Source organism: Triticum aestivum, chromosome 3A (genome assembly GCF_018294505.1).
Source record: "Triticum aestivum cultivar Chinese Spring chromosome 3A, IWGSC CS RefSeq v2.1, whole genome shotgun sequence".
Lineage (NCBI taxonomy): Eukaryota > Viridiplantae > Streptophyta > Magnoliopsida > Poales > Poaceae > Triticum > Triticum aestivum.
Window position 1 is genome coordinate 544,843,735 of NC_057800.1, and position 72,089 is coordinate 544,915,823.

Here is a 72,089-nt window from a genome sequence, read left to right on the forward strand (position 1 = left end):
TCGGGATTTTACCGGAATACCGGGAGGTTACCGGAACCCCCGGGAGCTATTTGGGCCATAGTGGGCCTTAGTGGAAAAGAGAAGGGGCTGCCCTAGATGGGCTGCGCGCCCCCCCCCTTCCCCTAGTCATATTAGGACTAGGAGAGGTGGCCGGCCCCCTCCTCCTCTTTTCCCCTCCGAGGAATCCTAGTTGGACTAGGATTGGAAGGGGAATCCTACTCCCAGAGGGAGTAGGACTCTCCTGCGCCTCCCCCCCTTGGCCGGCCAGCCTCCCCTCCTCTCCTCCTTTATATACGGAGGCAGGGGCACCTCTAAACACACAAGTTGACACAAGTTGATCCACGTGATCTATTCCTTAGCCGTGTGCGGTGCCCCCTGCCACCATATTCCTCGATAATACTATACCGGAGTTTAGGCGAAGCCCTGCTGCTGTAGTTCATCAAGATCGTCACCACGCCGTCGTGCTGACGAAACTCTTCTCCGACACTTTGCTGGATCGGAGTCCGAGGATCGTCATCGAGCTGAACATGTGCTCAAACTCGGAGGTGCCGTAGTTTCGGTGCTTGATCGGTTGGATCGTGAAGACGTACGACTACTTCCTCTACGTCATGTCATCGCTTCCGCAGTCGGTCTGCGTTGGGTACGTAGACAACACTCTCCTCTCGTTGCTATGCATCACATGATCCTGTGTGTATGTAGGAAATTTTTTGAAATTACTACGAAACCCAACAACGATGTCGAAGATCAACTCTTCGCTTCGGAAGTTGTCCGGGGATCCGAAGACAACCTCCAGTGTGATTGAGCCCGTACAGCAGGCCTCTACACCCGGAATAACTCCTTTAAAGGTAGTTTTTGTGGGCTTGGTCCTTGATGGATCGATGCCCATTTTGTGCACTGTGTCCTGATAGAGAAGGTTGAGGCTGCTACCACCGTCCATGAGGACTCGCGTGAGGTGGAATCCATCAATTATTGGGTCAAGGACCAGTGCGGCTGAACCACCATGACGAATACTGGTCGGATGGTCTCTGCGATCAAAAGTGATCGGGGAGGACGACCATGTGTTGAATTTTGGGGCGACTGGCTCTATCGCATAGACGTCCCTCTGAGGAAATATGCCCTAGAGGCAATAATAAAGTTATTATTTATTTCCTTATATCATGATAAATGTTTATTATTCATGCTAGAACTGTATTAATCGGAAACATAATACATGTGTGAATACATAGACAAACAGAGTGTCACTAGTATGCCTCTACTTGACTAGCTCGTTAATCAAAGATGGTTATGTTTCCTAACCATGGACGAAGAGTTGTTATTTGATTAACGGGATCACATCATTAGGTGAATGATCTGATTGACATGACCCATTCCATTAGCTTAGCACCCGATCGTTTAGTATGTTGCTATTGCTTTCTTCATGACTTATACATGTTCCTATGACTATGAGATTATGCAACTCCCGTTTGCCAGAGGAACACTTTGTGTGCTACCAAACGTCACAACGTAACTGGGTGTTTATAAAGGAGCTCTACAGGTGTCTCCAAAGATACATGTTGGGTTGGCATATTTCGAGATTAGGATTTGTCACTCCGATTGTCGGAGAGGTATCTCTGGGCCCTCTCGGTAATGCACATCACTTAAGCCTTGCAAGCATTGCAACTAATGAGTTAGTTGCGGGATGATGTATTACAGAACGAGTAAAGAGACTTGTCGGTAACGAGATTGAACTAGGTATAGGATACCAATGATCGAATATCGGGCAAGTAACATACCGATGACAAAGGGAACAACATATGTTGTTATGCGGTCTGACCGATAAAAGATCTTCGTAGAATATGTAGGAGCCAATATGAGCATCCAGGTTCCGCTATTGGTTATTGACCAGAGACGTGTCTCGGTCATGTCTACATTGTTCTCGAACCCGTAGGGTCCGCACGCTTCAGGTTACGATGACAGTTATATTATGAGTTTATGCATTTTGATGTACCGAAGGTTGTTCGGAGTCCCGGATGTGATCACGGACATGACGAGAAGTCTCGAAATGGTCGAGACATAAAGATTGATATATTTGAAGCCTATGTTTGGATATCGGAAGTGTTCCGGGTGAAATCGGGATTTTACCGGAGTACCGGGAGGTTACCGGAACCCCCCGGGAGCTATATGGGCCTTAGTGGGCCTTAGTGGAAGAAGAGGAGAGGAGGCCAGAGCTGGGCCGCGCGCCCCTCCCCCCTAGTCCGAATAGGACAAGGAGAGAGGGGGCCGGCGCCCCCCCCCCCTCCTTCTCTCTCTCTCTTTTCCCCCTCCTTGAATCCTATTCCAATTAGGAAAGGGGGGGAGTCCTACTCCCAGAAGGAGTAGGACTCCTCCTGGCGCGCCTCTCCTTGGCCGGCCAGCCCCCTCCCTTGAACCTTTATATACGGAGGCAGGGGCACCCCTAGAGACACAGGTTGATCCACGTGATCATATTCTTATCCGTGTGCGGTGCCCCCTTCCACCATAGTCCTCGATAATATTGTAGCGGTGCTTAGGCGAAGCCCTGCGACAGTAGTACATCAAGATCGTCACCGCACCGTCGTGCTGACGGAACTCTTCCCTGACACTTTGCTGGATTGGAGTCCGGGGATCGTCATCGAGCTGAACGTGTGCTATGTAGGATCGAAAGTATGTCTAGAGGGGGGTGATTAGACTACTTGACCAAATAAAAACTTAACCTTTTCCCAATTTTAGTTCTTGGCAGATTTTAGCTATTGTAGGACAAGTCAAGCAATCATCACACAATTCAAGCAAGCATGCAAAGAGTATATTGGCAGCGGAAAGTAAAGCATGCAACTTGCAAGAATGTAAAGGGAAGGGTTTGGAGAATTCAAACGCAATTGGAGACACGGATGTTTTTCCCGTGGTTCGGATAGGTGGTGCTATCCTACATCCACGTTGATGGAGACTTCAACCCACGAAGGGTAACGGTTGCGCGAGTCCACGGAGGGCTCCACCCACAAAGGGTAATGGTTGCGCGAGTCCACGAGGGCTCCACCCACGAAGGGTCCACGAAGAAGCAACCACCCACAAAGGGTCCACGAAGTAGCAACCTTGTCTATCCCACCATGGCCATCGCCCACGAAGGACTTGCCTCACTAGCGGTAGATCTTCACGAAGTAGGCGATCTCCTTGCCCTTACAAACTCCTTGGTTCAACTCCACAATCTTGTCGGAGGCTCCCAAGTGACACCTAGCCAATCTAGGAGACACCACTCTCCAAGAAGTAACAAATGGTGTGTAGGTAATGAACTCCTTGCTCTTGTGCTTCAAATGATAGTCTCCCCAACACTCAACTCTCTCTCATAGGATTTGGATTTTGTGGAAAGAAGATTTGAGTGGAAAGCAACTTGGGGAAGGCTAGAGATCAAGATTCATATGGTAGGAATGGAATATCTTGGTCTCAACACATGAGTAGGTGGTTCTCTCTCAGAACATATGAGTTGGAATTGTGTATGTGTTCTGATGGCTCTCTCCACGAATGAAGAGGAGGTGGAGGGGTATATATAGCCTCCACACAAAATCCAACCGTTACACACAGTTTTCCAATCTCGGTGGGACCGAATCAACAAACTCGGTCGGACCGAAAAGGTAAACCTAGTGACCGTTAGAGATTTTCGGTGGGACTGACATGCAACTCGGTAGGACCGATATGGTTAGGGTTTGGGCATAACGTAATCTCGGTGAGACCGATTACACAAACTCGGTGAGACCGATTTTGGTAATTAGCTAACCAGAGAGTTGGTCAGGCAAACTCGGTGGGACCGATTTGCTCTTTCGGTGAGACCGAAAAGTTACAAAAAGGAAACACTGAATTTACATTGCAATCTCGGTGGGACCGATCCGCTCTTTCGGTGAGACCGAAAAGTTACGAAAGGGAAACAGAGAGTTTGCAATCCCATCTCGGTGAGACCGAGATCCCTATCGGTAGAACCGAATTGCTAGGGTTTGGCAGTGGCTTATGACAAGTGAAACTCGGTGGCGCCGGATAGAAAGAATCGGTAGGACCGAGTTTGGCTTAGGGTTTAGGTCATATGTGGATATGGGAAAGTAGTTGAGGGTTTTGGAGCATATCACTAAGCACATGAAGCAAGAGGCTCATTAAGCAACACCTCATCCCTCCTTGATAGTATTGGCTTTTCCTAAAGACTCAATGTGATCTTGGATCACTAAAATATAAAATGAAGAGTCTTGAGCTTTTGAGCTTGAGCCAATCCTTTGTCCTTAGCATTTTGAGGGTTCCACTTTCACATCCATGCCATGCCAATCATTGAGCTTTCCTGAAATAGTCATCTTGGAATAGCATTAGCTCAATGAGCTATATGTTGTTATGAATTACCAAAACCACCTAGGGATAGTTGCACTTTCAATCTCCCCCTTTTTGGTAATTGATGACAACATATAGATCAAAGCTTCGACAAATGATAATAAGCATGAAATATATCGTCGCTTTGAGAAGTATGTGACAAGTAAGAGCTCCCCCTAAATTTGTGCATATTTAAAATTTGCTTTGGACTGCAAATGCACAAGGAGTTAGAGTCATGGGTTACTCTTCCATGTCACATACATCTTGGTGGAGCGCTTAAAATGATAAGAATGAAATACATGCACTCATCACCAAGAATAGTGAATGATCACATAAGATAGATAAGATGATAATATTTAAGCAAACATTAAGTGTAGCTTATGATCAAACACATGATCATCAATGTCTCACGAGCAATGACATAGTATCTCAAGCACTCAAAAGCAAACAAAGTTCGAAAAACCACCAAATAAAGCAAGAGAGAAAAAAAGCAACACTCTCTCTCTCGAAGCCTATGATCTATACATTTTCTCCCCCTTTGGCAACAAGTTACCAAAAAGTTCCTAGAAAATGCATAGTGCTAGATCGATGCTCAAGCTTGATCTTCAGGTGGTGGTGGAATCTGGAGCACTCCAAGGACGAAGCCTTCTGTAGACGTGGTTGGAGTTGAGGCTGAAGTGGACGCTGGAGCTGGTGGAACTGAGGCTGTAGCTGGTGCAGAAGTGGTGGCTCTGGTGTCAGCAACTGGCACTGCATGTGATCTCTGATCTCTTGGCACTCTGGCAAATGCATCAGTTGTAGTCTTGCCTCTCCTCTCCTGCATGTCATCCTGGAGCTGCTCCACTGCAGTCTGAATCTCTGTCACCTTGACATCCAAGTCATAGAACTTTTGTTCCATGATTCTCTCTAAGCTCTGCTGATTCTGAGTGAGGGTGGCCAGTCCTTGCTCAATCCTCAGTGTGGATGCAATCAAGTAACCAAGCTGCTCTTGTTTGGTTTTCAAGAAATACTCAGATGCCTCCTCTTGAGTTGGCATCTTGGCAGCTTTCTCCTTCCTCGCCTTCTCCTTCTTTGCTTGTGCTTGTGCAGATGATGGTTCATTTTCAGTCATCACAACTTGATTGTCCTCAAAATCTGGACGGATGGGCAGGTGTTCCTTGTCCAATAAGTATATGCCCGTGCCCATCTTTGAGTTAATGAGCTCCTGAATTTGAGGGGCATATCCACAGCTCCTCTTCTGATCAGCTGCAGTCCTCTTGATAGTTTCTACTATGAGGCTCATGACCTTGAATTTCTGAGGCACATCAAATACATGAAGCAAATTGATCGCATGGCCTCTGATCATCTTGTGATCACCTGACTTGGGCAACAGAGTGTGTCTCAAGATCCAATTGATAGTTGGCAGCCCTGACAGAAGATAGTGCACTGAGCCAAACTTGAAAGTATCAAGTGCTTCATTTGGGATCTCCTTGTACATGTTTGACATTGAGTTATGATCCATCTTCTTCTTGGCATAGATATCCAAGTCATCCTCATGCTCCTCTGGGGCATTGATGAGCTGTGCCCACTCAGCAACAGTAGATTGGTACCTCGTACCTTCAGACATCCATGTGATCTTTCCATCTGGGTAGAAATGTGTTGTGGAGTAGAATTGCATAATGAGTTCCTCGTTCCACATTGTGAGCTTCTGCCCAACAAAGTCTGCTACTCCACAAGCATTGAAGCTGTCATACACTCCAAGGTAGTGTTCTTCATTGTCCTTGATGTATTCCCAGTCGACCCATCTCATATCACAAACTATGGGCTTCTTATCAAGCAGCACTGTCTCATAGAAGTCCTACTGTTCCTTAGTGTGGAACCTGTAGTCAACAGCAGTCCTTCTCCTTGAAGCATACGGATCTGCTTCTCTCCACTTCCTGAGCCCTGAGTCTCTCCTGAGCTTCATGTCCTCAGCCACAGAATGAGCATCACTATGGTCTGGGATCTTGGGCTTGAGCTTTCTGAGCACTTGACCTTCTTATTTTTCAGCAATGTCAGGCACTGGGGCCTTGTTCTTTTCAGTTGTAGGTATGCTCCTCGTATTTCTCTTTGGTGTTGTCTTGGGCTTGGAGGCAGCTTTGGGTGCTTCTTTGGGCTTAGATGTGGCAGCCCCTGATCTTATAGCATCACCCATAAGCTTAGGTGCCTTAGGTGTTGGTGCAGCAACCTCTTCTTCTTCCTCTTCTTCCATGATGGAAGCCTTTCCAAGCACTCTGGCTACGGTCTTCTTGACCCTTTCCTTCCTTTTCTTTCCTTCAGCAGCAACTCTTTAGGTGCAGGCTTTTCAGTTGAAGCTCTGACCTTTGACATAGGCTGACTGCCTGCTGGCGTTTTGACTTTCATCCCTGGCTTTGTGCCTTGAGCTGAGACATGTTCCTTCTCAAGCACTACTCTCTTTGAAGTTGCTTCCTCTTCTGCCACATAATCTTCATCCTTAGAATCTGAAGTTTTCTTCTTCCTCTGTCTGGTGGCAGCTTTAGGCAGATTGCTAGGAGTACTTCTGCTGCCATCATCTGAAGAACTTGAGGGACTAGTGCCCTCACTCATTTGCACTTGCTGTTCTAACATGTTCTGGCTATCACTTTGGTCTGACATGATGCAAACTCTGACTGCTGACCCTGTGAATAGTTTATAGATGAGGTAGAATAGATGAGCATCACAAAATGCAGAGATTTTTGCAAAAGAATGACTCAAAAACTTAGTTTTAGTTTCCCACTGAAATCATCTCGTATCTACCGATTTTCAAACTCGGTGATACCGAGGCAGTTTTGGAACCTAAACTAGTGAACTCGGTTGGACCGAGTCAAAGTTTGGTGGCACCGAGACTGCTAGGGTTTCACAAAGTTCCAAAATCGGTCACACCGATAAGTAATTCTCGGTCAGGCCGAGTCTCACTTGTGCAATGGCATAAGCCAAATCGGTGGGACCGAGTTTTTCAACTCGGTGGGTCTGAGATGGTTTTGGCGGAAACCTAAACCTAGAATTTTCGGATCAAAACTAATCTACGAACGCATTGACTGGATAGGAGTGTTTCAATCGTGGCAAGAATCATTAAGAACACAATGTGCTAGGAATCGGACGGGGAATAGCACTGTGATCGAGTCCATACCCTAGTTCGGCGGAGACTCGCTACGGCGGCAACGGCGGGGTAGAATTCCGTTGACGGTGATGGAGACCAGCGACTGGAGGCGGCTGGTGGCGAGGAGACGATCCGGAGACCACGTTGGCAGAGCAGGCTATCGCGCGGGCGAAGGGGTTCGGAGAAATTTCCAAATTTTTGCCCGTGACTATATATAGCCCGACCCTGTCGGTGTGACCGAGTGGAACAACTCGGTGGCACCGAGATTCATAACTGCAAGCAGTTACTGAAACTCGGTGTGACCGAAAGGTTCAAATCGGTTGCACCGAGATCGAAAACCTAGATCAACTTAATGATCTTGGTAGGACCGAAAGTGGGGTATCGGTCAGACCGAGAATCATAAAGAGGTTTTGGAAGTTTAAGTCTATGACGAATCGGGGACTCCGAGCGCTCCTCACACAGAGTGGTTCGAATCTGACTTGATCAAATTTTGTGATGTAGCATGAATAGAGTTTGAGACGAGAAAAGCATAGATAGCTAGAGGAGGTTCTTAGGCATTCTTGTCCATCCACTTGGCAAAAGGAAATAAAACCGAACAATCAAACAACAAGTGGATGTCCTCGAATGAGTAAAATATGCAACCAGCATGCTCACACAATAAGATGGCAAATGAAATATGTGACAAGGCATGCACAACCAATTCTAGCATCTATCAAGCAATTTGCGATGACAAGGTCATCTATATATGAGTATATTGACTTAGGAGTCAAGTGAGAACACTTGATCATAGGTCATACTCATCGTTTAAGCTCAAGTGGGGTTACCACTTTTACATAAAGCATTGTTGTGTTCACATCTTTAGAGTTGCTTTAGCTCAAGTCTTAGAGTAAAGCTCCCCCTAGATGTGATATCCCCCCTTAGAGGGATGAACTAACCTCGGGTTTTGTCGATGATGACTTCATGTAGATGTTGAAGATGTGGATGCTCAATGTTGATGTAGATCACTTGGAGCTATCCATTTGAGTGAATTGCACTTTCAATACCTACATGGGTTAGTCCCACAAGGAACAAACAAGGATATCCATAGACATAGAGTGATGCACACACAAGATGATGTCCATGAAAACTTTTAGGTTACCTTGTCCCTTGTCTTACCAACAAGAGGGTTTGTGACTCCTTGAACTAGTGCAAGATGTGGAAGTTGATTGCACTTGTTCTTGCCAAAATGATAAGAGTGAAGTATGTTGGCGGAGTCACCCTCAAGAACTCTCTAGTTCTTCTTCTTTTGGATCCACACCATCTTGATGGGAATCCTTGGAGTTGTAGTCATACTTGATGAAGTGGAACTTGAAGTAGTCTTGGGAATCCACTTGACTAAGGTCTTAGGAGCTTCTTCAAATGCATCAATTTCCTCTTGAAGCTTGTCCTTGCCTTTTTGCTTGTAGTCTTGTGGTGGAAGATCATCTTGAGCTTGTGTCCCCTTGAAAGAAGTATCATACTTCTCTTGTTGAGGAACAAACTTTGTCTTGGGGTATTGATCTTCTTCCCACTCAACTCCATTGGCATTGAACTTTCGTTCAAAACCAACACCTTGATTCTTCCGGTGCATTCCTTGCTTGCGCACAATTTCCTCGAATTGCTTACTCCCGGCAAGGCTTTTGTACACTCCTTTCTCTATAATTCCCTTCAATAAGCTATTTTCTTGCTCAAGTGTAACTTGGCTAAGAGAATCATTAGTGGAATCAAGAGAACTACTAGAAGCAACAATATTGGATTTAGCATGATCATTGTTACTGCTAGAGGAAGAATCTTTCTTGTTCTTGTTACTAGACTTGACTTGAGGCATGTAAGTGGATAAGAGTAAACGCTTGGCAATGTAAGAAGAACTTTTCTTGCGGAGATCATCATTGATTGCTTTTAAGAACTCATGCTCTTGCTCAAGATTGAGCTTTTCAAAGCGTAATTTCTCATGAGCTCTTAAAAGTTCTCGATGATCTTCGAAGATAGTTTCATGAGCTAACTTAAGAGTGTTTAGTTCTTTAGTTAGAGCCTCAATCTTCTCCTTATCATTGTCATTCGTTTTATCTTGATTAGCATGATTAATTGACGTTTCATCATAGTATTCATCACTAGAGTTGTCAACAAGCAAATCATCACCTAACAAGTCATCTTCATCACTATTGAAATCAACATACTCGGGGTGTGTTACCTTAGGACCTTTGGCCATGAAGCATCTTCCAATTCCTTCATTTGGTGAGTCAAATATGTCGTAGGAGTTGGTTGACACAAGTGCTAGACCGGCAACACCTTCATCTTGAGTATCTTCGGAGTCGGAGTGATAACTTCTCTCGGAGTGGCTGTCGGAGTCGGAGCCGGATACCCATTCACCAACATGAGCTTGATGTCTTCGTTTTGTGTAGCTCCTTGATGATTTTTCCTTCCTTTCCGAATCCTTGCTTCTCCGTGAGTATCTTCGTTCATAACGATCATCTCTACTCCTTCTCTCTCTTGGTGGTGATTCTTTGCTTCTTCTTTTTGGAGAATCTTCTCTTCTCTTGTAGGGAGCCGTACACTCATTGGAATAGTGTCCGGGTCTTCCACAACTGTAGCAGTTTCGCTCTCGACTAGAAGATCTTTTGTCATTGTAGGACCTTGACTTGAAGCTTCTATCTTTGCTTCTACTCTTGTAGAACTTGTTGAAGTTCTTCACCATTAAGCTCAATTCTTCATTGAAGTTTTGTTTCTCACTTGATGATGTAGGGGATTCACATGAGGCTTTGTAGGCACCACTTGATTTGTTGTGAAGTTCCTCTTTATCCTTAAGTGACATCTCATGAGCAACAATTCTTCCAATCACCTCCGTTGGCTTGAGATCTTTGTAATTGGGCATCATTTGGATCAATGTGCACACGGTATCATATTTTCCATCCAAGGCTCTTAGAATCTTCTTGATGATGAATCTATCGGTCATCTCTTCACTTCCTAAGCCGGCAATCTCATTTGTGATGAGAGCAAGCCTAGAGTACATTTCAGCGACACCTTCACCATCCTTCATTTTGAACTTGTCAAGTTGACTTTGAAGCACATCCAACTTGGATTCCTTGACGGAGTCGGTACCTTCGTGCATATCAATCAAAGTGTCCCAAATTTCCTTTGCATTCTCAAGACGGCTGATTTTGTTGAATTCTTCGGGGCACAATCCGTTGAAGAGAATATCACAAGCTTGAGCATTGTATTGCAACATCTTCAACTCATCCGCGGTAGCTTCACGGTTTGGTTCTTTCCCATCAAAGAAGTCACCTTGCAAACCAACACACACAACAGCCCAAACGGCGGGGTTATGTCCAAGAATATGCATTTTCATTTTATGCTTCCAACTAGCGAAAATTAGTACCATCAAAGTAAGGACCTCTACGGTGATAATTTCCCTCGCTAGACGCCATACTCTCCTAGGTTGTGAAACCAAGGCTATGACCACCAAAAACTATGGAGATCAAAGAAAATGGAGACCAAAGCTCTGACACCAGTTGTAGGATCAAAAGTATGTCTAGAGGGGGGTGATTAGACTACTTGACCAAATAAAAACTTAACCTTTTCCCAATTTTAGTTCTTGGCAGATTTTAGCTATTGTAGGACAAGTCAAGCAATCATCACACAATTCAAGCAAGCATGCAAAGAGTATATTGGCAGCGGAAAGTAAAGCATGCAACTTGCAAGAATGTAAAGGGAAGGGTTTGGAGAATTCAAACGCAATTGGAGACACGGATGTTTTTCCCGTGGTTCGAATAGGTGGTGCTATCCTACATCCACGTTGATGGAGACTTCAACCCACGAAGGGTAACGGTTGCGCGAGTCCACGGAGGGCTCCACCCACAAAGGGTAATGGTTGCGCGAGTCCACAGAGGGCTCCACCCACGAAGGGTCCACGAAGAAGCAACCACCCACGAAGGGTCCACGAAGTAGCAACCTTGTCTATCCCACCATGGCCATCGCCCACGAAGGACTTGCCTCACTAGCGGTAGATCTTCACGAAGTAGGCGATCTCCTTGCCCTTACAAACTCCTTGGTTCAACTCCACAATCTTGTCGGAGGCTCCCAAGTGACACCTAGCCAATCTAGGAGACACCACTCTCCAAGAAGTAACAAATGGTGTGTAGGTAATGAACTCCTTGCTCTTGTGCTTCAAATGATAGTCTCCCCAACACTCAATTCTCTCTCATAGGATTTGGATTTTGTGGAAAGAAGATTTGAGTGGAAAGCAACTTGGGGAAGGCTAGAGATCAAGATTCATATGGTAGGAATGGAATATCTTGGTCTCAACACATGAGTAGGTGGTTCTCTCTCAGAACATATGAGTTGGAATTGTGTATATGTTCTGATGGCTCTCTCCACGAATGAAGAGGAGGTGGAGGGGTATATATAGCCTCCACACAAAATCCAACCGTTACACATAGTTTTCCAATCTTGGTGGGACCGAATCAACAAACTCGGTTGGACCGAAAAGGTAAACCTAGTGACCGTTAGAGATTTTCGGTGGGACTGACATGCAACTCGGTAGGACCGGTATGGTTAGGGTTTGGGCATAACGTAATCTCGGTGAGACCGATTACACAAACTTGGTGAGACCGATTTTGGTAATTAGCTAACCAGAGAGCTGGTCAGGCAAACTCGGTGGGACCGATTTGCTCTTTCGGTGAGACCGAAAAGTTACAAAAAGGAAACACTGAATTTACATTGCAATCTCGGTGGGACCGATCCGCTCTTTCGGTGAGACCGAAAAGTTATGAAAGGGAAACAGAGAGTTTGCAATCCCATCTCGGTGAGACCGAGATCCCTATCGATAGAACCGAATTTCTAGGGTTTGGCAGTGGCTTATGACAAGTGAAACTCGGTGGCGCCGGATAGAAATAATCGGTAGGACCGAGTTTGGCTTAGGGTTTAGGTCATATGTGGATATGGGAAAGTAGTTGAGGGTTTTGGAGCATATCACTAAGCACATGAAGCAAGAGGCTCATTAAGCAACACCTCATCCCTCCTTGATAGTATTGGCTTTTCCTAAAGACTCAATGTGATATTGGATCACTAAAATATAAAATGAAGAGTCTTGAGCTTTTGAGCTTGAGCCAATCCTTTGTCCTTAGCATTTTGAGGGTTCCACTTTCACATCCATGCCATGCCAATCATTGAGCTTTCCTGAAATAGTCATCTTGGAATAGCATTAGCTCAATGAGCTATATGTTGTTATGAATTATCAAAACCACCTAGGGATAGTTGCACTTTCATGCTAGAACTCGAAGGTGCCGTAGTTTCGGTGCTTGATCGGTCGGGCCGTGGAGACGTACGACTACATCAACCAAGTTAACGCTTCCGTTGTCGATCTACAAGGGTACGTAGATCACACTCCCCCCTTCTCGTTGCTATGCATCATCATGATCTTGCGTATGCATAGGATTTTTTTTGAAATTACTACGAAACCCAACACCCTCAGCGCGCGTTTGCGCTCCCTCTTAGGGATATGGGTGGCGTATATCATGTTCACCATTTTAACCTAAGGGGGAAACTTCTTCTGTCCCCCTGTGTTCGATGGATGGGGCTCCTTGTCATCGTCCTCACTTTGCGACCCCTTCTCCTTGTTCTCGGCATTTAACTTGCCGGCCTGTTTAAAGACCCAACAGCTTCTATTGGTGTGATTAGCTGGCTTATCCGGGGTGCCGTGTATCTAACATGGACGATCGAGTATGCGGTCCAAGCTGGATGAGCCCGGATTGCTCCTTTTAAATGGCTTCTTCCACTGGCCGGACTTGGAACCACTGAATCCGGCGTTGACCGCCATGTCATCGGTATTATCACTGTTGCTTCGACGCTTGTGTCTGTTGCGTCAGGGCTTGCCGTTGTTATTTCTGGCTTCAGACGTGCCAGGTTTGCTTGCAGTATTATTGCTACGGGCTAGCCAGCTATCCTCGCACGCACAAAAGCGGGTCATGAGTGTCGTGAGGGCTACCATGGACTTTGGCTTTTCCTGGCCGAGGTGTCGAGTGAGACATTCGTCGTGGATGCTATGCTTAAAGGCCGCTAGGGCTTCGGCATCCGGACAATTGATGATCTGGTTCTTTTTAGTTAAGAACCTAGTCCAGAATTTCATGGCTGACTCTCCAGGTTATTGAACTATATGGCTCAAATCATCGGCATCCGGAGGGTGGACGTATGTACCTTGGAAGTTATCGCGGAAGGCGTCCTCCAAGTCTTCCTAGCTGCCAATGGAGTTTTCAGGCACGCTGTTCAACTAGTGCTGACCTGGTCCCTTGTGTTTTAGTGGGAGGTATTTGATGGCGTGAATATCATCACCGTGGGCCATGTGAATATGGAGAAGGAAATCTTCAATCCATACCGCGGGATCTGTTGTTCCATCGTATGATTCGATGTTCACGGGTTTAAACCCTTCGGGGAATTCATGCCCCATTACTTCATCAGTGAAGCAGAGGGGGGGTGTGGCGCCTCTATATCGGGCCACATCATGACGTAGCTTGGATGGAGTCCGTCTGCGGCATTCGGCCCGGGCATGAGTAGACTTGTCACGTCCAAATAGATAGATGTCATCGTGTGTTGGGGCACGACCTCGTGAAACATAGATCGATCTGGTATGTCCTGCTCTACTGTCCAGGTCTTGTCGCGGGTCATATGTATATGCCCAAGCTATTTCATCTCTGCCTTTACGGCAAGGTATTACGGGCTGGTGTTTGGCTTGAGTTGCCACTTTGTCCTGGCCATGTGGTGGTTGGTCAGCCGCATTGTGCGCTGACGATACAGGTTCCGGCGCCTCGTCATCGAATTGAGGTAGCAATTTGTGCTTCGGGTAACTTTTGGTTGGGTGCTCGAGGCCATATTCCTCGGCTGCCAGTATATTAGTCCATCTATCATTGAGCAGATCTTGATCAGCTTGAAGCTGTTGTTGCTTCTTCTTCAGGCTCCTTGCAGTGGCTATTAGCCGGCGCTTAAAGCGCTCCTACTCGAGAGGTTCTTCAGGAACGATAAAATCCTCGTTGCCGAGGCTCACCTTGTCCTAGGAGAGCAGAAGATAATTACTGTCCTCCGAGTCTTCGTTTACGGCCTGTTCATCAGGGCTGACTCACCCATCTTCCCGTTCATCCTGTTCGGAAGTTGGCTCAACGGGGTCTTCATTGTCTTCGTCATCGTCTAGAGTGTTGTTTTCTTCGGTGCCGGTAGTGCTGTTTTTTCCACAGTGTGACTTAGAGCGGCGCTGCTGTCATCGACACTTCAGCAGTATCTCAATAGGTTTATCGTCCACTGGGTCTTCTTTGTCATCGTCGTTATTCTCTTTGGGTGTATCCACCATGTAGACGTCATATGAGGAGGTGGCCGTCCAGTGCCCGGTAAATGGCGGGTTTTGGGCCTGCTCCTAGGGATGGCAATTTTATCCATGGATCTGGATACCCATGGATAGCCGACCCGGTTGGGCAAGGGTATGGAGCACATTTCTGCCCATGGGTCCGTGGATATGGATACCCATGAACAACCGGGTTGGGAATGGTTATAGTTTGTGGTCCATGGATATCCAATGGATACCCGTATCACATGTGGGGCCATATGCCAATGACAGTAGAAAGAGAAATTCAATGGGAAATGGCAGGAAACATGCAACTTGTGCGATGAGCTATATGCTGCAGAATCAACCTATGGTATGTCACACTTAAGGACTCATCGTATTGCTTGTTTCCTACTTATGCATGTAGTTTATGTTGTCATTTGTGAGTGAATGATGATGAGTTAATTTGATCTTTGGGAAGGCTTCATGCTGACTTTTCTATGCCCATGGAGCTCCATGGGTATGTGGGTATCTAGCGGGTTTGGGCATGGGCACAAGTTGTGCCCATGGATAATTTGGTGGATGGGCAAAGGGTAGGAAGATGGGTCGTGGGTTGGATTTGGACCAGCTCCACCTGCCCCAAACCCGACCCATTGCCATCCCTACCCGCTCCTCATCGGCATCGTCGTCCATACCGTCGATGTCTTCAGAGTCATAATCAAGCATGTCGGTTAGATCTTCGACAGTGACTATTAAGTGGGAGGTGGGTGGGAAGCGAAATTCCCCATCATCAGCCCCCAGTTCAAACCAGATATAATTCGCTTGTGAGTCCCCTACTAAGGAAAGGGTTTTTAATTAGTTTAGCACATCGGCTAAAGGTGAGTGCCAGAAGATATCCGCGGCGCTGAATTCAACGATCTGCGGCTGATCAAGCTCAGCGGACGCGGGTGCGCGTAGTTCAGAACCAGTGGCCGGAGATGAATCCGAGGTTCCGGTGACGTGGATCTCGCTCGAGGTTGGGTCTGTGTGTGGCTCCAACACTGCTGATTCCGCAACTTCTGTGGTGGGGCTGAGCTTCCCGTCTTCGGATGGCACAATCTTCTCTGGATCTAAGGCCGGAGCACTTACATGCGCTATCTCCTAAGCATGGTCCGATGACAGATTTAGGTCATGTTCATCGCGGTGGCAGGGAGCGGCTGTGGTGGGCTCGAATCTGTCGAAGGTCAAGTCTCTGCGGATATCGGCAACGTAGTTCAAGCTTCCAAACCTGACCTGATGGCCAGGGGCGTAGCTGTAGATCTGCTCTAGATGGCCAAGCGAGTTGGCCAGCAGTGCGAAGCCACCGAATACGAAGATTTGGCCAGGGAGAAAGACCTCCCTCATGGCCGCATCGTTGTAAATGATTGACGAAGCCATCGAGCCTTACGACACAGTGGAACTCTCAATGAAAGCACCAATGTCGGTGTCAAAACCGGCGGATCTCGGGTAGGGGGTCCCGAACTGTGCATCTAAGGTCGATGGTAACAGGAGACAGGGGACATGATGTTTACCCAGGTTCGGGCCCTCTCTATGGAGGTAATACCCTACTTCCTACTTGATTGATCTTGATGAATATGAGTATTACAAGAGTTGATCTACCACGAGATCGTTATGGCTAAAACCCTAGAAGTCTAGCCTATATGATTATGATTGCCTCTACGGACTAAACCCTCCGGTTTATATAGACACCGGAGGGGATTAGGGTTGTACAATGTCGGTTACAGAGAAAGGAATCTTCATATCCGAACGCCAAGCTTGCCATCCACACCAAGGAGTGTCCCATCCAGACACATGTCAGAGTCTTCGGTCTTTGTATCTTTATAGCCCATCACTCCGGCCATGTCCAATAGGACGGACACCCGAGGACCCCTTAGTCCAGGACTCCCTCAGTATACCTTCTACCACAGATCCGAAGGCAAGATCTTTGTTGCTAAGAATGGTCATTTCTAGAGAAAGAGTTTCTCTCGAAAGAAGTGACTGGGAGGAAAGCAGAACTTGATGAGGTAGTTGTACCTTCTCTTGAATTGGAAAGTAGCACATTAGAGAAAACAGTTTTGGTGATGCCTACACCAACTAGAGAGGAAGCTAATGATGATCATGGAGCTTCAGATCAAGTTACTACTGAGCCTCGTAGGTCGACCAGAACATGTACCGCACCAGAGTGGTACGGTAATCCTGTCCTGAAAGTCATGTTCTTAGACAACGGTGGACCTACGAACTATGAAGAAACTATGATGAGCCTAGATTCCGATAAATGGCTTGTGGCCATGAAATCTGAGATAGGATCCATGTATGAGAAAAAAGTATGGACTTTGATGGACTTGCCCGATGATTGACAAGCCATTGAGAATAAATAGATCTTCAAGAGGAAGACGGACGCTGATGGTAATATCACTATCTACAAAGCTCGACTTGTCACAAAAGGTTTTCGACAAGTTCAAGGGGTTGACTACGATGAGACTTTCTCACCCGTAGCGATGCTTAAGTCTGTCCGAATGATGTTAGAAATTGCCGCACTTTATGTCTATGAAATCTGGCAAATGGACGTGAAAACTGCATTCCTTAATGTATTTCTAAAAGAAGAGTTGTATATGATGCAACCAGAAGGTTTTGTCGATCCTAAAGGTGCTAACAAAGTGTGGAAGCTCCAGCGATCTACTTATGGACTGGTGCAAGCATCTCGGAGTTGGAATATACGCTTTGATGATGTGATCAAAGCATATGGTTTTATACAGACTTACGGAGAAGCCTGTATTTACAAGAAAGTTAGTGGGAGCCCTGTAGCATTTCTGGTGTTATAAGTGGATGCCATATTACTGATTGGAGATGATATAGAATTTCTAGATAGCATAAAAGGATACTTGAATAAGAATTTTTCAATGAAATACATTGGTGAAGCTGCTTATATATTGGGCATCAAGATCTATAGGGATAGATCAAGACGCTTAATAGGACTTTCACAAAGTACATGCCTTGACAAAGTTCTGAAGAAGTTCAAAATGGACCAGTCAAAGAAGGGTTCTTGCCTGTGTTGCAAGGTGTGAAATTGAGTCTGACTCAAAGGCTGACCACGACAAAAGATAGAGAGAAAATGAAAGTCATTCCCTATGCCTCAGCCATAGGTTCTATTATGTATGCCATGATGTGTACTGATGACGCACAAGTGTAGGGGATCTATCGTAGCCTTTTCGATAAGTAAGAGTGTCGAACCCAACGAGGAGCAGAAGAAAATGATAAGCGGTTTTCAGCAAGGTATTTTCTGCAAGCACGAAAATTATCGGTAACAAATAGTTTTGTGATAAGGTAATTGGTATCGGGTAACAAGTAATAAAAGTAAATAAGGTGCAGCAAGATGGCCCAATCCTTTTTGTAGCAAAGGACAAGCCTGGACAAACTCTTATATAAAGGAAAGCGCTCCCGAGGACACATGGGAATTATCGTCAAGCTAGTTTTCATCACGTTCATATGATTCGCGTTCGGTACTTTGATAATTTGATATGTGGGTGGACCGGTGCTTGGGTACTATACTTCATTGGACAAGCATCCCACTTATGATTAACCCCTATTGCAAGCATCTACAACTACAACAGAAGTATTAAGGTAAACCTAACCATAGCATGAAACATATGGATCCAAATCAGCCCCTTACGAAGCAACTCATAAACTAGGGTTTAAGCTTCTGTCACTCTAGCAACCCATCATCTACTTATTACTTCCCAATGCTTTCCTCTAGGCCAAAACAATGGTGAAGTGTCATGTAGTCGACGTTCACATGACACCACTAGAGGAAAGACAACATACATATCATCAAAATATCGAACAAATACCAAATTCACATGACTACTTATAGCAAGACTTCTCTCATGTCCTCATGAACAAACGTAACTACTCACAAATCATATTCATGTTCATAATCAGAGGGGTATTAATATGCATAATGGATCTGAACATATGATCTTCCACCAAGTAAACCAACTAGCATCAACTACAAGGAGTAATCAACACTACTAGCAACCCAAACGTACCAATCTAAGGTTTTGAGACAAAGATTGGATACAAGAGATGAAGTAGGGTTTGAGATGAGATGGTGCTAATGAAGATGTTGATGGAGATTGACCCATTCCCGATGATAGGATCGATGGTGATGATGATGGTGATGATTTTCCTCTCCCGGAGGGAAGTTTCCCCGGCAGAACAGCTCTGCCGGAGCCCTAGATTGGTTCCGCCAAGGTTCCGCCTCGTGGCGGCGGAGTTTTGTCCCGAAAGGTTTCTTATAATTTTTTCCTCGACGAAAGACTCCATATAGGCAAAGATGGGCATCAGAGGGCTGCCAGGGGGCCCACGAGGCTGGGGGCGTGCCCAGGGGGTAGGGCGCATCCCCCACCCTCGTGGATGTTGGGTGGCCCCCCTCTGGTACTTCCTTCGCCCAATATTTTTTATATATTCTGAAACGTGCTCCCGTGAAGTTTCAGGACTTTTGGAGATGTGCAGAATAGGTCTCTAATAATTGCTCCTTTTCCAGCCCAGAATTCCAGCTGCCGGCATTCCCCCTCTTCATGTAAACCTTGTAAAATAAGAGAGAATAGGCATAAGTATTGTGTCATAATGTGTAATAACAATCCATAATGCAATAAATATCGATATAAAAGCATGAAGCAAAATGGATGTATCAACTCCCCCAAGTTTAGACCTCGCTTGCCCTCAAGCGAAAGTCGAAATCGAAAAATATGTCCACATGTTTAGAAATAGATGTGTCGATAAAATACAATATAAACATGAGGACATCATAATCATTCTTAGAACAACAACATATATATATATATATATAGTTATATATATATATAGTGTTACTATTCATCAACCAGGGTGCAGAATAAGTTATTCTTCACCCGAAGTAATCTTACGATCATTTCATAATTAAATTACATTTTGAATTTGAATAGTTACATTCCTATTGATTCACTACATAAAATTTGACATAAGAAAATAAAAATATAGGTTATAAGACAAGAAATTTGCAGTTTATGTGTATTTTAAACTATGTTTTTATGTTTGTAATTTTACATAACATAAAATATTTTTTACAGCGATTATATATTTTCTTACGGCTCCTTTTTGCGTCGGAAATAAGACAAAACTTACGAAACGTAAAATTACGGTGCATTGATGGTAAAATAGAGGGAATGAAGAATAACTATTCCTCACCCAGGGTGACGAATAGCGCGACCCTCTCTATATATATATATATATATGACTGAGCTATTTTGTTAGTAGTTGTTACTATCGGCCCCCTGTAGACCCGGATGTGTAGTTTGCACGATCCAAAAGCCAGCATGCTACACACGCGTCTCCCACCTCCAGTCGTCGCCCTCCCATTTCCACGCGCCGCCGCCGTCCTCCCGCTTCCACGCGCCACCGCCGGTCCCCCGAACCACGCGCCGCCGCGGCTGGGCGCCTTATCCGGATCCTCCACCTCCCACCGTGGCTCCTCGCCGCCACCACGGGATCCCGGCAGCTCCCCCAAGCGCGCCGTGTGCGGTCGCCGGCACCCCACCGCGCGACGCCGGCGACATCCCGCACCTCGCGCGCCGCCGCGAACTTACTCACGTGCTACCGCGAACCGTCGCCTCACTCCTGCGCCAACCCACACGTCTCACCGTGAGACACCGGCGGCCACCCCCATGCCCCAAAGCGCGCCGCCACGAACTTCCCCCCGCGCCGCCTCGAACTGCTCCGTGCGCCGTCGCGAACCTCTGCCTCACTCCTGCGACAGGTCGCCCGACCCAACCGGGCGCCGCAGTCAACTAGCCGTTAGCCTTTCCTCCCGATTGCCTTTCTCTCAGATGGCAAGCACATGCCTCCTCTACATCTCTTCTTCCATCGAGCGACTACCATATAGCGTTTACTTGGGGTCCAAAAGTAGCGCCCCGTTGCCTCTAACCTCCAGCCTTGACGAACTGCACAGACCGGGGACGCACGAGCGACCTCCTGCGAGATTGGCCCCCGGTAGGCGACGAGCACAGCGAAGGAGCCCAGCGAGGGTGCCTCACCTCTGCTCATGCGTAGCTCTGGTAGTGTGCCGGAGAGCGCCTTCTGGACGCAGGTGACTTCAACTATGCCCCCAAACTGTTTGTGTTTATGTGTCGAAGGAGAAAGCTTTTAAAAAAGGATGTTTATCTCACCCCTGTGCATGCCATTTCAATTCTTTTTGTAGAACAACAGTTTACATATTTGCAAAATGGTTCACACTTTTTTCCATTCAATGTGGTGTTAAATTTTAGCTTAATGAGATAAAAATTCTGCACGGTTTGCTTCAGAAAGATGCAAAAACAACATGCACACTGATTTCCCCTGTGTATTCATGTGTGCTTTACTTACCTAATAATGTTCATGTTAGTACGTGCAAGTTGAAGCGCTATGGAAGTGCTAATGCTGATAGTCCTAAAATAATGATTTGCAGTGTATATTCCGATTCAAGTGCCTTGTTCTTCCTAGCACACATGGTGCTATGTGTTAATACCTATGGGAGAATAGCACGTACAAGAACTGTGTACTAGTGATGAAACGGGGATAAAGTCCTAAAATAATTATGTTCCTTTTATTCAGATTTAAACGCACACAAGCGCTCAACTAACTGGTATTTGTTATATTGTTTATAAATATAAATACACAACTTCTTGCTGTGCACTTGGTGTCACCCTGTTCTGGGCGTTTATCACCTGACCCCTCCTCCTGTATCATACATGCACATTCCCTTGTGTTGTTGTATGCAGTTCGGCTGCTCCCCATACCTTATGATCCTATGTGCTAAGGGTGCTACCTTTTTTGGTCCGCGGAGGTTGGATGACGGTCCAGATGCTGTACGCTGTTGCGATCTCCTCCATCGTGAAGGTCACACCACGTGCACCGTCCTCAGTCCAACCCCATGGCATCAGGATGATCGAGCTCGTCGCAAGTAGCAGTCCATGGCTGCCATCTTCCACTTTCCTCTGCCTAGGTCCTTTCCTATGGAGGTGCAAGGTTTCTACTCTTCTCCCTCCCATGCTCTCTCTCACTGTCTGTGTTCATGTGTACCGCTGCTTCAATTTCTTTGTGATGCAAATGTTGTTGATGAACATTTTGTGTAGTAAAAAGCTACAAAAAAAATCAGTTTTTCTCGTTGCAAAAATTTCTGAATTTTGCTCTGGTCTAGCAGCTCGACATGTATTCTACTTCAGTTCAGTATGTCATTTCAGTTTAGTACATCGGAGTATCATGTACGTCAGTTCAGTTCAGTACGAAAACATTAGAGAATCGACAGACATAATCATGTCGCACAAGTGCAAGTATAGGTACAGAAGTTTCTCACCATAAATAAATTGATCTGGAGTCTCCTTGACAAAACCCCATCTCTCATATTTGTTCCTATTTTTGTAGGTTGCAGCAAAAACAAGATGCACAAGTTCATCTTTTGTATGCTTTTCAGTACATCTACTTCCCAATCGTGAGTCTGATTTCCTTTGTGTTTATAGCACAAACAAGTCCTTGTGGTTATGCTTGAGAATGAGCACCATACTGTCACTTGGTTAATCAATTTTGTAGAAAGTTCTCGGGGATTTCTTTATGTAGAGTTGTTGCTAACTTCATAATTATACAGATCATGCATTCTATCCAATGAGCCATCAATTAAAGCAATTTCCAATATAGAGAGGGAAATATACAAGATTGCCAACTAATATATACTCCCTCTGTAAACTAATAGATTCCCAACTACTCCCTCTGTATACTAATATAAGAGCGTTTAGATCAATAAGTGATCTAAACGCTCTTATATTAGTTTACGGAGGGAGTAATAATTATACTTCTTTATGGAGGGAGTATTAATGCTCTGCTTAGCACATTGCTTGTAGTTGTATCAGTTACCTTTCTTTTGGAATTAGGTAGTTAATAAATAATCAAGAGGGATGGTGCACCATGACGACCGCTTGCCACCCCCACAGCTGCTACAAATTCTTGTGTGGGTCGCCGTTCCCTACTCCGGCGTGTGTCACCAGCGTAGTGACCTCCCCCAGCCAGCCCCCACGGCTTGCCTCGATGGTGCGCGCAAGCCTGTCTAGAACCACCATGATGAATAGAAATCCATCCAACTATTCACTTATGGTCTCATGATCATTTTCTTGTATAAGTGTGCCTTTTCTGCTGTATTCTCCTTGTTATTTACTTGTCAAAATTTAGTTCGAATCCACAACAATTTCCATGAGTGGATTTTTTTCGAAACGGAATTTCCATGAGTGGATTTAAAAATCAACATATGTAAAGTTTTAAAATGCATACAACAACTACAAAATATCAATTTAGTCAGTCCAGTTTGTAATGCTGCTCCACCTTCCGGTCATTGACGAGCCCCTGGGCAGGCGCTTCCTCCTCCTCTCAGGTCTGCCTCCCTCTAATACTCTCAGTTCAAATTTGCTAATATCTACAGTACTGGTTGGGGAATTTTGGTAGTTCATTTTCCTAATATCTGCACGCTGCCCCTTCCTGCAGGACCCGACCCAACCACTGCCGCCATGGCATGGCGCCTCCACCTCCCGGCGAAGGACTACCACCTCCCCGACGACGTGCCCAACCCCGACGAGGCCCGCCGGCCCTGGAGTTCCTGCCGCGACGCCTCGACCTCCTGTTCAGCCATGGATTCTTGCCATCCACAACGACATCAGGAACACGATTGGTGAGAAACACCTTCGTGCTCCTCCTCTCCTACTCTTTAGTTCACATACTGCCATCCATGAAGGCCATTTTTCTTGTAATCTAGATTTTGATCCAACTGAAAGTTCAGAGTTCTTCGGGGGACTGCTCAGATGCAAAAGAGAGAGAGAGAGGGAGGGAGGGAGGGAGAGAGAGAGGCGGCTACAATTCACTTGGGGGATGCTTTGTTGTGCAGGATTTGGGGGGTGCCTAGTCTGGCAAGAGTTTTCAAGTATACCATGTGTGATAGTGGCAATTTTCAAAAACTTTAAGAGTTCAAGTACATAAGAAAACATAAGTCCACTCTGTAAAAACAACAGTAGACGCAGAAAGTTCAGTTTTTCTATATACGATTGGTAATGCCGATGTGTTCCTTTGTGGTTTAGATTTCGGCAGTAAACTATGCAAACAATTTAAAAGTACTCAAGTCCAACTTGCAAACTAGTAGCAGTCCTATAGGGCAACATGCATCAAATTCAAAAAAATAGCAAACCGGACTTGAAGCAAATTCGCATCTGGTTGCTTATTTCGTAGCTCATCGTTTCTAATATAAGCCAATGCTTCTATTCTAATCTGGTTGTTTATTTTGTAACTCACTTTTTCTAAGATAATGTTAAAAGTCCACTAGATGAAAAATTCTCTGTGTTAGCGATCAGTACTAGTGCTCATCAGTACGGCAAGCAGCAGTACTGATCAGTATGACTTACACAAATACTAGTACTGATTAGTACTTTCTTAATGTTAAAGATGAGCAGTAAAAGATACAAGTTGCACTTCCAGGGCAACTTGTCTCACATCCTTTTCAGGTTCAGGTAATAAATGTTTGGTATTCTTATATACTTGCATCAGTTCAGACTCGCGGATACAATAAGTTGTGGGAAAACCCATACAAAAGTTCAAAGTTGAGAAACAGGGGTTCTTTGTTTCAATGTTCGCTAGTGTATGCAGATTGGGTTTGCATGCATTTCATAGTTGGATGGCTACTGATCTCTATAAAACCTTGGAAGCAGTGCTTGCATTACTAGTCCAACCATACTAGGTAAAACTGAATGTACCTAGCCAGTTCAATAACATCATCTCCTTGTGCAAAAATAGTTAAAAAGGTCGAACTAACATCTACTTCAGAATGTCGCACAAAAAAATATTTATCTGTATTTGTCTTTTTCATGTTGAATTATTTGAAGTAAAACAAAAATAGCTCACTTTTGTAACTTCCATCATTTGAAAATCTACATGCCACATGTTTGAACTTTCAATTTCTTTAAAACTAAACTGATGGTGCTCTTGTTTCAGGGCCGGGGGAGAAGGCAGAACCTCTAGGTGCATGATGGAAAAAATTGCAAGTTCTTGTTTAGATGTTCAGGATACCCTTCTCTCATTTCATATATGTTCAGGATAGCAGGTGCATGATGGAAAATTGTGTATCATGTAGTTCTTGTTTAGATGTCGTGCAAGTTCAAAAATTGTCGGTTTTGCCACTGGACGTTGGTTGCATTGTTTTTCCAGTGTGACGTCCCTTGGTATGTTTGGAGTATTGTTATTGTTGCTTTGCATGCGAATGAATTAGCTTGTCCTACTAAGATGAGGATGTGTGTGCCTGAGTCTTGAATTTTAAGAGGTCAGGGAAGATGAATAATTTCTGTCATATGAAAGGACAAAAAGGTTTGAATGAAAAATATTGATCAGTACGAGTTAAAAACGGCGATCAGTTCGGAATAAAAAGAAATGGTCAGTTTGAATTAAAAAAGAAACACACATAGAAATTCAAATTGTTAAAGTTCAAACAAAAAAGAAACCCCATGAAAATTCAAATGGTAAATGTACAAGTCATAAAATGAGAGAAGTCCAGACCATCATTGCAAAAAAATGTTGAGTTAAAAGAAAACATGCAAAACCTTTTCCTTTTGAAAAGAATAGCATTCGGTTCAACGATATAAACCATGCAAGTTCGGGGACGATAATATAGTAAACCGTTGAAAAGTTACGAGGAAAATCATACCCAAAAAACAGAGTAAAATCTAGTATGTTAAAACACGCTTAGTACAAAACTATACGAACATTAGTTCAAGTACTCTTTTTTCGGAACTTTTCAAAATTACTCTTCAAAGAATACATCAGTACAAACGCACACATAGATCAGTACAAGTACTCTGTTTTTTCTGACGAAAAAACAGCATGATGGGGCTCACCGTAATCCAACTTACTCTTCAACGGTTGCGAATTTTAGAAAACGTTCAACATGACTAAGTTTCGTATTTTCGATATCTTTCCAACGGTATATTATTTGCCTCATTTCGACAAACTTTTAAAAAAAGTCACGTTTGAAATCAAATTTCACCGTATTCGAAGTCATTTTTAAACAGTAAGTAATTCGAAAAATATTTCAATATGAAAAAGTTGCGCATTTTCCATAGCTTTCCAACGCTGTATCATTTGCGTCAATCCGACAAACTATTTGCAAAAAATCGCGAAAATACATTTCGCCCAGAATTTCATCGTTTTTCAAATTACTTTTAAATCGTATGGAATTAGAAAAAAAAAATAGATATATGGAAGATGCGGATTTTCACCAGCTTTCCAACGCCATCTTATTTGTTCAATTCCGACAAACCGTTTGAAAATTGAGTCCAAAATACGATTCACGTTTTCGGTTTAAAAAAAATGTTTTTTCAAAACTGCTCTTAAACCATAATGATTTTGCAAAAACGTTCAATATACTTGAAATATAGTTGTCAAGAGCTTTCTAACGATATATTACACGCCCTGTTCCGACAAAAAGTTTGCAAAAAAAATTTGACTAAAGAAGACGATCTGTTAAACAAAACTGAAAGCATGAGTTCAACCGTTCGAAAATCATCAGTACAACCGCGTGAAACCGTCAGTTCAAGTAGGGTAATAGAATAATATTCTGTTACGTGAAACAGAATAGCCCGGTGGTAGTTACCCCACATATCTCATATAATACCGGTAGTATATATACTATTTTATTATTTTAAATATGTTAATATACTATATCTAAGATATTTCAAATCAAGTTACATGAAAAAATTGCATATGAGTCCATAGTTTTTGTTATATTTGTGAAATACGTACATAATTGTACATAAAAAAAAGCATACTCAAAACATGGTACATACTATCCAAAAAATAGTATATATACTACCTAATCATTGATATATACTACATACTACACGTACATACTCTTGGTTTCGACAGATATTACATACAACATACAAAACCCAAGTGGTGGTAACTACCACTGCTTGTAAGAAACATTTGTCATATATATATATATATATATATATATATATATATATATATATATATATATATATATATATATATATATATATATATATATATATATATATGGGCTATTCTGTTTGTACTGATATATATATGCTTGCTAAAGTATGCTTGCGCGCATTGTGGCCTATCATACGCCCCGGCCACTTCGAGCCAACTGGTGCGCTAAGTAGCCAGACGCGCTAATCAGGTGGAAGGTCGTGCACGCTGTTGTGGGGAAAAAATTGACCGTAACGATGTTACCACCAAAACTGCTCCACCCACTTTGGGGTGCCTGGTAAAAAAAATCTAGGTTCATTACCATCCTTACTTAATATATTACTACCAACAGTAAAATTCCTAGGTCCATCACTGTCTACACTTGTTCTATTACTAGCAATGTTTAGGGATGAAATCTTCGAATGTCAGTGCCTAGTAAAAAAACCTAGGTTTGTTATCATCCATACTTAATATATTATTGCCAATGGTAAAAAGCTTAGGTCCATTACTATATATGCTTATTCTATTACTGACAATGTTTAAGGATGAAACCTTCTGATATGTCAGTGCGCAGTAAAAAACCTAGGTTCATTACCATCCATAGTTAATATATTACTGCCAACGGTAAAAATCCTAGGTCCATTACTACCTATACTTATTCTGTTACTGGCAATGTTTAGGGATGAAACCTTGATATGTCAATGCCTAGTAAAAAAAACCTAGGTTCATTACCATCCATACTTCATATATTACTGTCAATGAATAGTGACCCAAGATCAGGATGTAGCGGACAAACACATAGTAATAGAATTAAATGCCTCACTTTTCTTTGACATGCCGTTACCCTCAACCAACCTGGCGTCTCCGCGCGGGGTGGTGCGACTCGCGCCTGATTAAGAGCGGCCGGCGCGTAGCCTAAGTAAAAATGCGCGCACGCACACAATAGCGCAGCCGTATATATATATATATATTCTTCACCCCCCTCGAGGAATAGTTATTCTTCACCCCCCTTTATTTTGCCATCAGTGCACCGTAATTTTACATTCCGTAAGTTTTGTCTTATTTCTAACATAAAAAGAGACCGTAAGAAATATATAATCATAATAAAAAATATTTTATGTTATGTAAAATTACAAACGTAAAAATATAGTGTAAAATACACATAAACTGCAAATTTTCTTATTTTATGACCTATATTTTTATTTTCTTATGCCAATTTTTACGTAATGAATCAATAGAAACGTAATTATTTGAAATATAAACGTAATTTAATTATGAAATAATCGTAAAATTACATCGGGTGAAGAATAACTTATTCTGCATCCTAGGTGGTATATATATATATATATATATATATATATATATATATATATATATATATATATATATATATATATAACTCTATTCGTCACCCTGGGTGAGGCATAGTTATTCTTCACCCCCCTCTATTTTACCATCAATGCACCATAAATTTACGTTTTGTAAGTTTTGTCTTATTTCCGACACAAAAAGGGACCGTAAGAAAATATATAATCACCGTAAAAAATATTTTATATTATGTAAAATTACAAACATAAAAACATAGTTTAAAATACACATAAACGACAAATTTTCTTGTCTTATGACCTATATTTTTATTTTTCTTATGTGAAATTTTACGTAGTGAATCAATAGGAATGTAACTATTTGAATTCGAAATGTAATTTAATTATGAAATGATCATAAGATTATCTCGGATGAAGAATAACTTATTCTGCACCCTGGTTGATGAATAGTAACACTATATATATATATATATATATATATATATATATATATATATATATATATAGGTAAATTGTTTGGGACACCTAGGTGCCTGGGCACCTAGGCCTGTGATGTTAACTCATATTCAATAGTGCATGACATACAATTGACAATTAATGGCTTTCCATATTTTGTTTGCATACACTAGTAACCTAAATAGTCAATAATTTTTTTTCGAAACAAAAATAATCTGAACACTCACACTTGGATGCGTATATACGTACATGTAACAAAGAGAAAATCACATGTACATGTTTTTTGACCATGATATCAGTTAGTGGGTATTATACCTAATGAAAATATGTACGTGTTGTTTTATACTCAATAAAAATATACACATAAATGTCATAGATTTTTTAATAAGTACGTGTTGGTGTTATATTCAATAGAAATATACACATACATATACATACCTTAATATGAATATACACATGAATATACATACCTCGATGTTAATATACACATAAATATGTACGCATTGGTGTTATACCCAATGAAAATATTCACATAAATATATATATAACTCGATATAAATTTTATTTGTATATAACCATAAATTTCACACCTTTTAATAAGTGATAAATGTACCCGAGAAACCCATATATACATTTTATTAGACCACGATACCAGTTAGCGAGTATATACCTAATAAAAATATGCACATGTTGTTGTTATACTCAATAAAAATATGTACGTATTGGTGTTATACCCAACGAGAATAAATATACATGTTGGTGTTATACCCAACAAGAATAAATATACATGTTGGTGTTATACCCAACGAGAATAAATATATGTGTTGGTGTTATACTCGATGAAAATGTGTACGTGTTGGTGTACGTGATAAAAATATTGCGTAGTATTTTTCTAATTAATTTATCTTGCATCTACCATGCATGCCAAAAATCATGATAAATAAATAATTATAATTTCCTATCAAGAAGGGATAAATAATGACAATTATTAATTAGACAATCATTATTACTTCCCGCAATAGTAATGTCATGCAAACAAATAGGAAAGTAGTAATGCAAGTATGCATGCAAAATTTAAACACATCTTATCAACAAAAACTAGTGTGATCCAACGGCATCTAGGCAAGGAGCTTGGGCACCTAGGTGTCCCAAACTGTCGTCCTATATTGTCATATGATCTCTTATGCTAAAGTAATAATTCAATCACAATTTCAACTATTAATCATAAACTTCATTGAGAACCAACAAACTATAATCTCAATCATTGAGGCAATTGCAATTTAACATAACATCAGAAAGAGTCAATAAGAGCTTTTCAGCAAGTCCACATACTCAACCATCATTTAGTCTTTCACAATTGCTGACACACACACGCGTGTTATGATGTTTTAATCGGACATAGAGAAAGATATGGGCTTATAGTTTTGCCTCCCAACCTTTTACCTCAAGAGTAATGTCAACAATAATAGTTCATGAAAACTCACATCCAATTAGCTATATATATCAGGATCTTTCCAACACATTGTGCTTGCCAAAGGATAAAATGTAAAAAGGAAAGGTGGATAACACCATGACTCTTTGCATGAAGTATAAGACAAAAATAAAAGATAGGCTCTTCGCAGAGGGAAGCAGAGGTTTTCATGCGCTTTTATAGTTGGATGCACGAAATCTTAATGCAAAAGAACGTCACTTTATATTGCCACTTGTGACATGAACCTTTATTATGCAGTCCGTCGCTTTTATTTCTTCCATATCACAAGATCGTATAAAGCTTGTTTTCTCCGCACTAATAAATGATACATATTTAGAGAGCAATTTTTATTGCTTGCAACGATGACAACTTACTTGAAGGATCTTACTCAATCCATAGGTAGATATGGTGGACTCTAATGGCAAAACTAGGTTTAAGGATATTTGGAAGCACAAGTAGTATCTCTACTTGGTGCATAGAATTTGGCTAGCATGAGAGGGAAAGGCAAGCTCAACATGTTAGATGATCCATGACAATATAATTTATTTCAGATGTAAGAAAACATAACCCATTACGTTGTCTTGCTTCTCCAACGTCAACTCTTTAGCATGTCATATTTTAATGAGTGCTCACAATCATAAAAGATGTCCAAGATAGTATATTTATATGTGAAAACCTCTCTTTCTTTATTACTTCCTATTAATTGCAACGATGACCAAAACTATGCTTTTCAACTCTCAACAATTTTTATTCATCATATCTTTATATGTGAAGTCATTACTCTCCATAAGATCCATATGATCTCTTTATTTCTTTTTATTCTTTTTGTTTTATTTTATTCCCTCAAGATCATAGTAAGATAATCAAGCCCTTGACTCAACACCAATCTTTATTATATAAAGCTCATGGACTCGATTACATAGAAAGATCATAAATCAAAACTCAAAACTAGATCAGACTAAAACTTTATTCTACTAGATCAAGATATTACCAAAAGGATCGAACTAAAAAAGTAAAGGTAAAAGTGTGACGGTGATACAATACCGGGGCACTCCCCCAAGCTTGGAAGTTGACAAGGGGAGTGCCCATACTCGATACTCAGTTCTTCTTTGTTGGTGAAGAAGGTGTTGGTGATGATGGATAGTCGCACATCAAGCATAGGAGATCCTCCAATTTGCGGATAATGCCCTTGAGTGAGATGGTATGCTCCTTCAACAAAATATTTTCACTTGTGAGATACTTGTTTTGAATACGAGCTAACTCAATCATCTTGAAAGCTTCAATCTTCGTTGGGGTAAAGAGATTGTGATGAGGTTGAAGGATGTCTTCGTCTACTCCTGCCGGAACTTGATCCCCCATGGCCTTCTTGATCCCATCATCCTTGTTGATCTCTCCGGGCTCTTCTCTCTTCAGCTCTATCTTCATTAGCCAAGCATCGTTGCCCTCATTGTTGGAGGAGAAGGGAGAATACATGATGCCTGGCCATGACAACTGTCGGTGTCAAAACCGGCGGATCTCGGGTAGGGGGTCCCGAACTGTGCGTCTACCACGAGATATGAGTATTACAAGAGTCGATCTACCATGAGATATAAGTCATGAAGAAAGCAATAGCAACATACTAAACGATCGGGTGCTAAGCTAATGGAATGGGTCATGTCAATCAGATCATTCAACTAATGATGTGATCCCGTTAATCAAATGACAACTCTTTGTCCATGGTTAGGAAACATAACCATCCTTGATTAACGAGCTAGTCAAGTAGAGGCATACTAGTGACACTCTGTTTGTCTATGTATTCACACATGTATTATGTTTCCGATTAATACAATTCTAGCATGAATAATAAACTTTTATCATGATATAAGGAAATAAATAATAACTTTATTATTGCCTCTAGGGCATATTTCCTTCAAGTCCCATCCGTACATGGGACAAAGTCTTCAATCTCGTATCTTCATAATCCAACAGTTTGGCCAAAGGATATAGTCCGGCTGTCCGGAGACCCCTTAATCCAGGACTCCCTCAGTAGCCCCTGAACCAGGATTCAATGACGATGAGTCCGACGTGCAGTATTGTCTTCGGCATTGCAAGGCGGGTTCGTCCTCCGAATACACCATTGTAGAGTTTGAATATGAGGATAGTGTCCGACCCTGCAAAATAAGTTCCACATACCACCGTAGAGAGAATAATATTTCCACAAATCTAATCTGCTGACACGTTTTGACAGCATGACATCACACCATGGCCCGGTTATTATTCGAACCGCTTTTCTCAACCAGCTCCGCACATATCGCGAGGCGGTTTTCTTGATACGTCTTGTCAAAGCAGAGATCGTGTTCCCCTTATCACGAGATTCTCATCAATACGGGCGTGGGTAACCCAACCGCGCCATCAATTACGGTGCCTGGGGAATAAGCGGTTTTTGCCAGGCAAGTGGGGAGACTCATCGCCTCCTCTGCCCTTATAAAGGGACAAAGATTTACTTTTTCACCCAGCCTTCTTCCTTCTCTCTTACCCATTCCCGCACACTCGAGCTCTAATGCCCAAGCTCGCGTTCTTCTTCTTGAACCACTCCAATCATGTCTGGTGTAGGAGGCAAGTGGATGGTCTCCTCCATCATGGAGGAGAACATCAAAAAGTTACGGGAAGCCGGATACTTAGCCGCGGATATCGTGCACCGGCTGCCAAATGCGGGGCAGATCGTCCCCACGCCCGAACCCCATGAGAGGGTAGTTTTTCTTACCCATTTCGTCCGTGGACTGGGATTTCCTCTCCACCCGTTCGTCTGTGGGCTCATGTTCTACTACGGACTGGGTTTTCATGATCTGGCCCCCAATTTCATCCTCAACATCTCGGCGTTTATCGTTGTGTGCGAGGCCTTCCTCCACATCATGCCCCACTTTGGCCTATGGCTGAAAACCTTCAATGTCAAACCGAAGGTGGTGGGTGGCCAGCAAGCAGAGTGCGGAGGCGCCATGGTGGGCAAGATGCCTAATGTCACCTAGCTCGAGGGAATCTAAGTGGATACCATAAAGGGGTGGCAATCGGGGTGGTTCTACATCACCGAGCCGCGTGACTCCAACTGGGTGGCGGCCCCCAAATTTTGATCCGGAATCCCCATGCGGCTCTCCTCCTGGAAAAAGAAGGGCCTGTCCTGGGGTTCCACGGTAGAGCTGACCAGACTCCAGACGTGCATTCAGAACATGACGAACAAGAAAATCAAGCTCGTCAACGTGGTCCAGGTTATGCTCTTCCGCCGGATCCTTCCGTGCCAACGACGGGCATTTGTTTTGTGGGAGTTCGACTCGACCAAGCACCAGACGCTGCGAGAGCTCTACGACACGACGCACGAGGACGTCTGGAGGGTGCTGTTCAAGGGTGCCGAGATGCCTCCCTCCCTTACCGAGGACCGCGGACTCAGCGCAAAGCGCCGCGCCCATCCGGTAGGCTTTTATATCTCTCAGGGTATTTATTCGCCCTGGTTTAGTTATGTGCTGGATCTAAGCTTTCATGCCATTAACAGGACTGGATAGAGACAGCGGAGCAGCTTGATTGCCCAGCCCCCTGCCCGAAGATCCTACAGACGCTCTTCTAACGAAGATGCTGACTCCGGCACCTTACGAGGTGCCGGAAAAGAAGGCCAAGAAGAAGGCCACGGGGACCCGAAAGGGTCTCCGGCGCAAGGTTACATCGGGCTCATCGTCCGATGACTCCAACGCGCACTCCTCCCACGGAAACGAGGAGGAGGAGAAAAGCTCTCCCCCCAGCCAGGGAGACAAGAAAAGGAAGGCCGACCCATCCGAGGAGGCCGAAGGGTCCAAGAAGGGAAAGACCCTCCCTCCGGACTGTGCCACGATGGCCGTCGATAGTGGCGATGAGTGGCTACCCAGGGACAAGCCCCTGGCAAAGTCGTAAGTGTCCGGACACCATAGTGCTTCATGGTATGTTTTATTATACTGCCTTTCCTCATGCCGAACATGATTATGCAGTCTGTCCCGAGCTCATCTCGACGTATCCTTGTCAAGCGGCTCTTTGGACTCGTCGGATATGAACAACGGTTCTCCTCCGACGGCTTCCACCCCTCGCCCTACGGACAACGCCGAGGTGTTGTCTCAAAAGGCACCGAGACAAGGGGAGGTAATCCTGGGGGTGCCTCACGGCGACCTCCTGGACCCTGGGTACCAAGGGAGCGAGGCTCCTACGGGCTTTGAGTTCGGGCCCCAGCCGGACACTGCACCAGAACCTTCGATGGTTCCGGACTCTGGCAGGTGGTCCCCCATTAAGGGGGGCCAACCATCTGTGCCGGTGTCCTCTGTCCAACCAGAGGCACCGGACACCCTGCTGGAAGCGCTTCGCAGCGCTTCCATCGCAGAAGAGCACCGCACTATCATGAGTGCGGTGGTCGAGAAGGTTCAGTCTGCCAAAAACGGACTGACGGAAGCTTGCGCCAGCCTCCTAACAGGCTTTGAGGTAAGCATTCAAAATATAAGAAAATATTACTGCATAGATAGTAGCCCCTGATGCTCTGTTCGGCGTTCATGAAGAAAAGCCGAATAGAGGATCAAATGATAACTCAGGAGTCTAATTAGAGTATGTCTATGTGTATGTGCAGGCTTCACTGCTGGCCACTGCCGCACGTACTGCGGAGGTCTCTGCGCTGAAACAGGCCCTGAAGCGGTCCGAGGACGAGCTCAGCCTCACCAAGGGGTAGCTCGAAGAGAGCAAAGGTAAGATATACCTCCGTCTATATAGTTAAAAAGTAGTTCGGGTGTAAAGTAATAGGATCATCATGAATTTGTCAGGGGCCACAACCGAGGTGGAGACCCTGAGGAAGGCGGTGTCCGAGGCCGAAGACAAAGCGGCCAAAGGACGCCTGGAACGGGAGAAACAAGAAGCCTGAGTAGGTGCGGTGCAGCAAGAGCTCGAGGCTCTCGTGAAAAAGCACGAGTCCTTGGAGCTTGACTCCAAGACGCGAGAGTCCGAGCTCGCGCAGGCGCTTGAAAACATTCGGAGCGCCAAGGCCGAGCCCACAAGGCCCTCCAAGAGATTGACGCGGCGAAGAAGATAGCAGCGGGTAAGGCATTCAATATGCAAAGCAAGCATGTGAAGGAGACTTTCCTTTTTCTTACCCGAGTTCGGAGCTCTCCAGGAGCGTTTGCAGATCTTCCTCGCAGTGTACTGGATGCCGCGGTGTTTTACCGGGCTAAGGAAGGGAGATCAAAGGAGAAGTTGTTCTGGTCTCAGTATACTGGGACCGAACACCCCGTGTCCTTGAGCGACCAGCTGAAGCAGTTGGTCGAACTTCACAAGGCGGCCGAACAGGCCATGAGGGGCCTTATAGTCCGGATGCAACCTGGTGAGCCCCTGTCCAGCAGCTACTTTGGTCTGGTGAGGCGGCTTGTGGAAGCCTGCCCACGGCTTGAAGTCATCAAGCGGTCCGTCTGCATTGAAGGTGCACGCAGGGCTTTTGCCCGGGCGAAGGTGCACTGGGCGAAGCTAGACGCCGTGAAGCTAGTGAAGGAGGGGCCGCCGGAGGGCAAGGAGCATCGCTGCCCCGAGAATTACTATGAGAGTGTCCTGAAGGGTTCCCGCTTAGTGGAAGATGAGCGTGCCAAGGATGTAATTTTTGAATGAACATGCCCATGTGATCCTGTAATATGAAACGAGTTCTTTTGCGCCATGCGACGCATTCTTAATTTAAAATATTACCTTCTGTTCGGCCGTTTTTATAAAATCTGAGAGTTGGCCAGTCGTCGGCTTCTACCCCCATGTAACTAGTACTGGGGTGTTCGGGGTAAATTTGAACACTCTTTACCCCAATTTTGGGTCCTTCAAGGGAGGTGTTCAGTGCAACGAACCAGGCAATCAGACTATAATGCTTTATCACTCTCACTTAGCCATAGAAGTCTATAATTTTAATTTTTTGGCAAAGCCCCTGGTATTCGGAGGGCCAAATTTGGGGCGCTATACACGCCTAAGCCGGACAAGGCCGACTCCTCGCCCGAAGAGGAAAAAGTCTTTAAGGACTTGAGACCTCTCGAACAACGACCAATCTCTCGCCTTATCATGACAGTCAGTTTTTGGCTTTCTCTACTGAGGTGCTCGTCCGGAAGAACCGGGACACAATTGCAGTAGTTCTCCCACCGCTACCTTACCCGATATAGCGGAACGTAAGGTACGAAATCATGGGAGCCGGGAGACCCAACATTTGACCAAAGACATGATTCCGAGATGATGCATATAATGCTATAAGTTCGGGGTGCCGCACTGTCGAAAGTGTTCGGACTTCCTGCGCCGTATTGTGGGGTAAATGAGAGCCCCTAGCGTACTGACAGTACCAGAACGTGCAGGTGTGGATTGTCGTAAATGGACGCATAAGAGAAAAGAGAAAAACTTAAATAATGCAATGACAGATTAATGATATGCATTGTTATTTGAATAATACGTCGAAGCGTACTGGTACAAGTAGTGCAATAAGCATAAAGTAGGACAATTCGAAATGTCCTATCCCAGGGCAAGCTATACATAAATAGTGAAAAATGGGTATATCAAGTATTACTAGAGACCACCTGGCGGTTCCCGTGTTCATCTTAGCTTCTTGCTGCCTTGGTTGTTGCTTCCGGAATGTGTCCGACAATCGTACTGCCGGAAAGGGCTTCCGAAGAGTGAGGCCCTGAAAGAGAAAAGGAATGTCACAGGTGTATAGCCCCTAGTGTGGTTAAGCTACAATGCGAGGCGTGTCCTGATTGTGCCCCCGCCTATGTTCATGGTATTTTCAATGCGTAGTTATGTATGCCCGGTGCGGATTTCGTCGCTTCACTGGGACTGGGACAGGGGCCGGATTGCTAGGCAAGCTCTGATCGTGCCAGGCGATCCTGTTGCAGCTTGTTCCAGACTCGCTTGAAGGTGTCTGGGGGCTGTGACACTGAATGAGTGGTCTGCCTGAACATGCTGCTTTGTGCCTCTACTGCAAGGGCCACAATGTGCTCTTCCGTATGGAGCAAGCGTTTTGTGTTTCCATTTACTGTTATAACCCTACGAGGTCCTGGCATCTTGAGCTTGAGGTATGCGTAATGCGGCACTGCATTGAATTTTGCAAATGTTGTCCGTCCGAGCAGTGCATGATAGCCACTGCGAAACGGGACGATGTCGAAGATTAACTCTTCGCTTCGGAAGTTATCCGGTGATCCAAAGACCACTTCTAGTGTGATTGAGCCTGTGCAATGGGCCTCTACACCTGGGATGATGCCTTTAAAGGTGGTTTTGCTGGGTTTGATTCTCGAGGGATCGATACCCATTTTTCGCACTGTATCCTGATAAAGCAGGTTCAGGCTGCTGCCGCCATCCATAAGGACTCGAGTGAGGCGAAATCCGTCAATGATGGAGTCTAGGACCAGTGCGGCGGATCCGCCATGACGGATGCTAGTGGGGTGGTCCCTGCGATCGAAGGTGATCGGACAGGCAGACCATGGGTTGAACTTTGGGGCGACGGGCTCCATCGCGTAGACGTTCCTTAGTGCACGCTTCCGCTCCCTCTTGGGAATGTGGGTTGCATATATCATGTTCACTGTCATCACTTGTGGGGGAAACCCCTTCCGTCCTCCTGTGTTCGGCGGCCGGGGCTCCTCCTCGTCATTGTTGTGCGGCCCCTTGTCCTTATTCTCGGCAATTAACTTGCCGGCCTGCTTGAACACCCAACATTCTCTGTTGGTGTGATTGGCTGGCTTGTCGGGGGTGCCGTGGATTTGACATGAGCGATCCAGTATGCGATCCAGACTGGACGGAGCTAGAGTATTTTTTTAAATGGTTTTTTCTGCTGACCGGATCTAGAGCCTCTGAATCCGGCATTAACTGCCGTATCTTTGGTGTTATCGCCGTTATTGCGGTGCTTTGGTCTATTATGACGCTGCCTACTGTTAGCATCTTTGGTATCCGAGGTATCCAGATTCCTTGATGTGTTGTTGCTGCGAGCCAGCCAACTGTCCTCGCCCGCGCAAAAGCAGGTCATGAGTGTCGTGAGGGCTGCCATAGATTTTGGCTTCTCCTGGCTGAGGTGGCGGGCGAGCCACTTGTCGCGGATGTTATGCTTGAATGCCGCTAGGGCCTTTGCATCCGGACAGTCTACAATTTGATTTTTCTTAGTCAGGAACCGTGTCCAGAATTGTCTGGCCGATTCCCCTGGCTGCTGGGTTATGTGGCTCAAGTCATCAGCATCCGGCGGCCGCACATAAGTGCCCTGGAAGTTGTCAAGAAATGCATCTTCTAGATCCTCCCAACTGCCAACAGAATCTGCTGGCAAGCTATTCAGCCAATGCCGAGCTGGTCCTTTGAGTTTTAGTGGGAGGTACTTGATGGCATGTAGATCATCACCGCAAGCCATGTGGATGTGAAGGAGGAAATCTTCAATCCATGCAGCGGGATCTGTTGTGCCATCGTATGATTCGATATTTACGGGTTTGAAACACTCCGGGAATTCATGATTCATAACTTCATCAATGAAGCATAGGGGGTGTGCGGCACCTCTGTGCCGGGCTATATCCCGACGTAGTTCGTATGAGTTTTGTCTGCTGTATTTGGCCCGACCGGATTTACTCTTGGTGTATCCGACGCGATGATCATCGTCCCGTGTGGGCGCACGTGCCTGTGTCCCGTATATTGACCTTGCGATTTTTGCCTTACTGTCCAAGATGTCTCGCAGGTCCTCTGTGTTGCCCCGGGCCTTAGTATTTTTTACTGAGTGGCGACGGGGTGCGGTCTGATCTTTAGGCTGAAACGCCTCCCTGGCTCGGCCGCGTAGTGGCCGGTCAGCCGCATCGTACACTGGTGAATGAGGTTTCAATGCTTCCTCCTCGAGGCGAGGTAGTAACCTGCGTTTTGGATAACTCTTGGACGAGCGCTCGAGTTCATGCTCCTTGGGTGCAAGGACTTTGGTCCACCTGTCTGCTAGCATGTCTTGATCAGCTTGAAGCTGTTGCTGTTTCTTCTTTAGGCTATTTGCTGTGGCCATAGCGCTTGAAGCACTCTTGCTCGACGGGGTCCTCAGGCACGATAAACTCGTCATAGCCGAGGTGTAACGCCCCGGACACACCCGCCGGTGGTCGTTACTCCTGGCGGGATCTAGACTGGCCCCATAGATCAATACTAGTCTTTTCTGCGCACTTTGTCCTCACTCATGCGCACCCGGGAGCAACTTCCCGGTCGGTCACCCATCCTGACACCACTCCAAGCTGAGCATGCTTAACTTTGGAGTTCTGTCTGAATGGGCTCCCAGAAAAGAAGGAATTCCTTATTGATATGAGTAGTCTATCATCCCCGACCTTAGGAGCCCCATTGCTTGATCATTTTTAGCGGCCGAGTTGTGTCTAGAAAAATGTTTTGAGTCATTTAGGAATTATATATCGGAGAGCTTAGGAATTCTTTTTACTTCCCAGTCTCCTCATCGCTCTGGTAAGGCATCCTGACGTAGAGTTTTGACTCTTCTCTTCTCAAATTTCACTAAATTTTTTTTAGGATCACGCGGGTATCTTGGAATTGTTCCGATGGTTTTATGATGAGAACATTGTCTTGGTGCCTCCTGTCAGGGGTTTAGTGGAAGTGTCCCGGGGAGTTGAGCTCTGAGGTGTTGTCATCATAATTTTATCGTTGCAGTTCTGGAATACCTGAGTTTAGTACGCCGACACCGAAAATCTCTTTTATGCAGTTCTTTGGTGAGATAACCTCGACGCCACCCAGTACTGGGGCGGGAGTTCGGGAGTATCGCCATAACTTGTATAACGGATGATTTTCGAAGGTTGAGGTAGATGGTTTCCAAAGTTTTCTTGGTTATGTGTTGAAAGATGGATACAGCTGGATGTAGGATTTGCTAGTTTGGGTGAGATATTATGCTTCCCCTGTATCCCCAACACCTGATTGCATAACCGGAAAGGTTCGGGAGTTTCATAGGTGGGAATTCTAGTAGCTCTAGTTTTTCTTCCACGGATATTAGTTTGAGATTGGGATTTCTTACCGATTATTCGTTCTTGATCCGTACCTTGTTGATTTATTTCTCTACCTTAATTCTGCGTGGCTTCTCAATTTATGGATATGTGACCATTTCAAGAGGAATGCATTCGTTCATTTTGTTCGGATGTGAAGACTATATGTTGCAATTTTCATTCCGTTGGATTCAGCTTCAATTTTATCTGTCAAGGTGCTAATGGTGGTCAACCTCTTCAGGATGGCTCCTCCAATGCGCACGACTCCGAATCCTGATCCGCCACCACCTCCACCTCCTCCGGAGGCATGGCAAGCTGTGATGGCCGCAACCAATGCAAACACACAGCTGATCATGCAAATTCTTCAAGAGCGCAATCAAGGCAGTCAAGGGAATCAAGGCAACAATCAGAGTCACTTTGCTACACTCAACCAGTTCCTTGCTAATGGGCCTAAGACTTTCAGCAATTGTGTTGAGGCAACCGATGCTGACGATTGGCTTGTGGATCTGTGTAAGCATTTCGAGTGCAGTAACGTCAGGCCTGAGGACTTTGTTAAGTTCGCTTCCTTCCAACTCAAAGATCAAGCTGCAGAATGGTTCCAGTAGTACAAGGACTCCAGAGGTGGACGTGTTATCACTTGGGATGATTTCCGTCGAGATTTCTGAGCTCATCATATTCCGCAGAGCGTGGTTGAAAGCAAGCGTGAGGAATTCCGCAATCTGAAGCAAGGCTCTTTGTCTGTCTATGACTACAACAAGTTGTTTCAGAAGCTCTCCCGCTTTGCCAAGCAGGACGTCCCTGATGAGAAGAGCATGATATACCAGTTCAGGGGTGGTCTCAGAGAAGAAATTCAGCTAGCTCTTGTCCTCTTTGAGCCCTTGAGATACGATGAGTTCTACAACATGGCACTGAAGCAAGAGGCTGCTCAGTTGAGGTGTGATGCTTCCAAGAAGCGAGTCAGAGATGTTACTCCTTCTTCCTCTACTCAAGTGGCCAAGCAGCAGAAGTTTTGGTTTCCTACTCCTCCGTTCCGTCAGCCGTATCAGCAGAAGAGCAAAGGTGGCAGTGGTTCTTCCCACCCACCCAACCCTGGCTTTCAGAACAAGACTTCGTCTCAAGCTCCAAGATCGAGTGCTCCGTATCACCGTCCGCTTTCAGAGGTCACGTGCAACAAGTGCCAACAGAAGGTTCACTATGCCAACAAGTGTTTCAACCAGAGGCGTCTTCCTCCTCCTCCTCCTCCTGTTAGATCGGTAAGTACAGCTGTGGTCAAGCATAACCCCAAGCATGCCAAGGTTAATTTGATGAATGCAGCTCAGGCAGAGGACTCGTCAGATGTGATCATGGGTAACCTTCCTGTTAATGATATTCCAGCTAAAGTTCTTTTTGACATTGCTTCATCTCGAGACCGTTTACAAATAGGCATGAATTGGTTTCGCAAGTTTTGCCTAGTCCTTTAGCAGTTGTTTCTCCTGGTAAGCGCATGCAGGCTAACTCCATCGTTCCGGATGTTTCTATCACTTTGGGTGACTACAAGTTCCTGGCTTCTCCTATGGTTCTCGGTGACTCGGATATTGATCTTATTCTCAGGATGGATTGGCTTTCTAAGCACAAGGCTCAGCTTGATTGTGCAGCTAGGCAGATTCAATTGACTCATTCGTCTGAGGATGTAATTGTCTTTGCCGCTCGTGATGATACTATCCGTCTGTTTTCTCTCAATGAGAAGGGTGAATTGGATGCCATCTCTCAAATTCCAGTCGTTTGCGAATATCAAGACGTCTTTCCAGAAGAGCTTCCAGGAATGCCTCCGCACCGGCCAGTTGAATTCATTATTGATCTTGAGCCCGACACGGAACCTATGTGCAAACGTCCTTACAAGCTCGGTCCTGAAGAGTTGAAGGAGCTGAAGAAGCAACTCGATATGCAAGAGAAAATGGGTCTCATCCGGCCTAGTTCTTGTCCGTGGGGTTGTGGTGTTCTTTTTGTGAAGAAGAAGGATGGAACGGACCGACTTTGTGTTGATTACCATCCAGTGAACAAGAAGACCATCAAGAACAAATACCCACTTCCCAACATCAATGAGCTATTCGAACAACTCAAAGGTGCCCAAGTATTCTCCAAGCTTGATCTCCGTATGGGTTATCACCAGATTTGCATTCGTGAAGAAGATATTCCCAAGACAGCATTCAAAACAAGCTTTGGTTCATATGAATACACTGTCATGTCTTTTGGCCTCGCCAACGCTCCTCCGACGTTCTCTCGCATGATGAACTTCATCTTCAACGCCTACACCAATGACTTCGTTTTGGTCTATCTCGACGACATTCTGGTTTTCTCCAAGAACAAGGAAGATCATGCCAAGCATTTGCATTTGGTTCTTGATAAGCTCAGAGAACATCAGTTCTACGCCAAGTTCTCCAAGTGTGAATTTTGGCTCGATGAGGTTCTTTATCTTGGTCATATCATCTCTGCCAAGGGCATTGCCGTGAATCCTAAGAAGGTGTCTGCAATTGTGAATTGGGAACCTCCTCAGAACGTGAAGCAACTCCGCAGTTTTCTCGGTCTCGCAAGCTATTGCCGAAGATTCGTTGAAAACTTTTCTAAGATCGCGAAGCCTCTCTCAAATCTTCTTCAGAAGCACGTCAAGTACGTTTGGTCTCCAGAGTGTGATATTGCATTCAACACTTTGAAAGATAAATTGATCACTGCTCCAGTTCTGACTCCACCTGATGAATCCAAGCCGTACGAGGTCTTTTGTGATGCCTCTCTCCAAGGTCTTGGCGCAGTATTGATGCAAGAGAAGAAAGTTGTTGCTTATACATCTCGCCAGTTGAAGCCTAATGAGAAGAACTACCCCACTCATGATCTCGATTGGCGGCAGTTGTGCATGCTCTTTTGACTTGGAGACATCTTCTATTGGGAAGAAAAGTTGACATTTTCACTGATCACAAGAGTCTCAAGTACATCTTCACTCAGCCTAATCTCAACCTCAGGCAAACTCGATGGGTCAAAATGATTCAAGAGTATAATCCGAGTATTGAGTACACTCCAGGCAAGGCTAATGTGATTGCTGACGCTTTGAGCAGGAAGGCCTACTGCAACAGTCTGATTCTCAAGCCCTATCAACCCGAGCTTTGTGAAGCTTTCCGCAAACTTAATCTGCAAGTTGTTCCTCAAGGTTTCCTCACCAACCTTCAAGTCTCTCCTACCTTAGAAGACCAGATTCGCCAAGCCCAGCTTCTTGATGCTATGGTGAAAAAGGTGAAGATTGGGATTGCCAAGAGCCAGTCCAAGTACAAGTGCTACCGCCTTGATGACAAGGACACTCTCTTCTTCGAGGATCGTATTGTTGTGCCCAAAGGTGACCTCCGTAAAGTGATCATGAACGAGGCTCACAATTCTCTCCTCTCCATCCACCCTGGGAGCACGAAGGTGTATCAGGACCTTAAGCAAGCTTATTGGTGGACTCGAATGAAGCGCGAGATCGCTCAATTCGTGAATGAATGTGATGTCTGCAGAAGAGTGAAGGCAGAACACCAAAGGCCAGCGGGTCTCCTCCAACCTCTTGCCATTCCGGAATGGAAGTTTGACCACATTGAAATGGACTTCGTGACTGGGTTTCCAAAGTCCAAGCGTGGCAATGATGCTATATTCGTTGTCATCGACAAACTCACCAAAGTGGCTCATTTTCTGCCTATCAAAGAGTCGATCACTGCAGCTCAATTGGCGGAACTCTATACCTCTCGTATTGTCTCTCTGGACGGTATTCCTCAAGTGATCTCTTTAGACCGTGGCAGCATCTTTACCTCAAAGTTTTGGGATTCTTTTCAGAAGGCCATGGGCACCAACATCCGCTTCAGCACAGCTTTCCATCCTCAAACAAGCGGTCAAGTCGAGCGTGTCAACCAGATTCTTGAAGATATGCTCAGGGCTTGTGTGATCTCCTTCGGCATGAAGTGGGAGGATTGTCTTCCTTATGCTGAATTCTCCTACAACAACAGTTTTCAAGCAAGTTCGGGCAAGGCCCCTTTTGAAATTATGTATGGCAGGAAGTGCCGTACCCCTCTCAACTGGTCTGAAACCGGTGAACGTCAGCTTTTGGGTAATGACTTAATCTCAGAGGCAGAAGAAATGTGCAAAGTCATTCGTGATAACCTCAAAGCAGCCCAATCCCGTGAGAAGAGCTACTATGATAGTAAGCACCGTGATTTGGCTTTCGAGATCAGAGATCATGTTTACCTCCACGTCTCTCCTATAAAAGGTACTCGTCGCTTTGGTATCAAAGGGAAGCTTGCCCCTAGATACGTGGGACCTTTCAAGATTGTCAGCAAGAGAGGCGACCTCGCCTATCAACTCGAGCTTCCTTCAAACTTTGCAAATGTTCATGACGTGTTCCATGTCTCTCAGCTTCGAAAGTGCTTCAAGACTCCTGACCGCACCGTCAACTTCGAGGACATTGAGCTCCAAGAAGATCTCTCTTATCGTGAGCACCCAGTTGCTATTCTTGAAGAGACTGAACGCAAGACTCGCAACAAGTCAATCAAATTTCTCAAAGTCAAGTGGTCACACCATTCCGACCGTGAAGCTACCTGGGAACGCGAGGATCACCTCCGTTCTGATTACCCGGCGTTCTTTCAGTCCTAGATCTCGGGACGAGATCCTTTCGTAGTGGTGGAGTGTTGTAACACCCTGGATGTAACTTTCCCTATTTGTACTCCAACTCTTGCCATTTCCGGCATTAAGTTATATTTATTTCCTCGAGTTCGGGTCTTTGTCTCCATGTGTTGTTGTCTTTGTCATGCATCTCATATCATGTCATCATGTGCATTGCATTTGCATACATGTTCGTCTCATGCATTCGAGCATTTTCCCCGTTGTCTGTTTTGCATTCCGGCGCTTCGTTCTCCTCCGGTGGTCATTTCTAGCTTTCTTTCGTGTGTGGGGATTAAACATTTTCGGACTGGACCGAGACTTGCCAAGCGGCCTTGGTTTACTACCGGTAGACCACCTGTCAAGTTTAGTACCATTCGGACTTTGTTTGGTACTCCAACGGTTAACCGAGGGACCGAAAAGGCCTCGTGTGTGTTGCAGCCCAACACCCCTCCAATTTGGCCCAAAAACCCACCTATCTCTGCTCCATGTCCTAGAGCGTTCGATCACGATCACGTGGCCGAAAACCGCACCTCATTTGGACTCTCCTAGCTCCTTCTATGCCTATTTAAACACCCCCCGTTTCGGATCTCTCTCCCTCTCCGAAACCCTAAAATCACCCCGCCACCGACGAACGTGTCCGGAGCGGACCGGACAACGTCCGCCCGCCGCCGCCCGACCTACCGCGCTCCGCCACGTGGCACCCGGCCACCGCCGCCGCCGCGGCCCGCACATGCCCGAGGCTGGCCCTCCCGCGCCGCCGCTCCCGCGCCTCGCCCGCCGTCGCCTCTCTCCACGCCGGCGCGCCCCGCCGCCCAGGGCCCCTGCCACCGCGCCGCAAGCTCCACCGCCTCGTCCGCCGCGCCGCCACACCGACCCCGGCGCCGCTCCGCCCTGCTCCGCCCTCCTACCGCCGTCGCCGCCTCGCTGCCGGCCGGATCCGGCGCCCCCACGACCAGATCTGGCGACCGCGCCCCCTCTCCGGCGAAGTCCCGGCCAACTCCGGCGAGCATGAACCCGCCTCGGTTTGCGTGCGTTCGTCAGCTACAGTAAACCCTAGGAGGTCGAAAATTTCTCTAAGTCCCTAAATTTTTCAGTCCATATGCTCCTGTTCGCAGCTCCGTAACTTTTCATCCGTAGCTCCGATTTGGGTGTATAGCATATCAAAATGTTCATCTCAGAGAGTACATCATTTCATTCCATTGCATCATTTTCATTTGAGTTCATCTTGATGCCTGAAATGCTGTTAGAAGAGGGCTACTTGATTTAATTGTCAGATCTGTTACTCCGTTTAGCACTTTTGTCATTTTTGCCATGATTATTGTGTGCATGATATGCCCGTGAGTTCTACATATGTTTTGTTAAGGGTTTTGTCATCTATCCAGAGGTGCAACCCATGTATTTTTAGGATGGGTGTGGTGACTTGTGCAAGCTTGCAAAGTGGTGCACTTGCTAATTCTGTTTTCAGGGACTTAGTAATTTCATTAAGTCCTGGGATTGTTTAGCTCACGATGCCATATGTTCATGTTGTTTCCTAGTGATCCGTGCCTCTTTTGAGGATGATCAGTAAGGGAGTTTTGTTAATATTGTAGTGCTCTATCCATCCATGTCTTTGTTTGCAATTATGGAGCACCCTAGCTTGAGTCAATCAAGCTCTATTTTTGCTTCGTTGTGAATCTGGGCAGATCGTCAACTTGTTTGCGATTTTGCCGATGTTATTGTAGTTGTTCCGTGCATGCTATGCCATTGTTCTTGCCATGCCTAGCTTGTATTTTGTGCCTTCTTAAGGGATGTATACTTGTCTTGCCATGACTTGCACCGTGGTGAGTGCATCGAGCTCGTAAACATGCCTTCGTGAGTTATGTTTCAGCATGTCCCAGTTTTCACTAAGTTTGAAAACTGATTATGTTTTTGCTATGTTCGTGTGCTTGTTAGTATATTTTGTGATCCCTTTTGGCTCAAGGTCACTAAGGGACTTTTGTTAAGCTTGTTGAGTAGCTCCATGCGATGTCTTTCTTTGTCATGTTCAGGTCCTGTAGCATGTTGTTTTGTTGCTCCGAAGAGGGCTATATGATCTGAAATTCCAGACAAGTGTTAATTTCACTAAGTTTGAGATCTGTTTTACCATTTGCGTTTTTGCCATGCTTGTTTGAACCTCCTAATCGGTGAATTGGCCGTAGATCAGTGCTAGACTTTTGTTAAGCATCTTGTGTGCATCCCTGCCATGTATTTTGTTGTCATGTTTGGTGGTTGTAGCATGCTCATTTCGTTGCATTTAGGTGCCTACTTGCTGTAAATCGCAGACCGGTGTCATATTTGAATCGCTTGCCATTTCCAAACCGTAACTCCGATTCCAGCGTTCTTTATATCGTTTTCAAGCGATTTCATCTCATCTTTCCAGTGGAACACTTGGAATTCCAAGTTGAGGCCAGGTTCATGCATTTTCTGTCATATCTTGCATTTTGCATCCCGCATCGCATCCCGCATAGCATATCATCATTTCATCATATCGCTTGATCCTTGCACGTGGTTGATTGTGTCCTTGTTGCTTGTTTGTCTTGTTTGAGTAGAGCCGGGAGACGAGTTCGCTAACGAGGAGCCCGTTGAGTTTGCTTTTTAGGATCCAGTCAACTCTGACAACTGTGCAGGCAAGATGATCATACCCTCGAAATCACTACTATCTTTGCTATGCTAGTTTGCCCGCTCTTTTGCTATGCCATTGCTATGATGCCTACCACTTGCTTGCAAGCCTCCCAAATTGCCATGTCAAACCTCTAACTCACCATGTCCTAGCAAACCGTTGACTGGCTATGTTACCACTTTGCTCAGCCCCTCTTATAGCGTTGCTAGTTGTAGGTGAAGATTGGAGGCCGTTCCTTGTTGGACATTTATTTACTTGTTGGGATATCATTATATTGCTAAGTTATCTTAATGCATCTATATACTTGGTAAAGGGTGGAAGGCTCAGCCTCTCGCCTAGTGTTTTGTTCCACTCTTGCCGCCCTAGTTTCCGTCATATCGGTGTTATGTTCCCGGATTTTGCGTTCCTTACGTGGTTGGGTTATAATGGGAACCCCTTGATAGTTCGCCTTGATTAAAGCTTTTCCAGCAATGCCCAACCTTGGTTTTACCATTTGCCACCTAGCCTTTTCTTTCCCTTGGGTTCTGCAGATTCAAGGGTCATCTTATTTTAACCCCCCCGGGCCAGTGCTCCTCTGAGTGTTGGTCCACCTGTCAGCTACCGGTGGCCACCAGGAGAAACTCTGGGTTGGCCTACCCGTACCTAGGACAATCTGAGTGTGCCCTGAGAAAGAGATATGTGCAGCTCCTATCGGGATTTGTCGGCACATTCGGGCGGTGTTGCTGGTCTTGTTTTAACCTGTCGAGGTGTCTTGATTTACCGAGATACTGAGTCTGATCGGAATGTCTTGGGAGGAGGTCTATTCCTTCGTTGACCGTGAGAGCTATAGTCACATCGAGGGTGTTACACGAGGCTCGCCTCGTCTTCGGAGAGAGGCATGTAATTGTCCTCCTCCGGTTCTCCATCTGCTACCTGCTCTCGAGGGCTAGCTTGTTCATCCTCTAGCTCTGCACCGTGCTGGAGGGGATTTTTGTTGTCTTCGGTGCTATCCGGAGTGTTATTATCTCCTGTGCTATTGCTGTGGTGGGACTTAGAGCGGCACCGCTGACGTCGGCGCTTGGGTTGCTTCTTGGAGGGGTCATCCTTCGCTGTCTCGTCGCCATTGGCTTCTTTGGGGGTGTCCACGATGTATATATCATATGATGAGGTGGCGGTCCAGTGCCCCGAGGGCAGTGGATCCTGTTCGTCTCCGGCTTCGTCATCCATACCTTCGAAGTCTTTGGATCCAAAGTCGAGCATGTCGGTTAAGTCGTCGACATTGGCTACTAGGTGGGTGGTGGGTGGGCAGCGAATTTCTTCGTAGTCCGCATCCCATTCTGGCCGGACATAGTTCGGCCAAGGTTCTCCTGACAGGGAGAGAGACCTTAATGAATTTAGCACATCTCCGAAAGGTGAGTGCTGAAAAATATCCGTGAAGGTGAACTCCATGATCGGCGCCCAGTCGGATTCGATGGGCACGGATATGAGCGGTTCGGAGTCCATGGCCGAAGATGAATCCAGGGGTTCGGCGACATGGCTCCCATAAGGAGTGAAGTCAGTATCCGGCTCTAACACCACTGAGAGTGCGGCCTCCATGGTGGGATCCATCCCTCCGCTCTCGGATGGCGCGACTTGCTCCGGATTGATGGACGGAGTAGTTGCGGATGCGATCTCCCGAACATTGTCCAACGACAGAGTTACGTCATGCTTGTCACGACTGTACGTCGCGTCCGACATGGGCCCAAATCCGTCGAAGATCAAGTCTCTGCGGATGTCGGTCGTGTAGTTCAAGTTTCCGAATTTGAGCTGATGGCCAGGGGCGTAGCTCTCCATCTGCTCCAGAAGGCCAACCGAATTGGCCTGCAGTGCAAAGCCGCCGAATATGAAGATCTGTCCGGGGAGGAAAGCCTCACCCTGGACCGCATCGCTAGTGATGATCGAAGGAGCCATCAAGCCTTATGATGACGACACAGAGGAACTCTCAATGAAAGCACCAATGTCAGTGTCAAAACCGGCGGATCTCGGGTAGGGGGTCCCAAACTGTGCGTCTAAGGCGGATGGTAATAGGAGGCAAGGGACACGACGTTTACCCAGGTTCGGGCCCTCCTGATGGAGGTAATACCCTACGTCCTGCTTGATTGTTCTTGATGATATGAGTATTACAAGAGTCGATCTACCACGAGATCAGAGAGGCTAAACCCTAAAAGCTAGCCTATGGTATGATTGTATGTTGTCCTACGGACTAAAACCCTCCGGTTTATATAGGCACCGGAGGGGGCTAGGGTTACACAAGGTCGGTTACAAAGGAGGAGATATACATATCTGTATTGCCTAGCTTGCCTTCCATGCCAAGTAGAGTCCCATCCGGACACAGGACTAAGTCTTCAATCTCGTATCTTCATAGTCCAACAGTCCGGCCAAAGGATATAGTGCAGCTGTCCGGAGACCCCCTAATCCAGGACTCCCTCAACAACCCTGGCAGAAAACAGCTCGAAACAAAAATAGAAGATATTTGCGTGGTACGGTGATCAAAACCTTCGGGAGATTATATAATGATTTTTTACCTACCAAAAGAAGTATCGTGCAAGAAAACGGAGTCCGGAGAGCACACGAGGTGCCCACAAGGTAGGGGGCGCGCCCTCCACCCTCGTGGATGCCTCGTGTCCTTCCCGGACTACTTCTTATTTTCCTATTTTCTTAAATATTCCAAACCGGAGAAAAATTGCTATTAGAACTGTTTTGGGGTCGGTTTACTTACCGTACCACATACCTATTCCTTTTCGGAGTCTAAAAAGTTCTGGAAAGTGTCCCTTATGTATTCCTCCGGGGTTACGGTTTCAATAACATTAGTTTCAACATTTATGGGATTACCTGAGATATAATGTTTGATTCTTTGACCGTTCACCACCCTCGGATTTGTGCCTTTGAAGTTGTTGATTTTTATGGCACCGGAACGATAGACCTCCTCGATGACGTAAGTGCCTTCCCATTTAGAGAGAAGTTTTCCTACAAAAAATCTTAAACGAGAGTTGTATAGCAATACATAATCACCTACATTAAACTCACGCTTTTGTATCCTTTTATCATGCCATCTTTTAAGTTTTTCTTTAAACATCTTGGCATTTTCATAAGCGTTGGTTCTCCATTCATCAAGTGAGCTAATGTCAAAAAACCTCTTCTCACCAACAAGTTTGAAGTCATAGTTGAGCTCTTTAATAGCCCAATATGCCTTATGTTCTAGTTTGAGAGGTAAGTGACAAGCTTTACCATAAACCATTTTATAAGGAGACATACCCATAGGATTTTTATATGCAGTTCTATAAGCCCATAATGCATCATCAAGTTTCTTGGACCAATTCTTTCTAGATCTATTAATGGTCTTTTGCAAAATTAATTTAAGCTCTCTATTGCTAAGTTCTACTTGACCACTAGACTGTGGGTGATAAGGATATGCAATTTTATGATTAACATCATACTTAGCAAGCATTTTACGAAAGGCACCATGAATGAAATGTGAACCACCATCAATCATTAAATATCTAGGGACTCCAAACCTCGGAAAAATAACTTCTTTAAGCATCTTAATAGAGGTGTTATGATCAGCACTACTAGTTGGAATAGCTTCTACCCACTTAGTAACATAATCAACAGCAACTAAAATATGTGTATACCCATTAGAGGAAGGAAACGGTCCCATATAATCAAAGCCCCAAACATTAAATGGTTCAATAACAAGTGAATAATTCATAGGCATTTCTTGACGTATACTAATATTACCAATTCTTTGACATTCATCACAAGACAAGAAAAACTTACGGGCATCCTTGAAGAGAGTAGGCCAATAAAAACCGGATTGCAATACCTTATGTGCAGTTCTATCTCCAGCATGGTGTCCTCCATAGGCTTCGGAGTGACACTTGCGTAGGATCTGTTCCTGTTCATGCTCAGGTACACAATGTCTAATAACACCATCTACTCCTTCTTTATAAAGATGTGGGTCATCCCAGAAGTAATGTCTTAAATCATAGAAACACTTTTTCTTTTGCTGGTATGTGAAACTAGGTGGTATAAACTTAGAAATAATATAATTAGCATAATCAGAATACCATGGAGCAGTACGAGAAGCATTTATGACACCTAATTGTTCATCAGGAAAGCTATCATCAATAGGTAGTGGGTCATCAAGAACATTCTCTAACCTAGACAAGTTGTCTGCAACGGGGTTCTCAGCTCCCTTTCTATTAATAATATCCAAATCAAATTCTTGTAGCAAGAGAACCCATCTAATAAGTCTAGGTTTAGCATCTTTCTTTTCCATAAGATATTTAATAGCAGCATGATCAATGTGAACAGTTACTTTAGAATCAACTATATAAGGTCTGAACTTATCACAAGCGAATACAATTGCTAAAAATTCTTTTTCAGTAGTAGCGTAGTTTCTCTGGGCACTGTCTAGAGTTTTACTAGCATATTGAATAACATTTAAATTATTATCTACTCTTTGTCCTAGAACAGCCCCTACAACATAATCACTAGCATAACACATGATTTCAAATGGTAAATTCCAATCAGGAGGCTGAACAATAGGTGCAGAAATCAAAGCTTTCTTAAGTATTTCAAATGCTTCTACACAGTCATCATCAACAACAAAAGGAACATCTTTTTGTAAGAGATTAGTTGAGGCCTAGAAATTTTAGAGAAGTCCTTAATGAACCTCCTATGAAAACCGGCTTGACCAAGGAAACTTCTTATACATTTAATATCCTTAGGACACAACATCTTTTCAATAGCAACAACTTTAGCTTTATCAACTTCAATACCTCTTTCAGAAATTTTATGCCCCAAGACAATGCCTTCATTAACCATAAAGTGTCACTTCTCCTAATTCAAGACAAGATTAGTTTCTTCACATCTCTGCAAAACTCGATCAAGGTTGCTTAAGCAATCATCAAAAGAAGTTCCATACACAGAAAAATCATCCATGAATACCTCAACAATATTTTCATAAAAGTTAGAGAATGTAGCAGTCATACATCTTTGAAAAGTAGCAGGTGCATTGCATAAACCAAAAGGCATGCGTCTATAAGCAAAGGTACCAAAAGGGCAAGTAAAAGTTGTCTTTTCTTGATCCTCTTTTGACACAGGTATTTGAGAGAAACCAGAATAACCATCTAGAAAGCAAAAATGTGTATGTTTGGATAATCTTTCTAGCATTTGATCAATAAAAGGTAAAGGGTAATGATCCTTTTTAGTAGCTTTATTTAATTTGCAGAAATCAATTACCATTCTATAACTGTAACAATTCTTTGTGGGATCAATTCATCTTTATCATTAGGAACAATAGTAATAACTCCCTTTTTAGGGACGCGATGGACATGACTTACCCACTGACTATCAGCAACGGGATAAATTATACCTGCTTCCAGAAGCTTTAGTATTTATTTTCTTACCACTTCTTTCATCTTAGGATTTAACCATCGTTGGTGATCAACAACCGGTTTCGCGTCTTTCTCCAATTTTATTTTGTGCTGGCATAGAGTGGGGCTAATGCCCTTAAGATCATCAAGAGTATATCCAATAGCAGCACGGTGCTTGTTCAGAGTTTTCAATAATTTCTTTTCTTCATGCTCTGAAAGGTTAGCACTAATAATAACAGGATATATCTCTTTCTCATCAAGATAAGCATATTTAAGAGTATCAGGTAAAGGTTTAAGCTTAAACACAGGATCACCCTTGGGTGGGGGAGGATCCCCTAGGATTTCAACATGCAAGTTGTGTTTCAACATAGGCCCCTGTTTAAAGAATACTTCATCTATTTCCCTTCTTTCATTCATAAACATATCATTTTCATGGTCTAGCAAATATTGTTCTAAAGGATCACTAGGAGGCACGACAATAGAAGCAAGACCAATAATTTCATCTTTACTAGGCAATTCTTTATCATGGGGTTGTCTATGAAATTTAGCAAAATTAAACTCATGAGACATATCCCCTAGACCAATAGTAACAACATCCTTTTGCAGTCTATCTAGGCATTAACAATATTCAAGAAGGGTCTACCAAATATAATGGGACAAAATTCATCTTATGGGGAGCCAAGAACAAGAAAAACAGCAGGATATTTAACTTTCCCACACAAGACTTCAACATCTCTAACAATCCCAACTGGTGAAATAGTGTCTCTATTGGCAAGCTTAATTGTAACATCAATTTCCTCTATCTCAGCAGGTGCAATGTCATGCATAATTTCTTTATATAAGGAATGGGGTATTGCACTTGCACTAGCACCCATATCACATAAGCCATGATAGCAATGATCTCCTATTTTAACAGAAATAATAGGCATGCCTACAACAAGTCTATGTTTATTTTTAGTATCGGGTCAAGCAATTCTAGCGACTTCATCACAGAAGTAAATAACATGCCCATCAATATCATCGGCCAAGAGATCTTTAACCATAGAAACACAAGGTTCAACTTTAATTTTCTCAGAGGGTGTAGGTGTTATAGTATTACTCTTACGAACCATAGTTGAAGCTTTAGCATGATCCTTTATTCTAGCACGGAAAGGTGGTTTCTCAATATAAGCAGTAGCAACAACAGGATCATTATAAGTGATAGTCTTTTCTTCAACTTTAATAGGTACAACTACTTTTACTTCAATGGGAGGATTATATTTAAACCACTTCTCCTTAGGGCGATCAACATGAGTAGCAAAGGATTCACAGAAAGAAGCTACTATCTCAGAGTCAAGTCCATATTTAGTGCTAAATTCACGGAAAGCATCGGTATCCATAAAAGATTTAACACAATCAAACTTAGGTATTATACCTGACTCCTTACCTTCGTCGAGATCCCAATCTTCAGAGTTGCATTTAATTCTTTCCAATAAATCCCATTTGAATTCAATAGTCTTCATCATAAAAGAGCCAGTACAAGAAGTATCAAGCATGGAGCGATTACTGAGAGGAAGCCGAGCATAAATTTTTTGAATAATCATTTCTCTTGAGAGCTCATGATTGGGGCATGAATATAACATTGACTTAAGCCTCCCCCGAGCTTGAGAGATGATTTCTCCTTCGCGAGGCAAAAATTTGTATATATAATTACGATCACGATGAATAAGATGCATAGGATAAAACTTCTGATGAAATTCCAATTTTAGTCGGTTGTAGTTCCATGATCCCATATCAACACATAGACTAAACCATGTCAATGCCTCTCCCTTCAAAGATAAAGGGAAGACCTTCTTCTTGATAACATCCTTGGGCATACCTGCAAGCTTAAATAATCCACAAACTTCGTCCACATAGATTAGGTGCAAATCGGGATGTAATGTTCCATCACCTATGAAAGGATTAGCTAGTAGTTTCTCTATCATACCCGAAGGAATTTCAAAGTAAACTGTTTCAGTAGGTTCAGTAGGTTGAGGAGCAAATCTTTGCTCTACTGGTCGGGTTGAAGATACCCCTAACAAGCCCCTCAAAGGATTATGTTCCATAGTAACAAGTGACAGTAAATTTCATCACACTATATAAATTTGTCCTTAACAAATTCCACCTAACAAAGGCACTTCACTCCTCGGCAACGGCGCCAGAAAAAAGCCTTGATGACCCACAAGTGTAGGGGACCTATCGTAGCCTTTTCGATAAGTAAGAGTGTCGAACCCAACGAGGAGCAGAAGGAATAATAAGCAGTTTTCAGCAAGGTATTTTCTGCAAGAACTGAAATTATCAGTAACAAATAGTTTTGTGATAAGGTAATTGGTAACAAGTAACAAGTAACAAGTAATAAAAGTAAATAAGGTGCAGAAGATGGCCCAATCCTTTTTGTAGCAAAGGACAAGCCTGGAGAAACTCATATACAAAGGAAAGCGCTCCCGGGGACACATGGGAATTATCGTCAAGCTAGTTTTCATCATGTTCATATGATTCGCGTTCGGTACTTTGATAATTTGATATGTGGGTGGACCGGTGCTTGGGTACTGTCCTTCTTTGGACAAGCATCCCACTTATGATTAAACCCTATTGCAAGCATCCGCAACTACAACAGAAGTATTAAGTTAAACCTAACCATAGCATGAAACATATGGATCCAAATCAGCCCCTTACGAAGCAACTCATAAACTAGGGTTTAAGCTTCTGTCACTCTAGAAACCCATCATCTACTTATTACTTCCCAATGCCTTGCTCTAGGCCCAAACAATGGTGAAGTGTCATGTAGTCGATGTTCACATGACACCACTAGAGGAAAGACAACATACATCTCATCAAAATATCGAACAAATACCAAATTCACATGACTACTTATAGCAAGACTTCTCCCATGTCCTCAGGAACAAACATAACTACTCACAAATCATATTCATGTTCATAATCAGAGGGGTATTAATATTCATAATGGATCGGAACATATGATCTTCCACCAAGTAAACCAACTAGCATCAACTACAAGGAGTGATCAACACTACTAGCAACCCACACGTACCAATCTGAGGTTTTGAGACAAATATTGGATACAAGAGATGAACTAGGGTTTGAGATGAGATGGTGCTGATGAAGATGTTGATGGAGATTGACCCCCTCCCAGTGAGAGGATCGATGGTGATGATGATGGTGTTGATTCCCCCTCCCGGAGGGAAGTTTCCCCAGTAAAACAGCTCCGTCGGAGCCCTAGATTGGTTCCGCCAAGGTTCCTCCTCGTGGCGGCGGAGTTTCGTCCCGAAAGCTTACTTATGATTCTTTTCCTTGACGAAAGACTCCATATAGCCAAAGATGGGCATCATAGGGCTGCCAGGGGGCCCATGATGCAGGGGCGCGCCCGGGGGGTAGGGCGCACCCCCACCCACGTGGACGGTGGGTGGCCCTCCTCTGGTACTTCTTTCGCCCAATATTTTCTATATATTCTGAAACATGCTCCTGTGAAGTTTTGGGACTTTTGGAGATGTGCAGAATAGGTCTAATAATTGCTCCTTTTCCAGCCCAGAATTCCAGCTGCCGGCATTCCCCCTCTTCATGTAAACCTTGTAGAATAAGAGAGAATAGGCATAAGTATTGTGACATAATGTGTAATAACAGCCCATAATGCAATAAATATCGATATAAAAGCATGATGCAAAATGGACGTATCGTGTACTAGAACTGATGTGTGCCTTGCCATATGTTTGGTAGGGAGGTACCAAAGTAATCCAGGAGTGGATCACTGGACAATGGTCAAGAATATCCTAAAGTACCTGAAAAGGACCAAGGATATGTTTCTCATTTGTGGAGGTGATGAAGAGCTCGTCGTAAAGGGTTACGTCGATGCTAGCTTTGACACAGATCCGGATGACTCTAAGTCACAAACTGGATACGTATTTATATTGAATGGTGGAACTATCAGTTGGTGCAGTTCCAAGCAGAGCATCGTGACGGGATCTACGTGCAGAGTACATAGCTTCTTTGGAAGCAGCGCATGAAGGAGTCTGAATGAAGGAGTTCATATCTGATCTGGGTGTAATACTCAATGTGTCGAGTCCAATGACAATCTTTTGTGACAACATGATGACCCACAAGTGTAGGGCATCTATCGTAGCTTTTCGATAAGTAAGAGTGTCCAACCCAGCGAGGAGCAGAAGGAAATGATAAGCAGTTTTCAGTAAGGTATTCTTTGCAAGCACTAAAATTATCGGTAACATATAGTTTTGTGATAAGGTAATTTGTAACGAGTAGCAAGCAATAAAAGTAAATAAGGTGCAGCAAGATGGCCCAATCCTTTCTGTAGCAAAGGACAAACCTGGACAAACTCTTATATGAAGGAAAGCGCTCCCGAGGACACATGGGAATTATTGTCAAGCTAGTTTTCATCACGTTCATATGATTCGCGTTCGGTACTCTGATAATCTGATATGTGGGTGGACCGGTGCTTGGGTGCTGTCCTGACTTGGACAAGCATCCCACATATGATTAACCGCCATTGCAAGCATCTGCAACTACAACAGAAGTATTAAGGTAAACCTAACCATAGCATGACACATATGGATCCAAATCAGCCCCTTACGAAGCAACGCATAAACTAGGGTTTAAGCTTATGTCACTCTAGCAACCCATCATCTACTTATTACTTCCCAATGCCTCCCTCTAGGCCCAAACAATGGTGAAGTGTCATGTAGTCGACGTTCACATGACACCACTAGAGGGATGACAACATACATCTCATCAAAATATTGAACGAATACCAAATTCACATGACAACTAATAGCAAGACTTCTCCCATGTCCTTAGGAACAAACATAACTACTCACAAAGCATATTCATGTTCATAATCAGAGGGGTATGAATATGCATAATGGATCTGAACATATGATCTTCCACCAAATAAACCAACTAGCATCAACTACAAGGAGTAATCAACACTACTAGCAACCCACAGGTACCAATCTGAGGTTCGGATACAAATATTGGATACATGAGATGAACTAGGGTTTAAGATGAGATGGTGCTGGTGAAGATGTTGATGGAGATTGACCCCCCTCCCGATGAGAGGATCGTTGGTGATGACGATGGTGATGATTTCCCCCTCCTGGAAGGAAGTTTCCCCTGCAGAACAGCTCTACCGGAGCCCTAGATTGGTTCCACCAAGGTTCCGCCTCGTGGTGGCGGAGTTTCTTCCCCAAAGCTTGCTTATGATTTTTTCCTCGACGAAAGACCTCATATAGTAGAAGATGGGCATCAGAGGGCCACCAGGGGGCCCATGAGGCAGGGGCACGCCCAGGGGGGGTAGGGCACGCCCCTACCCTCGTGGCTTGGGTGTGGCCCCCTCTGGAACTTTCTCCGCTCAGTATTTTTTATTAATTCCAAAAAGGACTTCCGTGAAGTTTCAGGACTTTTGGAGCTGTGCAGAATATGTCTCTAATATTTGCTCCTTTTCCAGCCCAGAATCCCAGCAGCCGGCATTCTCCCTCTTCATGTAAACCTTGTAAAATAAGAGAGAATAGGCATAAGTATTGTGAAATAATGTGTAATAACAACCCATAATGCAATAAATATCGATATAAAAGCATGATGCAAAATGACGTATCAACTCCCCCAAGCTTAGACCTCGCTTGTCCTCAAGCAAAAGCCGAAATCGAAAAATATGTCCACATGTTTAGAGATAGAGGTGTCGATAAAAATAAAATACGGACATGAGGGCATCATGATTATTCTTAGAACAACAATATATATATATATATATATATGTATATATATATATTGTCATATGATCTCTTATGCTAAAGTAACAATTCAATCACAATTTCAAGTATATCATAAACTTTATTGAGAACCAACAAACTCTAATCTCAGTCATTGAGGCAATTGCAATTTATCATAACATAGGAAAGAGTCAATATAAGAGCTTTTCAGCAAGTCCACATACTCAACCATCTTTTAGTCTTTCACAATTGCTAACACTCACACACTATTTATGGGTTTGAAGTCTTAATTGGACACAGAGAAAGTTAGGGGCTTATAGTTTTGCCTCCCAACGTTTTACCTCAAGGGTAATGTCAACAATAATAGTTCATGAAAACTCACATCCAATTAGCTATATATATCAGGATCTTTCCAACACATTGTGCTTGCCAAAGGATAAAATGTAAAAAGGAAAGGTGGATAACACCATGACTCTTTGCATGAAGTATAAGACAAGAATAAAAGATAGGCCCTTCGCAGAGGGAAGCAGAGGTTTTCATGCGCTTTTATAGTTGGATGCACGAAATCTTAATGCAAAAGAACGTCACTTTATATTGCCACTTGTGACATGAACCTTTATTATGCAGTCCGTCACTTTTATTTCTTCCATATCACAAGATCGTATAAAGCTTGTTTTCTCCACATTATCAAGTCATACATATTTAGAGAGCAATTTTGATTGCTTGCACCGATGATACCTTACTTGATGGATCTTACTCAATCCATAGGTAGGTATGGTGGACTCTCATGGCAAAACTAGGTTTAGGGATATTTGTAAGCACAAGTAGTATCTCTACTTGGTGCAAAGAAATTGGCCAGCAAGAGAGAGAAAGGCAAGCTCAACATGTTGGATGATCCATGACAATATAATTTATCTCAGATGTAAGAAAACATAACCCATACGTTTTCTTCCTTGTCCAATGTCAACTCTTTAGCATGTCATATTTTAATGAGTGCTCACAATCATAAAAGATGTCCAAGATAGTGTATTTATATGTGAACCTCTCTTTCTTTATTACTTCCTCTTAATTGCAACGATGACCAAAACTATGTTTGTGAACTCTCAACAACTTTATTCATCATACTCTTATATGTGAATTCATTACTCTCCATAAGATCCATATGATCTCTTTATTCCTTTTTCTTTAATTTTATTCCCTCAAGATCATAGCAAAATAATCAAGCCCTTGACTCAACACTAATCTTTATTATATATAGCTCATGGACTCGATTACATAGAAGGATAATAAAGCAAAACTCACAACTAGATCATACTAAAACTTTATTCTACTAGATCAAGATATTACCAAAAGGATCGAACTAAGAAAGACAGTAAAGACAAAAGTTGTGATGGTGATATGATACCTGGGCACTCCCCCAAGCTTGGCAGTTGCCAAGGGGAGTGCCCATACCAGATGCTCAGTTCTTCTTTGTTGGTGAAGAAGGTGTTGGTTATGATGGGTAGTCGCACATCGAGCGTAAGAGATCCTCCAATTTGCGGATAATGCCCTTGAGTGCGATGATATGCTCCTTCAACAAAATATTTTCACTTGTGAGATACTTGTTTTGAATACGAGCTAACTCAATCATCTTGAAAGCCTCAATCTCCGTTGGGGTAAAGAGATTGTGGTGAGGTGGAAGGATGTCTTCTTCTGCTACTGCCGGAACTTGATCCCCCATGGCCTTCTTGATCCCACCATCCTTGTTGATCTCTTCGGGTTCTTCTCTCTTCAGCTCTATCTTCATTAGCCAAGCATCATTGCCCTCATTGTTGGAGAAGGAGGGAGATGACATGATGCTTGGCCTTGACAACCCTGGCAGAAAACAGCTCGAAACAAGAACAAGAGATATTTGCGTGATACGGTGGTCAAAACCTTCAGGAGATTATATAATGAAGTTTTACCGACCAAAAGAAGTATTGTGCAAGAAAATAGAGTCCGGAGAGCACACGAGGTGCCAGCGAGGCAGGGGCGCGTGCCCAGGGGGTCGGGCGCGCCCTCCACCCTCGTGGAAGCCCTGTGTCCTTTCCGGTCTGCTTCTAATTTTCCTATTTTCTTAAATATTCCAAAATGGAGAAAAATTTCCATTAGAACTATTTTGGAGTCAGTTTACTTACCATACCACGTACCTATTCCTTTTCGGAGTCTGAAAAGTTCCGGAAAGTGTCCCTTATGTATTCCTCTGGGGTTACGCTTTCAATAATATTAGTTTCAACATTTATGGGATTACCTCAGATATAATGTTTGATTCTTTGACCGTTCACCACCTTCCCATTTAGAGAGAAGTTTTCCTACAAAAAATCTTAAACGAGAGTTGTATAGCAATACATAATCACCTACATTAAACTCACGCTTTTGTATCCTTTTATCATGCCATCTTTTAAGTTTTTCTTTAAACATCTTGGCATTTTCATAAGCGTTGGTTCTCCATTCATCAAGTGAGCTAATGTCAAAAAACCTCTTCTCACCAACAAGTTTGAAGTCATAGTTGAGCTCTTTAATAGCCCAATATGCCTTATGTTCTAGTTTGAGAGGTAAGTGACAAGCTTTACCATAAACCATTTTATAAGGAGACATACCCATAGGATTTTTATATGCAGTTCTATAAGCCCATAATGCATCATCAAGTTTCTTGGACCAATTCTTTCTAGATCTATTAATGGTCTTTTGCAAAATTAATTTAAGCTCTCTATTGCTAAGTTCTACTTGACCACTAGACTGTGGGTGATAAGGATATGCAATTTTATGATTAACATCATACTTAGCAAGCATTTTACGAAAGGCACCATGAATGAAATGTGAACCACCATCAATCATTAAATATCTAGGGACTCCAAACCTCGGAAATATAACTTCTTTAAGCATCTTAATAGAGGTGTTATGATCAGCACTACTAGTTGGAATAGCTTCTACCCACTTAGTAACATAATCAACAGCAACTAAAATATGTGTATACCCATTAGAGGAAGGAAACGGTCCCATATAATCAAAGCCCCAAACATCAAATGGTTCAATAACAAGTGAATAATTCATAGGCATTTCTTGACGTCTACTAATATTACCAATTCTTTGACATTCATCACAAGACAAGACAAACTTACGGGCATCCTTGAAGAGAGTAGGCCAATAAAAACCGGATTGCAATACCTTATGTGCAGTTCTATCTCCAGCATGGTGTCCTCCATAGGCTTCGGAGTGACACTTGCGTAGGATCTGTTCCTGTTCATGCTCAGGTACACAATGTCTAATAACACCATCTACTCCTTCTTTATAAAGATGTGGGTCATCCCAGAAGTAATGTCTTAAATCATAGAAACACTTTTTCTTTTGCTGGTATGTGAAACTAGGTGGTATAAACTTAGAAATAATATAATTAGCATAATCAGAATACCATGGAGCAGTACGAGAAGCATTTATGACACCTAATTGTTCATCAGGAAAGCTATCATCAATAGGTAGTGGGTCATCAAGAACATTCTATAACATAGACAAGTTGTCTGCAATGGGGTTCTTAGCTCCATTTCTATCAATAATATGCAAATCAAATTCTTGTAGCAGGAGAACCCATCTAATAAGTCTAGGTTTAGCATCTTTCTTTTCCATAAGATATTTAATAGCAGCATGATCAGTGTGGATAGTTACTTTAGAATCACAATATAAGGTCTGAACTTATCACATGCAAATACAACTGCAAAAAATTCTTTTTCAGTAGTAGCATAATTTCTCTGGGCATTGTCTAGAGTTTTACTAGCATATTGAATAACATTTAATTTCTTATCAACTCTTTGCCCTAGAACAACACCTACAACATAATCGCTAGCATCACACATAATTTTAAAGGGTAAATTCCAATCAGGTGGCTGAACAATAGGTGCAGAAACCAAAGCTTTCTTAAGTATTTCAAATGCTTCTACACAGTCATCATCAAAGACAAAAGGGATATCTTTTTGTAATAGGTTAGTCAGAGGCCGAAAAATTTCTGAGAAGTCCTTAATGAACCTCCTATAAAAACCGGCATGACCAAGGAAACTTCTTATACCTTTGATGTCCTTGGGACACGATATCTTTTCAATAGCATCAACTTTAGCTTTATCAACTTCAATACCTCATTCAGAAATTTGATGCCCCAAGACAATACCTTCATTAACCATAAAGTGGCACTTCTCCCAGTTCAAGACAAGATTAGTTTCTTCACATCTCTGCAAAACTCGGTCAATGTTGCTCAAGAAATCATCAAAAGAGGATCCATAAACGGAGAAATCATCCATGAAAACCTCACAAATCTTTTCACAGAAGTCAGAGAATATAGCCATCATGCATCTTTGAAAGGTAGCATGTGCATTACATAAACCAAAAGGCATACGTCTATAAGCAAAAGTATCGAAAGGGAAAGTAAAAGTGGTCTTTGCTTGATCATCAGCTGACGCAGGTATTTCAGAGAAGCTAGAGTAACCATATAGAAAGCAAAAATGTGTATGTTTGGATAATCTTTCTAGAATTTGATCAATGAAAGGCAAAGGGTAATGATCTTTTTTAGTAGCTTTATTTAATTTGTGAAAATCAATTACCATCCTATAACCTGTAATAATTCTTTGTGGAATCAATTCATCTTTATCATTAGGAACGACAGTAATACCTCCCTTCTTAGGGACACAATGGAAAGGACTTACCCACTGACTATCAGCAACGGGATAAATTATACCTGCCTCAAGGAGCTTTAATATCTCCTTTCTTACCACTTCTTTCATCTTAGGATTTAGCCGTGTTGGTGATCAATAACTGGTTTGGCGTCTTTCTCCAAATTTATTTTGTGTTGACATAGTGTGGGACTAATGCCCTTAAGATCATCAAGAGTATATCCAATAGCAGCACGGTGCTTCTTCAGAGTTTTCAATAATTTTTCTTCCTCCTTCTCTGAAAGGTTAGCACTAATAATAACAGGATATATCTTCTTTTCATCAAGAAAAGTATATTTAAGAGTATCAGGTAAAGGTTTAAGCTCAAACACGGGATCACCCTTGGGTGGAGGAGGATCCCCTAGAATTTCAACAGACAAGTTGTGTTTCAGAATAGGTCCTTGTTTAAAGAATACTTCATCTATTGCCCTTCTTTCATTCATAAACATATCATTTTCATGGTCTAGCAAATATTGTTCTAAAGGATCAATAGGAGGTACGATAATAGAAGCAAGACCAATAATTTCATCTTTACTAGCTAATTCTTTATCATGGGGTTGTCTATGAAATTTAGCAAAATTAAACTCATGAGACATGTCCCCTAAACCAATAGAAACAATATCCTTATTGCAGTCTATCTTAGCATTAACAGTATTCAAGAAGGGTCTACCAAATATAATGGGACAAAAGTCATCTTGTGGGGAACCGAGAACAAGAAAATCAGCAGGGCATTTAACTTTCCCACACAAGACTTCAACATCTCTAACAATCCCAATCGATGAAATAGTATCTCTATTGGCAAGTTTAATGGTACATTGATATCTTCTATCTCAGCAGGTGCAATATCATGCATAATTTCTTTGTATAAGGAATGAGGTATTACGCTTGCACTAGCACCCATATCACATAAACCATGATAACAATGATCTCCTATTTTAACAGAAATAATAGGCATGCCTACAACAGGTCTATGTTTATTTTTAGCATCAGGTCTAGCAATTCTAGCAGCTTCATTGCAGAAGTAAATAACATGCCCATCAATATTATCGGCCAAGAGATCTTTAACCATAGCAATACTAGGTTCAACTTTAATTTGCTCAGGGGGTTTAGGTGTCTTAATATCAGTTTTGTTAACCACAGTTGAAGCTTTAGCATGATTCTTTATTCTAACAGGGAAAGGTGGTTTCTCAATATAAGCAACAAGAACAACAGGATCATCATAAGTGATAGTATTTTCTTCAACTTTAATAGGTGCAACTGCTTTTACTTCAATGGGAGGATTATATTTAAACCACTTCTCCGTAGGGAGATCAACATGAGTAGCGAAGGATTCAAAAAAGGAAGCTACTATCTCAGAGTCAAGTCCATATTTAGTGCTAAATTCACGGAAAGCATCGGTATCCATAAAAGATTTAACACAATCAACTTAGGTGTTATACCTGACTCCTTACCTTCCTCGAGGTCCCAATCTTCAGAGTTGCGTTTAATTCTTTCCAACAAATCCCATTTGAATTCAATAGTCTTCATCATAAAAGATCCAGTACAAGAAGTATCGAGCATGGAGCGATTACTGAGAGAAAGCCGAGCATAAATTTTTGGATAATCATTTCTCTTGAGAGCTCAAGATTGGGGCATGAATATAACATTGACTTAAGCCTCCCCCAAGCTTGAGGGATGCTTTCTCCTTCGCGAGGCCAAAAATTGTATATATAATTACGATCACGATGAACAAGATGCATAGGATACAACTTCTGGTGAAATTCCAATTTCAATCGCTTATAGTCCCATGATCCCATATCATCACATAGCCTATACCATGTCAATGCATCTCCCTTCAAAGATAAAGGGAATACATTCTTCTTGATAACATCATCGTGCATACCTGCAAGCTTAAATAATCCACAAACTTCATTCACATAGATTATGTGTAAATCGGGATGCAATGTTCCATCTCCTACAAAAGGATTAGCTAGCAGTTTCTCTATCATACCCGAAGGAATTTCAAAGTAAACATTTTAAGTAGGTTTAGTAGGTTGAGGAGCAACTATTTTCTCTATTGGTCGAGGTGAAGATACCCCGAACAAGCCCCTCAAAGGATTATGTTCCATAGTAACAAGTGACAGTAAATTTCAGCACACTATATAAATTTTCCTTAAACAAATTCCACCTACCAAAGGCGCTTCACTCCCGACAACGGCGCCAGAAAAGAGTCTTGATGACCCACAAGCAATGTTTGGGATATCGCTTATCGTTATCATCTCGGTCGGCTAGGGATTAGAGATTAATCGGAAATCAGACGATTAATCGATTTTATCGGTTGACTATTAATCGACAAGTTTTTTGCAAGACCTACATTTTCAGGCACTAATAAGGAAAATTGGAAACAATCAACAAGTGTGTGCTCTAAGCCTTTAACACTACATCAATATATATTAGATAACAGCAGTAAATGTCATGTTTTTCCATTTTTGAAATTCAAATAGGACAGGAGCACATAGATACTACAATATTACATTATTACATAACAAACAAAAATTGGACATCACTTCAACAATAGCAGTGCACAGATTTACTCATTTACAATTTTACATAACAATCAACAACAAGCAGAACATCAGTACATAACTATATATATGAGTCCAAAAATAGACTGAGATAGTACATAGGATGCAATACATATATAAATATATTAGTCTTAGTCCACAAATAAACTGAGATAGTATCATAGTGGATACTGGATAGATAGGCAACACAGCTGTACATAACAGGTCCAGTGTACACAAATAAGCTTAGTTCTAGTTCTACGCATCTACTTCAACTTCTTAGTCTTACACTAGTTACTACTTTGCTAGCAAACAACCAAACACCAATCAACCAAAATAAGGCAGTTCTTAGCTCTCTGATTCTCTCACAATTGGTCACAAGTCACAACCAAAATAAGGCAGTAGGCTGCTAGCGAACAACACACAATACCAGGAATGAGTTTGTTAAAAGGCCTAGTATTCAAGGCTGCATCAAGTCTTCCTCATCGTTTTCTTCTGTCACCCCAACCATATCATCATCAGACTCAAACTCTATCTCATCTTCATTGATAGGCACAGTGTCATCTTCATCATCAAAAAAAAGTCTTCCACTTCATGGAGTTCTCTCACCCTTAGACTTCTACGAGGCTCTGGTGTATTGTCAACTCCAGTAGCTCCCATCTCTTCGTCATCGTAAGCATCTTCACATATCCAATCTTTGGCTGTGGAAGCATCTTCACCAAGCAGAACATCACAAGTTGAGGAGTATTTCTTCCTCTTGTCTAGAAATCTTCCATTGAATTGAATATAAACTAGATCGTCCCTATGACGCACATCTAATTTATTTCTCCTGTTTGCATCTACCTACAAATTGCATAGTATAGGTTAGTGATTCACATCTTGTCATAAATGAAGTTGGGATCAGATTTGAATATTTGGAAGTTGAGACTTACTTGTTCAAAAACACTCCAATTTCTTTCACACCCAGATGAACTTGTGGTTAAGTTGAGTATCCTCAAAGCCATGTGCATCAATGTTGGAGTTTGTAGTCCATAAGTTGCCCACCACTCCCCTTCATTCATATAAAATAGAAGGTACTATGCATCAACCCTAAAATATTAGAAATGCAATATGGCAAAGTTATCTTTGAGAACATGCTTACCAGCATTATAATTGCCATTGGTAATTGCTTTTGTGGCAGCCACCTTCCCAAACATGCCTTCCTTCTTTTTAAACTTGGGCAAGTCTATGTTAAGGGCATTATTTTGTGCATCATCATCATCATAATAAAATTGTTCAATAACATCCATCAACCCGGACATGACTTCTAAATCGGTGAAGATGCTTGCGGTAGTATAACTATAATAGGGATTCAAGGCATATGCTACCATGTGCAACTTGGTATCTAGCCTCCCATCCATCTTGCTCTCCATGGCTGTTGTGATCACCTTGTAGTCCTTCTCCGAACCTTCAACCACAAGCATTATTGCCTTCTTTGTCTCTATTATTTGTCCATACATAGAGGCCATGGACTGCCCATCACTATCAGCCAACCGAAGTAACTTCACCAATGGCTCAAAAACCTTGCATCGAACATACACAAGCACTACATTAGTTACTATTTAACTATGTAACATATGAGCAATGATGCATACAAGCACACGTGTAATACACAAGAGTACAAGACACAATTTGTAGTATAGCTAACAATACCTTGATGCAAAGAGAAACATTTTTCCAGAATGCCCTACTCATTATTTTGGCATGAGCGACCTTTCCTTTCTTTGTTCTGGTGTGCTTGCATTCTTCCCAAGTGTCACTACAACACATTTCTGTTAGTTGCTTCCTCTTAGCAGTGGGACTTTGCAATGTAAGAAATACCGAAGCAAATCTGGTCACTCCCGGCCTAACAATGTCCCTCTTCTTTGTATAAGATCTCATGAATGCCAATGTGGCATGATGTGCATAAAGGAAAATTGTCATCTCCTTGGCTTTGGTTATTGCAGGACCAAAATGCTTCAACTTGCCAATTGCTTCGACCATCAAGTTAATTGTGTGAGTTGCACATGAGGTCCAAAATATCTTGGGCCTTTTAATTTTCAGCATCCCCTTTGCTCCCATATTGTTTGATGCATTATCTGTGACTACTTGAACAACATTATCAGCCCCTACAAAACACCATTGCAAAACACTATAATGAAATAACAACATTCAACATATAACCACATGATGAGAACTTGAAAAGCAATGAATGAGAGCAAATTAAAAGGTTGAGATTAGTAGCAATTTTCTCAATGCACTCGTCTACATAATCAAAGATGTATTGACTTGTCTGTGCATCAGCAGATGCCTCCTTTGATCCAAGAAAGATTGTTCCCAACTTGCAGTGCACACACAAGTTCATGATGCTCCTCCTTTTCTTGTCTGTCCAAGCATCGGTCATGATAGAGCACCCCGTATCTACCCTCTCAACATCATGTGGCTTCAACAAATCCTTAGTCCTTTCAACCTCCTGCAACAACATCTTCTCTCGAATCATATATTGTGAAGGTTGCCTCCAATTAGGACCATAACGACCAAGAGCCTCACAAAATTGATTGAAGTCATCATCGTTGATAGCATTGAAGGGTACATTTTTCTTGTACAACCATCTGGACAAATATTGTCCTACTTTATAGCTTCTCTCCTTATCAACACTATCATTTATATTCTGCTGAAACTTTTTCATGTTCAACGGGATTGACGGGTCAATTGGAGCAAGATATTGATCCATAGGCCCCTTCTTCGCGTCACTGTTGCCAACTTCATTAAGCTCTACTTGATCTTACTCATTGGCCTCTATGGTCACCAAGGCTCTTACTTCATTTTCTTCCTGTAGCTTTTGCTTTTTCTTCTTCTTCGGCGCCTCATATGCATCCTTACACCAAGCTTGTTGTTCTAGTGTGGCTTGCATACAACTTGTCACTGACCCTTTGATCTGAGCAATGTGTTGCTTCATCCTAGTCACCCCTCCCGACATCACTTTTCCACAAAGCTTGCACTTGACTCTTTGCAGATCATCTGGATCAATCAGCAAAGGAAACTCCCATGCCATGTCATCTGAGTTTCTCTTAAGTCTGGAACTTGTAACCTCAGAAGCACCGGAAGCAGACATCTACAAAAAGGGCATCAACATGTATGAGAATCATACTAATAAAAGGAAAACTTATTCTGTACATGATTGATGATTCTTATTCTGTACATAAAAGAAAAGGGCAGCAATATCCTACAAAAAAAGAAAAGGGCAACTTATTCTGTACATGATCCTGTTAAACTCAAAACTGACTAAATTTTATCACTACTAATTGAATGGTTGAAGGGAAACAACAACTAGTAGTCAGTACCTGCAGACTTGCGGTTAAACTCAAAAAATGACTGAATTTTATCACTATTAGTAGGCAGTTATTGACTAAAGAAATGACAATTTGCTTACAAGTTACAGCTGCAGTCATTGACAATAAAACTTGCTTACAACCACCGTTATTGACTGAACAAATTACAATAGCTGCCACTCATTTTAATCGATTGAAGAAATCACAACAACTTCAGTTTAGCTGAAGAAATTGACTGAAGAAATGACAGTATCCACTCATTTTAATCGACTGAAGAAATGACAGTAACTGTAGTTTATCTGAACAAATTGACTGAAGAAATGAGAGCGGCCACTCATTTTAATCGAGTGAAGAAAACTTAAAAGAGGAGAACCTGGAGAAGGGATGGCGTGTCTAGCTGCTGCCGTTCATCGGAGTAGAAGGTAGAGGACGGAGCCGATGTACTGCTGTTGGCGGAGGGTTGGCGGTGTCAAGCAACACTAGTCGTCGGTGATGGAGAAAATATGCGGGGCTCCGGTGCCACGAGTAGAAGGTTGGTGCAGCTCCGATGCTGCTCGAGGAAGAGGGCCGCAGCTCTTGTGCTGCTGCAGCAAGGTATGGCGATGGGGAGCAGCTCCGGTCTTCGGTGATGGGAGCTGCAGAGGAGTCATGATGGCGATGGCGATGCGGTGGAGTCGCGATGGCGATGGGAGATGCTGGTTGAGGTCCCGTGGAAGAGGAGAGGGGGATCCACAGGGCGCCTAGCTCGGGTGCTGTTAGCTACGTTAGCCGGAGGCGAGCAGTGTGACGGTGGCGTGGTGGATTGGATCTCGCATCGTGGCACGCTGGGAGGCTGAAACCCTAACTGAGCGTGGGAAAATCCCAAATGTGTGTTGTGGCTGTGCGGGAAGGCCACCGAAGGGGCCTTTGGGGAGCCAAAATTTAGCCTTTTGGGTTTTCTGACGTTACGGGCCCAACCCGATTAATCGGCAATCTAACGTTTATCGTGTGTCAGAGCGATAAATCGGTCCAAATGATAAATGTCAAAGATAAGGCCTTATCTTAACGGTCACCACATGATAAGCGATAAATCGGCCGATAAATCACTGAGTTGGCCGATTTCTTGAACAGTGCCCACAAGTGTAGGGGATCTATCATAGCTTTTCGACAAGTAAGAGTGTCGAACCCAATGAGGAGCAGAAGGAAATGATAAGCAGTTTTCAGTAAGGTATTCTCTGCAAGCACTGAAATTATCGGTAACAGATAGTTTTGTGATAAGGTAATTTGTAACAAGTAGCAAGCAATAAAAGTAAATAAGGTGCAGCAAGATGGCCCAATCCTTTTTGTAGCAAAGGAAAAGCCTGAACAAACTCTTATATGAAGGAAAGCGCTCCCGAGGACACATGGGAATTGTCGTCAAGCTAGTTTTCATCACGTTCATATGATTCGCGTTCGGTACTTTGATAATCTGATATATGGGTGGACCAGTGCTTGGGTGATGTCCTTACTTGTACAAGCATCCCACTTATGATTAACCCCCATTGCAAGCATCCGCAACTACAAAAGAAGTATAAAGGTAAACCTAACCATAGCATGAAACATATGGATCCAAATGAGCCCCTTACGAAGCAACGCATAAACTAGGGTTTAAGCTTCTGTCACTCTAGCAACCCATCATCTACTTATTACTTCCCAATGCTTCCCTCTAGGCCCAAACAATGGTGAAGTGTCATGTAGTCGACGTTCACATGACACCACTAGAGGGATGACAACATACATCTCATAAAAATAAAGAACGAATACCAAATTCACATGACTACAGATAGCAAGGATTCTCCCATGTCCTCAGGAACAAACGTAACAACTCACAAAGCATATTCATGTTCATAATCAGAGGGGTATTAATATGCATAATGGATCTGAACATATGATCTTCCACCAAATAAACCAACTAGCATCAACTACAAGGAGTATATCAACACTACTAGCAACCCACAGGTACCAATCTGAGGTTCGGATACAAAGATTGGATACAAGAGATGAACTAGGGTTTGAGATGAGATGGTGCTGGTGAAGATGTTGATGGAGATGGACCCCCTCCTGATGATAGGATCGTTCGTGATGACGATGGTGATGATTTCCCCCTCCCGGAGGGAAGTTTTCCCTGCAGAACAGCTCTGCCGGAGCCCTAGATTGGTTCCGCCAAGGTTCCGCCTCGTGGCAGCGGAGTTTCTTCCCCAAAGCTTGCTTATGATTTTTTCCTCGACGAAAGACCTTGTATAGCAGAAGATGGGCATCAGAGGGCCACCAGGGGGCCCACGAGGCAGGGGGGCGCGCCCCCCACCCTTGTGGCTAGGGTGTGGCCCCCCTCTGGAACTTTCTCTGCTCGGTATTTTTTATTAATTCCAAAAAGGACTTCCGTGAAGTTTCAGGACTTTTGGAGCTATGCAGAATAGGTCTGTAATATTTGCTCCTTTTCCAGCTCAGAATCCCAGCTGCCGGCATTCTCCCTCTTCATGTAAACTTTGTAAAATAAGAGAGAATAGGCATAAGTATTCTGACATAATGTGTAATAACAGCCCATAATGCAATAAATATTGATATAAAAGCATGATGAAAAATGGACGTATCACAACACTGGAGCAATTGCCTTAGCGAAGGAGTCCAGGTTTCACAAGAGAACCAAATACATCAAGAGACGCTTCAACTCCATTCGTGAAAAGGTCAAGGATGGAGACATAGAAATTTGCAAAATACATACGGATCTGAATGTGGCAGACCCGTCGATTAAACCTCTTCCATGGGCAAAACATGATCAGCACCAAGACTCCATGGGTGTTAGATTCATTACTATGTAATCTAGATTATTGACTCTAGTGCAAGTGGGAGACTGTTGGAAATATGCCCTAGAGGCAATAATAAAGTGCTTATTATTATATTTCCTTAATCATGATAAAGGTTTTGTTATTCATGCTAGAATTGTATTGACCGGAAACTTAAATACA

At 43.4% G+C, this 72,089-nt stretch overlaps 1 protein-coding gene across 9 annotated transcripts; it reads left to right on the forward strand.

Moving 5' to 3' along the window:
• Window positions 1-20,082: 20,082 nt before the first annotated feature.
• On the forward strand, window positions 20,083-25,123 carry LOC123062130 (uncharacterized). 9 transcript variants are annotated; one of them, XR_006429543.1, is made up of 6 exons: window positions 20,083-20,922; window positions 21,658-21,839; window positions 22,015-22,150; window positions 22,236-23,232; window positions 23,343-23,526; window positions 24,837-25,123. XR_006429543.1 is itself a non-coding variant. In XM_044485481.1 (4 exons), exons 1-4 carry the CDS (start codon window positions 21,785-21,787, stop codon window positions 24,869-24,871), a joined length of 294 nt encoding a protein of 97 aa, XP_044341416.1. In that variant the 5' UTR covers window positions 20,084-21,784; the 3' UTR covers window positions 24,872-25,123. The 9 variants fall into 9 exon arrangements, 2 of the variants coding, with proteins under 2 accessions (XP_044341416.1, XP_044341415.1); XR_006429541.1 differs by having other exon boundaries at window positions 21,658-22,150; XR_006429542.1 differs by having other exon boundaries at window positions 22,015-23,232.
• The last annotated feature ends 46,966 nt before the right edge of the window (window positions 25,124-72,089 follow it).

Bases quoted from the DNA above. Each gene is read 5' to 3' on its own strand.
- LOC123062130 (XM_044485480.1), top strand. From the start codon at position 23,172: ATGCTGCTCCACCTTCCGGTCATTGACGAGCCCCTGGGCAGGCGCTTC. The intron at 23,233-23,342 runs GTCTGCCTCCCT...CCCTTCCTGCAG, and splicing joins GCGCTTCCTCCTCCTCTCAG to GACCCGACCCAACCACTGCC. The intron at 23,527-24,836 runs GTGAGAAACACC...CTCTTGTTTCAG, and splicing joins CGACATCAGGAACACGATTG to GGCCGGGGGAGAAGGCAGAA.